Source organism: Pomacea canaliculata, linkage group LG12, assembly GCF_003073045.1.
Source record: "Pomacea canaliculata isolate SZHN2017 linkage group LG12, ASM307304v1, whole genome shotgun sequence".
Taxonomy (NCBI): domain Eukaryota; kingdom Metazoa; phylum Mollusca; class Gastropoda; order Architaenioglossa; family Ampullariidae; genus Pomacea; species Pomacea canaliculata.
Window position 1 is genome coordinate 20,896,982 of NC_037601.1, and position 72,089 is coordinate 20,969,070.

At 43.8% G+C, this 72,089-nt stretch overlaps 3 protein-coding genes across 6 annotated transcripts in view; 1 reads left to right on the top strand and 2 right to left on the bottom strand.

Moving 5' to 3' along the window:
• Positions 1-3,556: 3,556 nt before the first annotated feature.
• LOC112577282 (uncharacterized protein C20orf85-like) lies at positions 3,557-42,466 on the bottom strand. The gene is made up of 4 exons (XM_025260334.1): positions 41,378-42,466; positions 13,284-13,365; positions 8,878-8,997; positions 3,557-8,440 (listed from the first exon to the last, which is right to left on the bottom strand). The coding sequence occupies exons 1-4, from the start codon at positions 41,440-41,442 to the stop codon at positions 8,282-8,284; spliced, it is 426 nt and encodes a 141-aa protein (XP_025116119.1). The 5' UTR covers positions 41,443-42,466; the 3' UTR covers positions 3,557-8,281.
• A 9,505-nt stretch (positions 42,467-51,971) lies between these two features.
• Positions 51,972-70,106, bottom strand: LOC112577212 (AFG3-like protein 2). The gene is made up of 19 exons (XM_025260223.1): positions 69,950-70,106; positions 69,151-69,319; positions 68,664-68,766; positions 68,069-68,228; positions 65,900-65,974; positions 65,206-65,330; positions 64,953-65,040; positions 64,186-64,286; positions 63,198-63,438; positions 62,655-62,808; positions 62,390-62,519; positions 61,968-62,065; positions 59,403-59,513; positions 59,052-59,167; positions 58,128-58,208; positions 56,553-56,672; positions 55,742-55,936; positions 53,998-54,112; positions 51,972-53,002 (listed from the first exon to the last, which is right to left on the bottom strand). Exons 1-19 carry the CDS (start codon positions 70,031-70,033, stop codon positions 52,878-52,880), a joined length of 2,391 nt encoding a protein of 796 aa, XP_025116008.1. The 5' UTR covers positions 70,034-70,106; the 3' UTR covers positions 51,972-52,877.
• Positions 70,107-70,269: 163 nt separating this feature from the next.
• The window catches only part of LOC112577105 (nucleolar protein 9-like), an 8,117-nt gene continuing 6,297 nt past the window's right edge, over positions 70,270-72,089 (top strand). For 3 of the 4 annotated variants that reach the window (XM_025260055.1, XM_025260057.1, XM_025260058.1), the window contains exons 1-2: positions 70,270-70,499; positions 70,718-71,203. In XM_025260055.1, the coding sequence (XP_025115840.1) occupies positions 70,352-70,499; positions 70,718-71,203 (634 nt within the window). In that variant the 5' untranslated portion in view covers positions 70,270-70,351. The remainder of the gene's footprint in view (positions 70,500-70,717; positions 71,204-72,089) is intronic. The other variant, XM_025260056.1, reaches the window with a different exon arrangement.

The window sequence follows — 72,089 nt, forward strand, 5'->3', positions numbered from 1 at the left end:
AAAGTCCGTCCACATCCCGCCTTGTGATTCTTCCCTCCCCACTCTCAGCCCCACCACCACCGCCGCCTTATGACCCTCGTCGCCGCTCCAAATTTATTCGTCTCCTTATTTTTGTCACGGCGGCCGAGTCTTTATTGTTGTCTTTTTTTCTTGACCTTTCACTCGTGGCGGCTCTGAACTATAATATTCGTACGCGTGAAGGAAAGAAAAACAACAAAATGCACACGCGCGCGCGCACGCACACACACAGACACGTACACACGCGCGCACACGCAAGAAGAAAAAAAAAAGGACATCGCACATCAACTGGTCGTCTGCCTTGCAGGCCAGCAGCAGGTCGGGTCAGCGTGACACAGACAGCGAGGTGGGACACCGCCGACTGCGGCTAAAATATTCAACATGGCGGCTGCGCCAAGCTGATTGGACGAGCCGCCACAGCGCGAGCCGTGCATCGGTAGCCGCAGAGACGGCCGCGTGCTCCGCGTTACGCCGTAAACCAGCGCCGTACGCCGCCACGTAATGGACGTGAAGCTGGCGGCACGTAGCTAGCCTTGTAACCCAAGCCTCAATCGCAGTCGTAAACACTAGTCGGGTGACCTGGGTAGGCGAACACGAAACTCTTCTCTCTGTTTATTTATATCTCGCGACAGTGAGAGACTGTTCGTTGCTCTCTCTCTCTCGTCTTCCGCTCGTTTATTAATTTATAATTGTTCACACAGAAGGAAACAAAATCAGATGACACTACTGGGCTCAGACTGGGTTGGGAAGAAAATGGGGATGGAACCCGATGAACGACATCGTCGACAACCAGTGTACCCGAAGGTCGACAGAGTTATCTCATGTCTGTGCGTCCTTGTCTCGACTTTTTGAAAATGGTGTCGAATGTTCCGGCATCGATGGGTTTATTTACACCGTGGCCATCTTTGCAAGCTATAAATAGATATCCATATAATATTTTGAGCGATTATGAAAAAAGCCAACCTAAACTCAACAAATTTAAGTTGTAGAGTCTTACAGGTGCTCTTGATGCTGAGTTGTGCATCAAGAGATAAAAGTTCCCATAGCTGTCAATTAACTATACATATGTATACTATAACTATATATATATATTTAACTCATTCGCTACGTCAGGATTCAACGAGGTTTTTAAAGTACGACCTCACTACTTCAGTCTGCAAGTGGAACAGGACATGTGGGACTGCAATGTTTCTTTGTAAAAGAACAACATCCGTCTTCATGTCAGGTCGTACACGCAGCGGTGCGGAGCAGTCGTGGTGTGAGGACACCAACAACATTACACAACAGAGGAGCAGATGCATCACCCAGCAGGGAGCTCACTCTGGCTGGCTACAGGCTACTGAACACTGCAGCTCCTGTTACCTGACAGATCAGGATCACACGGGTCAGCCAGCCACAAAATCTCGGCCAGCACTGGTGTGGCGAGGTCCGCCTCACTTCCACGATTCCGGGACTTCCGGTATGAAGTGTTAGCTTGCTTTACCTCCCTTGAATGCGTTCAGCCCTAGTATGTCGCCTGTACCCATAGACAGGAACCTCTACAACTAGTTGCCAGGCAGTATCCGTCGACAACGAAAGCGAATAACCAAGTTGTTAAAGTATTGACGTCTAAACCGAGAGGCTCACGGTTCGACACCCGTGTCGCGCAGTAGCAATCCCCTACCGGTCTCAAACACCACAAACGACCTTTACACCTTGACACTACCGTTCCAAAGTTAACCCCGAACCTGTCTCCTATATCCCCTTTCCCGGCGAGAGACCTGCACGTGCCGTATGCACGTGACAATCGCATTATTTCACAGCCTGCACAATGCACACGTCCATATATGGACTCGAATGGGAAAGACCGTTGGGGAGCTGCGTGCCGGATTTTTTCCCTGTCTGCACGACCTGTGAATGAAGCAGTTTGTTACTGAGAAATGTGCAGCTGCCAGGAGGTGTGTCACCCATATTTTTCAAGCGCACTTTGAGGTCATCTTCGTCCCCAGTCCCTCCCTGCCCGTGAGTTATTCATCCAGCTTTCTGCCGATGTCAGGTATCTTTAAAATGATCTCTCTGGCTCTCTAATAAAACTTTCCGAGCTATTTCAGTACCTCGGCCAAAAGATTCAATTTGTTTATATGTTTCTCGAAATAGACAAAATGTATGAGGGAACTGTTTGAGGCAATCAGGACACTAAAACTTTGGACGACACACGAAGTCCGAACTTGTTTGCCAATAAATTTGCCAGCAGAAGGGGCTTTGGGGTTCTTTAGAGGTCTGATGCTTCCACACCCTGTCTTTAGGGGCTATCTCTGGTCTTCACAAGTCTGACTATGGCAGTCTAAGGTTGAAGGGCTAGCTATGACTAGCCTATGACTATGGCAATCTATGGCTGAAGGGCTAGCTATGACTAAAAGATAATTTTGGTTTGAGGAAAAGCTGAGGAGCATACGATGTGCTTAGAACACAAGTACAAGGGTTTATTTACCCTCTGCGCACCGTGTGAGACAAAGGAAACATCTGCAGCTATCACTTGTCGCGACCCTTGAACCCTGCAACAGAAGCCATGGCGACCTCCACCACCAGATCCCAGGGACCTTGGCAAGGGGCAGAGGTGGGACGAGCAGACGAGGATGACTCAAGAGCTTCAAGCAGTGAGATTTATTTGTCTAATAACACTCGATATGCCGACAAGCCCACGTGGTCACAAGGTGATCTGTTATATCACGTGACACTGTCAAGTTGGGAGCGAGCGAGAGGCGAAGGGAGAAATACAGACGTGGGCGCGTTCGCTCGTGCGGTCTGATGCTGCCACCATGTCTATCTCTTCTGCTGCACCCCTCCCTCCCCACCTCCCACCCACATCTTTGTCACACTATGTCGGGAATTTTGTTTAAGTGAATATTCGAGGTTAAGGGTCCTTTAAAGTGAATGCCTCGGGTTTTTGTGCACATCCTGTTTGAAGTGCATCCACAGCGAGGACCGGTGCATAATGGGAAGCTAACAGGATGCCACTTTGTTCTGAAAAATTAATCAGGGAAAGTGAAAGATCAGAGATAAAAAGCAAAAAATATCTTAGAGGATATTGCTTTGTTCTTAATCACAGGAAACGTGGAAAGGTCAGAGAGGAAAGGCCAAATATCTGACCCTTCTTTCAACAGATACAAAAACAAGCTTCGTGGTTGTGGTTAGTGCTACCCTGAATAGCCCATGGCTGTGTGAAGTGCTACCCTGAGTACCCAATACTATCCCTGCAAGTCTTCACACCCTCATCTCACCCTGTTATCCAGCCACCCGACATTACAGAATAAATTATAATATTGCTCATCAGTTAATCACAACGAAACAATTTATTTTAGACGCTACTAGTTAATGTGGTCTTTCCTTCTTTCATGTCGCCGGAAGTACCCCAGGAGCGACGGATGACAGAAGAGACCAAAGAAGGAATGAAAGGCAACGGCTTAGGTCACAGGGCTAAAAATAGACTTATAGGTGAGAGGCTGGGGCAGGGTTCACTCACACAGACCAAGGAAAGAATTACACACACATTTTTAAATCAGTTTTAATTAAAAATACTTTATTCGATTTTACAGTAATCATCTGGTTTCGAACATGACAAAAACAACTACTGGTACATAAACATGTATAATACTGTATGGTGGAGGGCAGTGCGGGGTGTGTACAAGGCAACATTGTAACCTGCTGACATTAGTCTTGACATTTGTGTGCTGAAACAGGATTATTTATCTTATATTTTGTTTTTATTGTATAGGGGTGGCCGTGAAAAAAAACAAAAAAGAAAACTGAGAGAGGGGAATGTGATAAAGTTCACGCTCCACTAGAGATGGTGTCATGGATGACAAGCCACAGCTCAGCTGGTTTAAATTACATTCATTCCATTTTAGAAGGTGCATCAGTTAATACTGCTTATTAACACAAAATTACAGTTGGTTTTGTATTTGTAATGCTGAGAAATTAAGATGCCAGGCGAGGCTTGCATGTTGGAGTCCAGTCCTTGCTACAGCTCCATGCAGCCCGCTGGTCCTGTGTAGTTTATGGACATTGTATGCACGGAAAACCACCCGTGCACCCCGGTTAGCAACTCGTAGCTAACAAATACACACGTGCGCTCCTGACCCGGAGGTGAATGTTGTAAATATTATCAACATGATGGCTACAGTCAGCCAAGGCTAGTCAAGCAGTAACAGCCACCGCAACAACACTGCTTTGTTCTCAGATAATGACACGAGGCAGGAGAGAGCGACGAACATATGAAAGCGAGATAAAGCTGCTTGTTCACAATGGGCATAATTAAATTTAGCTTATTATCTAGCTTTAGCTATTAGCTATGTCACGCTAATACTGCTGACAGGTAAGTTAAGGTATGCCAGTATCACTGCTGCATATTTAGCTTTTTGTCAATCAAACTAATTAAATGTTTGACAGAAGGAGGGAGCGATGGTGTTGTCACAGACAGCACACATCAATTCTGTGCAGTCCAGTCTAAAATATCTCTGCACTAGTCTGAGGCTTGGACACAGGTCACGACTCAGGCAGTGAGGTCAGCTGTACCATACTTTCTTCACGTTCCTCCCTGTCCTGCATGTTTCCTCAGTACCCGCATCTCTGTCCCTACACTCTACCCCACTGCCATGTCTCGTCCCTGCCAACCATTTCTTTTTTCCTGCCTGGCGCCTTCTAGATGTCATGTATGTAACAGCAGCCATCTCCACTAAAGGAATCTCGAACCACCCTGCCCTCATACCCTTCCTAATGACCGGGTAGCAAGTGTATACGAACCATTAAGTCTGTGTATAATAAAAAAAAACGTTTCGCTAAATTCTAATTTTCTTATCGTATTAAAATAACAAGCACAAGGTTCCAAGCTAGGGGATGTTGTAATAGGGGCTCTGTCTGTTTCTCGCACGCGTGCGCACGCGAGCAAAGTCATGCAGGAGCACGCGCGAGGAACAACGGGTGTCGCGCACCGCTATACCCCTGCGCCACCGAGGCTACACAGCGCGGCGTTATTTCTCGTCCGCGTCATCGTCTGTCGGGGGTGGGCAGCGGGTGGGCAGCGGGTGCAGCGGGTGGGCACGAGGATGGGGCTACAGTCTGAGGGCAAAAGAACAGTCGGGTGACCTAATCGACTGTCTACCGGATGGACAGAAGTCTTTTGTTTGGCGCGACGGCCATCAGCTGCACAGTGTCGCCATGTCCAGACACTAGGCCGCGAGTGAAGGCGGGGCCGCTGCACTCAAATACGACTGGCAAAACAGAAAAAAAAAGAAAAAAAAAACTTTTTGAACGATACAAAACATTAGTCATTTGTGAGTGTCTGTGCGCGGGTGTAGCGGTGAGCATAGAAGACCAAGGGGGCACCCCCACGCCATCAAACAGTAGCAGAGCTGTGCCAGATATTTTACAAGCATTTAAACTGCGGTTAGACCTAGAGGTTAGCGAGGTACCCTGCCTGCCACCCCAGCCTGCTAGTCACTCACTCATGATGTCAGGTCAGCCAGTCCTTGTCAGACTCGCTGTATGTCTACATGACACTTGCGCCGGGTGGCAGAAGTTTACGAGTCTGCAAATTATCTCCGGCAGAAGCATCTTCGCAGGGCATCGCAAGGTGATGCAGGCAGGGGTCGCGGACACACCCACAGCAGGTTTTAATGACAGACCGCGGCAGTTTGTGTACTGTGGGTGTCCCCGCCCTCAGATAAGGATATGTCGCACGTGCTGAAATATGGAGGGATGTAAAGAAACCTCTGACATCTTATTAACACACTCTCTCCTTCTTAGCTCTTTCCTTCACTCGCGCGCGCGCAAACACACTCACAGAAGCATGCACGGAATCCAGGCAAAACAAGCAAACCTGGTCCAGTGATGGTAACAATCACTTTTGGCCATCGCATGAGAAAATCAACAAAGTTGTCTCCCGTCTGTAAAGGAGTAGCTTCCCCTGCCTGGGGGAGGGAGAGTTCTTGCGAGAAGGTTTCAAGAAAGGACATCAAGGCAAAAGGTTGTCATCAAGTAGAAAGATCATTTGATTATCGGGTGTCACAGTTCAGGTGAGGAATTTTCAAGAAACGGGTGGATAGGTGTGTGAGTGGGTGGGGTGGGAATGGGGAGGAAAGGTCAACACCACTGCTCATTCATCCACAACTTTTTTTCACTCAGTCACACACTCTCAAAACCTTAGCAGAAGGTGGAGGCAATAGAGCAGGTGAAACATTCAGGTATAACAAACTGAAAATGGATGGTCAGCAGAATGGAGGGAGAGAGAGAAGGGAGAGAGATAGCAGATAGCAGAGCCCGACTGATAGAGGAGCCTGGTGAAGCCGAGCATCGTGTTCACATCTGCTCAAACACCTCAGTATCGGTGAAGCAATAAACAGTTTCATCAAGGAGGAAAAAAGCGAGCTGCCAGACCGCGGTGCTGCCACATGGCCGCCCAGACCACTGCGACACACATGGAGGGAGAGGGAGGACCGCTACTCACCTGCGGGTCAAAACTGTATTTAAATCTCGTCATGTCTCGGCAAGCCCGAGAAGCGAGGAGAAGAAAAAAATGAAGTAGAAAACAATGTGATGTAGGAGGGGTGTTGGTGGGGGTGATCCGGGTGAAGTACGCATGATTTTATCTTTGCACCCGGAGCGATGTCAATCTTGGTTAACATATTCACATCATTGACAGACATAAAACGACACACTTTAACACAACCTCAAGAGCTGCCTCGTACTGCCGGCAGCATGTCGGCAACATTGCGCCTTAATTTTTTATTTTTTTTACTGCGAGCGCAGTTAACCTAACTCTATGCAGGTGTGAATACGCATGCGCCTCCTCCATGTATCCGCCCATGCACATTCCCTCCCTGTTCTCTCTCTCTCCTCACACCCTCACCTCACCCTCGTTTTGTTCGCCCTCTACTGCGTGCGTGCGTGAGCATAAATATGCGCACACGTGTGTGCGTGAGCGGGTAGATGTATGCGGGTGAGCGCATCACAGGCCATTGCTGACGACAGGCAAACCCTGACTAACCCAGACGGATGTTTGACCAAGTTTTTTAATAACCATCAGGTAAAAACTTTGCGAAACTCAGTCAAGCGTTCGGCCAGATTTTTACAGTTTAAAAATGTCTCAGACAACGGTTGGCGTCTCACGAACATGGATGCTATGAATTGTTGGACTCCGTATGGTCAGACTGTCACGTGACCCAAAGTGGAGCAGGACCGCAATGTTAGAAGCTGTAATGGAGCATACACACCTCACGAACACAGTATGTAGCGATGATAAAGTGTTCAGCGAGACAAAAAAAAAAAAAGTGTTCGTCTTCATTACATAAAACCAGGCGTACAAAAATAGTCACAATAGACACAATGTAGTAATGTTTAGACACCACCTCCTCACTACACCTTGAGAGGAGCTTGGCAAAGCTTTGAGAGGAACTAAACTCTGGCATATCAAAATGTGCATAGAGGGAAAGATGGAGTGGGGGAAATGGATGGCGGAGGGAGGAGAGCGGGTGAGAAGAAGGGGCCTTAAAATCACTTTTCTTTTCTGAACATAGGTTGTATCGCGCGCCTTACTTCAACTGTAATTAAGCGAAAAGCCACTACATGTCAGAGTGGCTGCTGTTGGAGGCGAAACCACATTTTTATTTTTTGGCGGTTTGTTGCACGTCTGCCTCACATTTGTGCTAAACGTCATGAGCATTTGTGCTGAGCATCGTGAGTGTTTCCGCTAAGTGTGTAAGTGTGCCCATAATTATTCCCCAAACAGGACGTAGGTGTAGCGGCACGAAATGGCAGGCCAGCTGTGCTTCCACCTTTCATTTACATTTTGAAACAGAATGTGTTTTCGCAGGTCCTCTGCAAGGATTAGCTGTCAGTATTGTGGGGTTCAGTGCAAGGCGAACCTGTGTGTATCACCATCTTTGACACACTACTGACACTCGGCACTATCTACACAGGTCCTGCTGCCAACGACCCTGTGCAGTCTCTTCCTTCAGTATAGTCACAGTGGCACGAAAGTCAATCACAAGACTTTTTATTCGGTAAAACAAACTGTATAGTCTTTTATAGCAAACAAAATAGAAAAGAAACCTAAGATTTAATTGTAAACATAATCTGAAGAGTTAAAAAGACCAGAGCAAGCCTTGATGCAGACAAACAAATATTTTTAAAAATACAGAAGAAAGAATTTTGCTATCTAGTGACCATCTCTTGGCAAGACAAAAAGCAAACGCCATGACTACAGAGAAAGTGCACGTGACCCAGGTCATTCAATGGCTTCCTGAGGCCAGTTCAGCTGGCGGACCAGCCCTCCTTTGGGTTTCGCGTATTTCCCGTAGCGTTCAAGGGCCAGCTCCTTCTCAGTCGACCGCCATCCGATCTCTCGCGATGTTGTCTTGGGAAAAGGGCGAGTTGATGGGTACACCTGTTGAGAACAAAACGTTGAAAGCTTTCTTAATGTCGAAATAAATTTATTGACAAGAAGGAGAGAATAAAGTCATGCGATTGCTGCGTTTTACGATCTGTTTCTATGAAGGTCTGATGGTGGCTTGATGAATAAAACGAGGTGGTTTCGAAAGGATGTGCATTTAGAGAAGAAAACAAGAAACACAACTGGATATCAAAATAGAGACAAGCGAGGTTTAAAGCCCGCATACTGAGAGAAGTAGTGGAAGCTGTTATGGTGGCGATGATGGATGTGATCGGAACTGGAGCCGAGGGAATTTCAGAAGTTTCTTTAGGACAGGAAGTGACGTTGACAATTTACTGACGTAGGCGTTGGACACTCAAGACGTTACTATCCGTTACGGCAGACATTTTGGTTCCAAGGAACTGACTAGTACCAACACAACTCACGCCTACCTTGATATATTTTTCGATTGGTGTGGAAGGCGGCACCTGAATCAGTGAAGTCGCCTCCTGTCGAACTTTTTCTCGATGTAATCTGACTTCATCGTTGCATGGAAAGTCGTCTTTGACGAGCTGCAATGAACGATTCGTCACACTTAAGTGATTAAAGATCACGTGGTTTACCTAATTTTTCTCTAATAACTAGCTCAGCTCAAGTTACTATTTCCCCACATCTAGTTTAGTTACACCCTCCTCCTGTTCCGAGCTTGAGATACACGCGGACAAATACAAAAACACATAAAGATGTCCACAACTCAGATGTCAAGAGTTCTTCTTCTTCCTCCTATTATTATTATTATTATTATATTATTATTATTATTATTATTATTAATATTATTATTATTATTATTATTATAAAATTACGAAACGAAACTCGCGCATCTCCTTCGCAGTTTTCTTTCTTTTTATAACCGAAGATTCTTATTAGGACAGTAGATAGTGTTGTCTGCCTTTCCTTCATCTTCTTTCTGGAAGTTTCCTTTCCTCTCGAAGGTTTTCGATAAATCCATCTTAATTTAGTTGACTGTGTTGTAAAATGTAAACCATTTGAATACCAAACGCCGACATTTTGAAAAGCGACTCATTTGAAGCATATTTGAGTCGAGAGAAATAATATCTTCTGTTGTCAGTTCAAGAAGAAATCCAAGTACCTCCTATTTAGAAAGGAAGTTTCTAATTGCAGATAAGTTCATAATTAAGATTACGGCGGTTCGTGTTTCCACAGTTTGCCGCCCATGGATGCCGCTCACTATCGCTGCTTCCTTCAGTCTGTTCACCTTTCTGATGATTACCTGCAGTTTCTTATGTCGTTTCTCATCTGTCAGTCGGTGTGTACTTCTTTAGTCAATCAAACTGTGGTTCAGTTCGACATCAGCACAAGAACTTCCTATATCTCCGTTCTTGCTTGTTTGTTTGTTAATTGTTTCTTTCTTTCTATGTGCGAAATCACCTCAAGGTGTATATATATATTCATGCGCGCAGGTCCACAGGTGTGTCCGAGGTTGTGTCCGGGTTCCTCCTCCTTAAATTTGAAGACACGGGACTTGCTGCGCTATTTTCTCGCACCTTCTCGCGAGACCTCGCATGTTCTCGTTTCCTCGCGCTTTCGCTCTTCCTGGGGGTGGGCTGGGGAGTGGAGTGGCCGGTGCACCACAGCGCCCTCTCGCTTGTTACAGAAACCCGATCTCTTGCCTTTATGAACAGATTGCTACAACGATCGGCAAACAGGTGCAATTTTCCGATGATGACTGTGATTATGGAATAAAAAGCCGGCGGCAGTCGAGTTTTGACACAGAAGTCAAAAGCCTCCCAGACGCCATTGGACTTAATGATCGCGGTGGTGATGGCGTTGGTGGAGGTAGTCGGCGAAATCTCGCTTGGGATAATGACAGGTTTAATGCGTCAAATCAGGAACCAGAGATTAAAACAGGGCGAGAAAAAAAATATACAAGGATGAAGAAAGGGATGGGAGCTGATGACACGGAGTGAAGAAGAAGAAACAACAGAGTAGAGCGAGGGACGTGTATCGATGATCAGGTTATTTGAGCATCATCGACGAGAGTTTAAACAGGAACTGACACGGGGTCACACGCTTGTGGAATGGTCTTTAAATGGGAAGTGGGGGGCATAAATTAAGCACGTGAAATGCACTTCCGGTTCCAAACCAACAAGGCAGGCTCTGACGTCATAGAGCAAACATGGAGGACAACTCCAAAACCGTTTATTGAGAAGGCCAGCAACCCACTTCAATGGGGGAGGGAAAGGAAATAATTATAATTATATTGCACGCACAACGGAGCAATGTTTGATACGGCAACAGCGATGATGATGATGATGATGAGGAGGAGGAGGAGGAGGAGGAGGGGCGTGCAAGACACAAGAAAGCCTGGAAAGACGAGGGGTGGAGAGCCGGTTGGGGTGGCAGCACCGGTGAGTGACGTCACAGAAGAGCATGGAAGCGAAGGTGTGTAGCGTGGTGCCAGGGCAGGGCTGTCTGACACGATCGAGTTCTGAAAACAAGCAAGTGCCAGCTCCTCCACAAACAAACAAACACCTACACACCAAAGACGACTTGAGTTGCTCGCCCCCACCTCACTTTCCCCTCCTCCTCCTCCTCCTCCCCCACCTCCCAGCCCCGACCTGTGTCACTGAGGTCACGGATGCCCACATCTCAACAACAGACAAGCAAAACCTCGAAGCTGTTTCGGGACAAGAGGGTCTCCGTGTGACGCACTCCTTGTCTCTGTAGCCAGGCATGTATGTGTCTATCTGCCTGTCTACGCCTCTGTGTGAACCGTCCTCACCCTCCGACTGTCGGTGTACCTGTCTGCCGCCCACACTCCAGTCTCTCACGTGCATCAGTCTCAGCCCTCGCTCCCTCCTTCTCTCCAGTGCGCGGCCAGGTTCACGCACCGCGTGCTGGAGGCGGGTGGCATTGCGTCATATTGACAGCCAAATAAATAAAACACCACCCCGTGTTCTCACATCCCGCGCACAATCCCCCCGACACCCGCCTATACATGCTTTCTTCATCAAGTCATCAACTCTTTTCTTCCAATCCATTTCCTTCCTACTACCTCTCTCTCTCGCTCGCTGTGTGCATGTGTACGTGCGCGTGCGTATCCTAATCAATGTTATACTGATGAATATTACTCATATGATCAGCCTGTTACCAGTTATACCAAACGTTGACAAAATGGTTAGACAGTAATGATCACAGACAGACAGACAGACAGACAGACAGACAGACAGACAGACAGACAGACAGACTGATCAGTGGCGGTTTAACTTGAAATATGTAGCAGCTGCAGAACATGAACTGTCAAGTGAGGTAAAGGACAACAAAAGTACATGTGTTCATTATTTCATACACTCACGCAGCATATGAACCCGCTTGACCCCCAATGACCTCACGTGAGAGATCGAAAGTTGACAATTGCCACAGCTGCAAGAGTTATTAGAACTCCGCCTAGGTGAAGCCTGATCGTCTCGGGCAATAGACCAAAATTCAAATCAAGAATAAATACTTGTGAAGTGCTTGTAAAGTACAGGGCAATAATTTACCTCTAGAAGTGTTAATACCTGCAGACAGACAAAAGGAGAAAGGAGAGATTCGTGATCGTCAGAAGGTTGAAATGACTTGGCGGCCATCAATCATCGAGACATCGCACGAACGACATTTCTTTTAGCTGTCTGGTGCGTCTCTCAGATTATTTCATCCTTTTCTTGCAATACCTGATCCGTTCGTGTGTTTTTCTGTACCTTCCCTTACTCTCTGCTTGTCCGACTGTTTGTGGCTTTGTTCCTTCGCGCTGTGCGTTAGTGCGTCCGTGCATTAGTCACTGCCACCAAAGCAAACGACTAGAAAAGTTAATTAATTAGCTGATATCTACAGCCTACACCGTACACGTATCATCTTACTGTCGAGCAAATACTCCAGCATCATATTCTTCTGGTTTCTTTTGATGGATACGTTGCCGACATTTTAATTTCCAAGGAAATATTCTTACCTTTCCACGACAGATGAAAACTTCATTCATCCGCTTATTCCCATTGCTATTTACGTTTATATATCATACACTGGACATCTAGGATACAGGTGAGGGCGAATCTACTTTATTTATAAGTAGAAATGATTTATCAATGGCGGCCAGGAGGAGTTAATGCACTTCAAGCTGTAACCGAGATGGAATGAAGAGGAGAGTGACGTCCCCTTGTCTGACTGGCTAGAGAGGTTGATTTCTCTCCCTCACTTTCATATTTATTATCTGCGGTAAGTTTTGTGTCTAATGATCATGTACATCTGTTACAATATTCTCTACGTTCCTGTGTGTCTGCGCTACTTATCGTCTCTTCCTGGACAATTTTATTTCCGTTGTCACATCAGCGCCATCTTGACCTAGATTTGAGATCTACACATGGCAGTAGACTTCAGACTCTGATTATCTCCCTGCAGCTGCTTCACAAAGTTTTGATGTGGAGCTGTCACAGCAAGCTTTACCTGTATTACAGGTCAGTGTGACATCACTGACATCAGGTATCGCCAGGAAACCCCGAAGTCACAGAAGAACCTTACGAAAGTTAATGAACACATTTTTTTTGCCCAGGAGGTGGGGAGCGAAATGACCAGAAAAATTGTGAGAAAAGATAAATGTGTATTATAAACATGTGCAAGATGTAATGTCAGAGTTTCTTTGCAGTAAATATTGCATGATGTCGACCTCACGTCGCCTGTCTGACCCTAGTGGACACTGACACACAAACTGTATTTTACAAAAATGATCAACAATGACTTCCAATGTAGCAGGAGACACGAAAAGACGGGAGGATGAAAGACCAGGGACAAGAAGACCGCTCACATCGTTGTAATTGGTGGTGAGGAAACTCCACAGCTCAGGCCAGGCTCTGGAAGCTGTTGTCTCGTGATGGATGTGGTCCTTCCTGGGGCAAATTAACAAAAATGAACATTAAAGAAAGGTTATACTAACGTAGTCTAATTACTTATGTATTCTAGCTACTCACTGAGCCACCTGACCATTGAGGACCTTTCTTTCTATGAATCAAAGAAAATGACAAACATCTACAGAACTACAGATGAAGAAACTCTCTTTATTACTAACAGAAAATAATCAGGCCTATCGACTTTATCTCATCCTTTGAATGTCACTCACTCAAACTGACGCAATGGAAGGAGAGAGAGACAGACAGAAAGAAGACTCTGGTCTCCGTAAACGTGCGCCGTTAGGACCCGCCCAGACTTATTTTAAAGACACTCAGACATTTTTCTGTCTTTTTTATTTTTCTTTTCCTTTAATCTTTAAAATCCAACCCCAGAGATCAGGCGCATCCAGACAGTTTGCTTTTGTGTCGCTATCTGGCCGCCATGGGCGCGCGGGGCAATTAGCCTCCCATGACATCAGCTCCCTCCTGGCGTGTGATGAACTCCTGCACGCGCCCAATAGCAGGCAACCCACACCACGCACGTGCGCGCGTGCACGCTGACCTCTCGCTGGGTCACGATGCATCTGCTGCACAAGATGGCGTCAGCTTCTTGCCCGCTCGGTACAGACGAGCTCTTTCCTCCATGTCTCAGGACTGCTTTCTTCTCTCTCTCTCTGCGTGTGTGTGTGGGTGTGTTTGCACACAGGTGCGGTCGCGTGCAGAATTCTATAGTAAGAGGTATTCAAAATGGAGGCGCCGGAGAATGACCGGAAGCGACCGCCGGATGGGTTTGTGGGTAGACGCCGAGAGGCTGACGTCACACCTGACACGGTTCTGCCTCGTGCGCAGCAGGATGTCGCCTTGAGAACAAAAGATGGCGCTAGAGTGCGTGTCCTGGCAACGGTGTTTGGACCTGCACTGCCTCCCTGCTGGTCAGACGAGTGCGTGGCATCGTGGGTCCCTTCCTCTCCCCTGTCCTTCTGGGAGTTGCCTGGCAGCCCTCGTACTCCTCTCTCGTCTCGTCGTCTCTCTTTCTCCGGAAAGTGCATCCGCACGGATGTAGAGACAGACGAGCCGTACACACTGTCCAGCGCGCGTGCACGCACCTTGATAAGACTGCTGGTGCAGGCGTCCTTGCTGTCCCCCCGCTGGCTGGCCGCTACCTCCCGGGCCATTGATCCCCGCCGCTTCACACGTTTCCGCAATCAGCATAATGTTGACACTTTTGTGGCCACTGCAGCGCCAGATGGGTTTCATCGTCGTCATCGTCATGCAGCATCGGATGTGTGACGGGCGAGGACTTGCTGGCGATAACAAAGGAGGGAGGTGAAGTGGTTGGCCGGGGGGAGTATGAGAAGGAAGGGGTTAAAGGGAGGCTACTCCATTTGCATCAGCATCTTGCGACCTCCATTTGGCGAAAATGTGGAAATATGAACTCGCGTTTCTTTTACCGCATCAGCCACTCCCCACCTCCACCCCAACCCTCAAACATAGATTGAGAATACATTTCTGACCATAGACTGACTCATCCGATATTTAAAAATAGATTTTTTTATCCATCCCTGGAAAACAGATGAAGGCATACAAAATAGACAGAAGATAAACTTGTCGAATGTCTGAACAAGGGGAAGGTTCAAACCCTGACAAATAAGTTCACTTACAAGTTTCTATTCCTATTGGCGCACCCACCCACACCATGGTGGTGGTGGTGGTGGTGCCGGTGGTGGTGGTGGTTAATGAACACCAGCCAAAAGCAAGTGAGATAATGGCGACATTTTGCAGACAGAGCGGATGAATGAATAATTAATTCATAATGATGAGAGTCCACTTAGGTGAGCTGTGCGGCGGCGCCAGACCGTGACGATGGGTTGCTGTTGGAGACCCGCCGAGATTCAATCAGCAAAGAGTCAAGCACTCACAAAGAATTAAAAAAAACTGGCATTTGATTTTATCTGATATATTTTTTACCTTCTTCCTGTTGTTGTCTCTTTTTTTCTCTCCCTCTCGGCAGGGAGCTGTGAACACTGCACAAGAACTTATGCACATGCGTGTGTGTGTGTGCGCGCGCGCGTGATCGCTCTTGTCTGCTCGTGGCTATGATTTCAAACAGCAGCAACACAAAGAAACAGATTTGATTGTTTTGTCTCATCTGACGGATTCGGATGACTTGGCATTGATGAATAGATATTTGAGATTTAGTAGAAATGTCCCTGTAGGAGGCTCGGTGTCCAGGATACATCAGGTGTGCAGGATATTCATCTCTGGCTGATACTTGTCTTTGATGTTTGAACAGCTCTCTCTCTCTCTGTCTCTCTCTTTGTCTCTCTCTCTCTTGTAAAGTGTATCTTGTTTCTGTTTTGTATCACACACAAGGTCATCTATAACTCGATCAGCAAGTTCCGGTTCACTGAAGCATGTTGTCCACTGTATTGACTACAGCCAGTGAGTTCCTGGTGGGCATCCTTCACCGTAAATTAATGAGTAAACAAGATACAAACAAAGACAGGCTCGTGCTCACGTGCGCACGTGCATGCAACCACACATAGACAGAGAGAGTAGCTTTTATTTGTTCTTAGAATACTAGACTACAGACTGCGCACTTCATGGTGCATGACAGAGATTTCCGTTCTACATTTTATTACTTTCATTATTTACATTTTAGTACTATCATTACAAGCTTTATTACTGCTATTAAATATTTTAATTTTTAACACAAATGTAAATCTGACTTCTAATTACAAGGATGTTTTGACTTATAACATTTTTTTGAACCATTATTCGTTTCATCAATTTGTAAGTGGTGACCGTTTGTGTCTCCATGACGACTGACCGCAAGATTTTCTTGTTTTTGTTCTAAACATTAAAACACAGAATTTGGCACGAAGGTCTAGACTGGTTTAGCATTTACAAAGCGTTTAAAAAATATATAAATTTATATTAACATTTTAATTCAAAGTTTCAGACACATTTTAAGATGTTTTCAGAGACTAACCCTGACATTTATATTAAAGAGAAAATGAAAATTTTTAATTAAAAATGACAAAATTCACGAGTAAATACTATAAGCCGTGACTCATGGAAGGAAGGAAAAGTGTAAACCATTGTTATTCGTGGAAAAACTTTCTGTTAGTGTCTCCATTATACATCTTTGTGTGTTAGCTGATAAACCTGGGCACTATATAGTATATATAATATATATATATTATAACACCCATTGCTGTCTAATTGACATTACTTAATAAGCAGCTTGGCCTTTAGCAGAAGGTATTTGGCTTATCACTTGTCTTTAAATGTGTTAAAAGAATATGCCACACCTATTTGTGACAATCCACAATAAGATTGTGAAGATAACTTGCACAAGACTGTCACGTGACGTGTGTTTGACAGACTAACGGCATTGCTGACCTGCTCTGTGATGTGGGATGAGGGGATGGAAGGTTGGGTTGGAAGAGAGAAACCTGTCAGACATGCGGTTTTCTTTTCTCTGCTGCACATAAAAATGTTTCTTATCTGTATTTATCTTTGTTGAAACGACGACAACAGCGCCGACATTCTGATTGTGAAATATGTATTGGGTGCAGGTGTCTGGGCTGCACAAACAAACAAATCATCGGTTATCTCACTGTCCTCTCTTGACATGGCGCCCACGATAAGAACAGCAAGTTGGAGACGACAGACCAACCAACCAACCAAACGAACGAACAAACGAACGAACCAACGAACAACCAACCAACCAACCAACCAACCAACCAACCAACCAAACGAACGAACAAACAAACAACAAACAACCGTGTGACATCCGATGCCCTGTGTAACGGTTATCGTGATAACCGACGTAAACAACATGGCGTCTGGACGTGAGTGTGACCAATGAGTGTGTCGCCACTCACACAGGTCTGGAGCAAGCGACTGTGACCTTTGCACTTTTAGTCTGACAACGGCACAGCAAGCTACAGCAGCGGCAGCAACAACAGCACAACGTCGTCTCGCGACAACGACGCGACAAGGAACGCGGCAGCGACGCGGAACTTTTTATCATCTCACTGCTTCCTTCGTCTTGCTGCCTGGCTGCTCGCAGTTCCCACAGCTTTATTCGTTCATCCAAGCTGGAAGATGAACGAACGGAGAAGCGAACACTTCTGCCTTTCAGCCAATCTTGATGTTTGTCCTTTTGTTTGATTCATTTCGTCGTCTGCTCGTTGCCATGCAGTCGGTCGTGCACCCGCTCACCCCACCCCACCCAGGATGTCTTCCTCCCTCCTACCCGGAGGCTGCCAAGAACTGAACCGGTAGCCTCATATCGCTGGTTCACAGGTGGCAGAGGTGGAGGCTTGCGATGACACTCTAATGATGTTTAAAGCTGTGTTATCAGCATTTCTTCAAGGAAGGAACACAACATAAACACTTTTGCAGACCAAACGCCAGATGGTCTGTGTTCCAGTCCACTTGCAGCGAGAGAGAAGAAAATATTTCTTGTTCAACTTTGGACAAGGTGTTTCTCGTGACAAGCGTTTACTCGCGAGTTTAACTTCCGCTCCATCAGCTCCTCCTATCATCTATTTAAACCTTTTCTACAAGTATTTCTCTGTTCGCCTGAGGTGACGTTTGTAGCTCTCGACACAAACAAACAACAACAACACCTCCCTCTCCCTCCCTCCCGTCTTCCCCGCAGAATGTTGGGAGAAAACAACACTCGACCCCTGCATCAGCACGCTTCCTCCTCCTCTCAAATTATTTCCTTCTTCGCATGCCGCCTGTCGTCCATGGCGCGTCATCCGCCGGCATCGTCACGTGATCATCCTCACCAATCGTCAGGCCAGGCACGTGGAAGCGGTTATTGCAGTCAACAATTTGTTTATCTTCTTCCTTTCACGTCTGTGGTCAGCCAGTGTAATCGTGTCAGCAGTATTATTGTAGGGAGAAATGCACGGAGGGAGAGATACAGATAGGAAGAACAAAACTGGGAGTGAAGAGAGAGAAGAGAGGGAAGAGAGAAGAGAAGAAAAACAGCGATGGAAAAAGTGAGGGAACGGATGATCTACTGAATGCAAGGAAGGAAATCTCTAGCATTGATGGATGAACTAAGGAAGAAAATAAGGGAGAGAAAGACAAAAAAGCCCAGCCTTATATGGCATGACAAATTTGAATGAAAACAGGTTAAAAAACTAGTCTGACCGTCTGCGACACACACACACACTGACACACACACACATACTGACTGACACACACACACTCACACGCACACACACAATCTAATCAAGACTAGTGTTCTTCTCCATTTCTCCATTTCCTCTCCCGTCGTCTGCTCTCAGCGGAGATTACCGCCAACGTATGTGTTTCTTCGCAGAGAAGAATATCTCCAGTTTTGAAGAAATTAAATCACAGATATTGCAGACAGCTTTTATCTGCTGAAAGCCAGTGTAGTTTGAGGTTATCTGCAGTTGGAGAGAAAAATTTAATGGCATGACGCGCGCGCAATCTGCAAAACGTTGCACAGAGTTGGACAGAGCCAGTGATTCATGGCAATTACCGGTCGCCAAGGTAACGAGCTGGTGTCGGGTATCAACAGGTTTGTGTCTGGAAGTTTTGTGAAGACTTTGGCAGACCAGAGTATAGTCCGTAAAACTTTTCTTCACCGTTTAATTCATCCATCTCTCTCATTGTGCACAATCACCCGTAGGTGGAAGCACTTTCCCGCCAACCAACCAACCAACCGACATTCATGTCTACCCACCAGTGCTCTCATAAAACTATTATCTATCTACAATAAATACTTCCAGCCATTTATTCCCTTTCAATGAAAACAAATCTTAAGGTGAAGACAGTCATCAGACTGACATTGTGTCTCGCGCTCCTCATCTCTGTCCCCCATCCCGACATGGGTAGTCATGTGATTGTGGGGACCTACCCGCCTAGTCGCTACTCTCTCCAGCGCTCGGCCACCTCCTGCTCCAGAAATAAATTCACGAGAAAGCTGAATTTTGACACGAATCCCTTCGACAGGTTTCGGCTTCGTTTGTCCATCTTCAAGTACGGAGATAAGGGTGGATGTGGAAGACAGGCTCGGGTGAGCTTTTTATGGGATCCTCCCTAACGCACATCGCAAGGCGTCCATGACGTCAGCAGCTGGGGTCCTGCACTCCGGAGCTGAACACCCTCGCCACCTTTTGTAAGTGCCAGATGCTGAGGACAGAAAGGTGAGCATTGAGTCCTTGAAGGTATCGGGGGAAGAGGGTGGGTCCTTATCGCACTGCTGTACCCCACTCACCACCCTGACGGCACGTCCTGCAATCAGCACCACCCTCATTACCGGGTGAGCGCACGAGGAGGTGGGTGGATCGGTGCAGTGAGAAGATCACCAGGTTTGGAGGGCAGCTTCACCTCCTGCTCCGTGACCGAGTGATGCGCCGAGACGCCAGAACGTGCGCCTGCACTTTAGCCTTTGGCCACGTGCTGCGGAGAAACTGCTGAGAAACCACGTGGGTTCACGTGAGTGCACCTTGAGATTCTCCATTGGGTGGATATACTTTAGTACAATTTGTTCACCGCGAAATTCTGGGCACAGAAGCAAACTCTGTTTCCGAGCTAGAATTAATGGAAGACAGTAATTCGCGGAAAAAAGAATGCATACAGGGTGTTCTTCTACAGATTATAAGCATAGTACCACAGGTATGTCACTAAGCACAGGTCTCACACCTGTGGCGGCCTCGTCACCTTACTGTAATGTCGACATGCACAGCACAGGTTGAATCCAGGTGTATTCTTCAGATAAAAAAAAATAAAAAACATATTTTCGCAATTATGATAACGGTACAAATTAAAAAACGTATCGGTGACCAAAACAGCCAACAGTTCCTGAGTCAAGCCGACACGATCACCAACTGACCTGCCCTCGGGGTGCCAGGCTGTCCTCCGTCTCGGCTCCAGGGGTCTTCTCCCTCTCGAATGAAAAAGAGGACAAGACAGCTCCGTGCGCTTCCTTCTGTTTTTCTGTACAATTTCCGGAGTTCAGAGAGGAAAAGCCCGCAGTTCTTGACGGAGGCAGAACAAATTGTGTGCGCGGGATAGTTACATAACAAATGCTCGTCAGGTAGAACACAGGTGTGTAAAATGTGAGGCACAGGTAGGCTGGATTTTTAATCCATTGCACGTCTGCACCAAATATGCTCCTGGTATCAGGCATGATTACATTTGGATGTGTGCCCTACCTGATGTCGAAACAAGCCTACCTCCTCCTGTCGTGCAGGAGAGCGAAGAGGGACAAAGGTTGAGGTGGACGCCATGAAATTTATCTTTAGCTTAGAGTGGCCCAGTGTCACTACAGTCACTTAGACAAGCCTTGATGGTAGTCTTACAGTCAGCAAACATCAGTGATCACAAATGACCAGGAGAGTGGCAAACTAACTCACTGGTCTGGTCCGCGTCAACATTGCCTGGGATGCTAACATGGCCGGGGCCCCAGAGGAAGAAAATGTCTTTATTGCGACGAAGACGCGCCGGATGAAGCGCATGAAATTGAACCACTAGAAGGTGGGCAAATCGACAGGAAAGAAGATCTTAAACAGACATAATAAATCGGATGCGATTGAGAAATCCTACTCAGAAGGTCAGTGAATGTGATACAAGGCTAGAAGATGGCATGAAGTTCCGCAGAGAAAATGCCGTCTGATGGCTGGCAAGACGAGATTGCAGTGAAAGAACATCACATGATTTGGAGCCTTCAGTGAAGACAGAACAGAAGCAACAATAGAAAAAAAAAAATCCTGCAGACGCTGGAGAAGAAGGAGGTTACTGTTATCATCGTTTATTAAAAGCTGTGAGACCAAAGCAGATCCTAGGATCAGAATTGGTCCAAGTAGGAGAAGAACGGATTCCACGCGATCGACTCCAGCAACCTGCAAATGGCGGTTTAGTCGCAGAGATAACGGTTTGTGTTCCTGGACACGAGCGGCAAACAAGGCATAGCATGAAGGGTTAACTACCCGCCATATGCAGGCTCTAAGGAGGGTTTGAGCGACAGACTGAGGAAAGCATGAGTCGGGTGGGGAAGAGAAAATGGCGGTTCATCCACATCTGTGTACAAGCTTTGTACCGGAGGGGAGCGGAGGGCACCCAGACAGATGCCAGCCCCTAATGATGAATACAATCCAGGAGGTTGAGATTGGATGTCGAGCAGAGCCATGGATGATGGGAGGATAGTCAAGCTGGCACCGGGCTAGACGGAAGATACAATAGTCCGCCCCCTACCTAACATGGAATTACAAAAAAACTTGCCTTGTGAATGTCTATGTGGATGTGGATGTCTATGTGGATGTGGATGTCTATGTGGATGTGTGTGGATGTGTGTGTGTATTTTTTTCTTTCTCTGATGTGGACAAAAAAAAAAAAAAAAAATGCGAGGGTTCGGTGAAAAGTCGCACTGTCAAAACCCACGCTTTTATCAGATTTATTTCTTTTACCCTCTGTGTGTGCAAGTAAATCTGATTCTTGCATTCATTCAATTTATTTTCATGAGGTGCACGTGTTAAGTACAGAAAGGTGGCTCAACAAAAACAAGCAGAGTGCACGAAAGTGATGTGAAAGCCGAACGTGCTAAAACTCAAGAGAAAAAATTCATTGTTAAAAAGAAAAAATCCAGGCTTTGAACTTCTATGAACAAATGTCGGGACTTGCAGAAGTGCTGACTGCTCACCGTGAAGGTGTGGTAAGAAAAGCCTGGGAAATGTGTGTTCCCTTACTTCAATTCTCTCTCTAACACACACACAGAGACAGCCCGGGATTCCATTGGACGAACACAGGCAGCCAACATCCTTCACTCAATCATCAACTAACGAGCGCTAACAAGAGAACCACCACAGCAGCGACTAACCCACCCCCCGCCTACGTCACGCGGCCAGGTGTGACAAGCCCTCCCATGTTTTTTCTCCGTCCTGCAGCCAGGTGTGACCGAGAACCGAAACCCTCCTCTAGACGATGTTCACACTCCGCTGGTGTCCACTCCTGGTTCTGTCTGGTCACTTAAGGTCATGTGACACACTTCTCTAAATATCTTTCAACAATTTAATTATTTAAGTGGTCTTTGGCTGGGGATGTGTGGATAATTCCAGTCTAGACTTTAATTGTGGAGATTTCCCTGTCCCCCGAGTTTCATCATGACAAAGCTAACAGCCACGAGGTTTACGATGGAGCGCTGGACTTAAACTCTCGACTTCTGAGTGCATGAAAGGAAAAGAGAAAAAAAAAACCACACACACGAGCAAAAGCAAGACTTGAATGGACTACTTCTCAAACAAATCCTGTCAGAGAGTGAACATATGAGCCAACCTACTGACTGTATTTTATTCAATCTCGAGCGTTGTCCGGTTGTTTGATGCCTTCCGCCATGAGATGAACCATGTCTTGTGGTTCACACCCGACCCTACTACGGTTTCATATTTTATTTACCGAGGGAATGACTGGCAACAAGGTTTCACTTAGCGCGGAGTGTCATGGCTGCTGTCATGCTTCCCAAGGTTCCCCAAGTCCCTCCCTTCAGTGGGACGTGAAGGGGAAGAACAATCAGCCCCCTCTCCCTCCGGCAGGTGAAGCCGGGCCCGCGGGGGACCAAGACATCTGGAGTCTACACCCGGACCCTGAGATAAACATGGCGGCTACACCGGGAGGAATGGGAGGAGGAGCCCACACCGCTGCTGATGTCTGCGCAAAAGAATGTGAGACACGACAACAGGATCGAGTCGACTCCCGGAAAACCGCATCCGACCGCCATTGTTGGTGGCGCTCGTGACGTCGTGGGACACGCGCTCGGCTGGCGGCTGGGGTGCGAGGGATGCGCTCCAGCATCTGCAGGTCAAAGGTCGCCAGTTGTGTAGTCTCCGGGGCTTCTCTCCAGCTTCCCTCGCAAGATTAAGAGGTGGGAGGGGGTGAATGCTGGGTTGGAGGAGGGGGAAGAAGAAAAAGTGATGGAAGATTTCGCAGGGCTGATGTAGCTTTTCGGGACATAAAACTTCAAAGACCGCATCAACAGGCGCGTTGGAGAAATAAGGTTTTAATATTTCAACTGCTTAATGATGCAGAATAGTTAAGCTGAAGAGTTATTGACGCCTGTTATAAAATTAATGGCTTTCCATACAGATGGCTTCTCTCTCTACTGCGATTGTTCCTCTCCCTCACAGATCCCAAACTTCTTCTGTCGAGAAGTCTGAAGCAGACATAATAAATTCCGTCTTTTTATTTTTTTGGTTCTTCTCTTAAGTAGCCTTCAAAGTTCCCACAAAAAATCCGAAGGTTATATTTAATCTCGAGGTATCCTTTCTGAAACTGCGAGCTTTCTAGAAGACGTCCCGATAAGATGCAGAAGGGAGGAACGAGATAGGGAAGAGCGGAGTGAAGGGAGGCAACTAAGGTTATATTGTGCGTTTGACATCCACGGAAACTACGCAGCAACAGCAGCAGCAACTACAACAGTGTGGCTGCTGGCGGCAAATAATAATAAAAATAAAAAAGCTGAGAGTCAGCGACAGGAAGTTGCTGAGATGGGAAGAGCGTCTGCAGGCAGGTGCTGTCTCTGAATGAGGGCGAGGATGATGTCACGCACACTTCACACGTGCACGCAGCCATCTTGTTTGACGGTTGCTACATCGCATGGAGGGGTTGGGAGGGGAGGGAGCATCCCCAGATGGCAACGTGCACAGGACTTGTTGTCGAGTGTAAATTTGTATTTGCCTGTAAATACGATCAGGATGAAAACTGTGTCTGACATCGATATCTGTCAGGGTGGTGGTGGTGTAAATTTAAACTTATTTAACTGTCGTCTGTTTATTCCCAATGAGCAGACAGGTGTGTAGCTATATATATATGCTTCATGCTATTTGTGTGTTGTGTGTGTTTATGTGTCCGGAGGTTTATAGAACTATTGACACCACTGTCACCACACTCCCATTCCTGTCTTCCGATTCCTTTGCCATGTCACCTGACTTCTGATAAACTGTTTATTAACGACCCCCTAAACATGTCTTTTTCATTTTCCTGCTGACTTTATCTCACTTTGCATTTTGTGTTTCCTACCGTAAACTAAACCGAGGGGAAGATAAGTGAAATTTTGGCAGGAAATGGTAAAGTTCCAGGGGCTTCCAAATTTTGTCCCAAACTTGTACAGGACCTGGAGATGACTGCTGTGAAGGTGAAGTGACAATGTGAACACGAGTGTTTAAGTAAATATTTCGTGATTTCAAAATAAGCTCAAAGTTCCGGCAGCTGACCAATTTGATGGAAGGAAACTTTAGAGATTCCATTTTCTGAGACCACAGACAGGCGATAAGCATGGAGCATCGTGTTGATAAAATGCCGACAACTTATTGCACGTCGCACGTTTCCTAGGCAACGGCGCCATTTTGAGATAAAAACAAACGAGAGAAGGAAAAACTAACCAGTAAACACGTAGAAGGCTTGGAGGGAACCCAAACACTTGCTTAGATAATTTTTTGTAATGAGCATGAATGGCTGGAGACCCAGCTTTGCTGTGGCAACTGGAGAAGAAGCTCAGCACGCCTTTCGCGAACGCAAACGTCTTGTGAGTGTTTGAACTGAGGGACGAGTATGGACAAGTGTGGTGTGCGAGAATACAGTTTCCTCCTCCTTCCTTTCTGTGGTTTTCACTGAAGTAAGCAGCTTGCTAGAGAGTGGGAGGTGTGGAAGGTCCCGAGATGGGAGGAACACTTTGCTCACCACAGAACACAGTCGCCGTCACTGGTCCACTTCCCGTTGTTTGTGTGTGTGCGCGTGTGTGTGCGCGCACGTGTGTGTGCGCGTGCTTTCCATGTGGTCTGGAAGCTGTCTGGTCGTGACAACTGAGTTTAATGGTTCGCCTACATTTCTGGTACCCGGCGTGCACGTGCAGGGATTGTAATTATAGCTTTTCCGACCTTTGTGGTGAAAACAGTCCTTGTGAAACGGAAACTAGGCCTCAGTTCGTCACATTGACTCCAGAGCCTCGTATTTACCCACCCCAACACCCTCCGCACACACACTCTCTCTCTCTCTCACACACACACACACACGCACTGACTACACACCTGCGAGTCATTACAGCCACCAGGTCTCTAATCTTCACAAACCGCTAATGTCTGAGAAATGTTGCAAGCTGCTACATCCAAGGCATTGTACGGGTGCAGTGTAGCCCTGTCATCCCACCCGTCACCCTAAAAAAGGTGTTAAAAAGGTTCTGAGTTCTTAAATGGTGAGAGAAATTAAAATGTTTCGTAGATGAAGGCTCCCATATTTCCGTAAATGTGATTGGCTGGTGAATTCTGTGATCGGTGCTCAGTAGTTTCGCATTGTTTAGCCCTGTAAGAACCGAGTCGTCAGGATGCACGAATCGTGAACACTTTTATACACCTCGCTATTAACAGTTTTTTTCGGCATATTTTTCCTTTATTTTCTCTTCTCCTTTTTTAAAGCCAATCTATTTCATGGTACGCACGGATGCACACGTCCTTCCATTTTCTTCCGCCAGACCCACGAAATATATTTTTCATGGGAAGCCCTCTCTCCAGCACTGGGCGAGATGAAATGGTTTGATTGGGAAACTGCTTCCCACTTCTCATTTCAGCTCCTCCTTTCTTTCTTACGACAAGAGTTCAGGCTTGAAAATCGCATTTCAGGGTTTGAGCAGAAGATCAGAGGTTTGGTGTTATCTGGACAGACCCTCCGTCACCACGGACCTGAATAGGAAAGACCAGGACTGACACAGGACACAAACAAATAAATCCCTTTACACAGACCACATCTTGGTGATTGTGGATTGTAAAGTCGAGTAAAAGTTAACGGTCGTCAACGGCGATTTAAAGGATGTGGTGAGGACGAGGACGAGGACTTACACAGGGAGGGCTGAGTCTCTCCAGTCTTGTCTCACTCAACTCCACACAGTCCAGTGGAGATGTTTGGTGTCACGACACAAACCAACCTTGTTGCCAAGTCATGTGACACTGAAGTCGACCCGCAGACCAAGCCACAAGATTCTAAAATAACAACAACGACAAAAGACTGATGATAGTGAAAGAAGTTGCTTGAAAGTCTGCAAGGCTTGATGGATGTTGCCGAGCACAGTTCTTCTAAAAGCTTTTTGGCGGCCAACCGGACGACGACGGGCAACGGAGTCTGCGGAGGAAACGGTGACCGTTAAAACGTGACCCGTCAAGGGAGGCAGCGCCATCTTCCCGACCGTTGCAGCACCAGGAGGGTGGGTGAGTGGTTAGGGGTGAGCAGGATGCCCAACAGAATGACAACATAAACTGTGTACACCCCAAGCCTCTGCCATCCGTGTGGCACCAGGGACCGGGTGGAGAAAGTTGTCGGTCCATGCTAAAAGGTTTAGCATCAGTTTCCACCGCAGTAGGTGGCGCCATTAACTGCCTTCCGCGCTAACTCGAAATATTCGAAACTGATTCCCTTGGTAGACCCGAACTCAAAGCATTTCACCTATTTCCGAGGTGGAGGAGGAGGAGAAGAGGAGAAGGAGCGGCGTATGAAGGGAAGGGTGGGATGGAGTGAGGGAAGTAGAACTGTCTCTACTGACTGCAGACAATGTGGAATTGGTTCCTGACTTGAGTTTCATAAAACAGAAACCATATGCTATGGCAGACCTTTTATTCCTGTCTGGTTCCGCCACATTACCGAAGACAACCACTGTTTACATTGACTTAAACACGGCGCTGGGGCCATCATGGGTGAGTCTGGTTACAGTCTCGTGAATTCGCGCAGAGTTCCGCATCGTATGACATTTGCTCAACAAAACCTTTTCTGTACATTGGGTGATCAAAGGGAAAATTAAATTTATGCATCACAATGCAATGTCTCTTCAGGGAATTGCCAAAAATGTATTTCGGAATCAAGCAATATTCAAAATAACTGTATTCATGCAGACTCCGACATTTAAAGACCTCGAGTTTTCCGAGCTTTACACAGATTTTGTTAGTTACAATATAAATACATCCTGTAAATGTTCAGCTTCTAAAACACAACTGTTTATCTACTAAGTTCAAAGTTAGGAAGTTGCACGTGGAATCAACAAGTCTCGCAAACTTTCTCTCGAGCGTGAAGAGCGTGTTCCTTCCTGTCTGCAGCCATCCACGCTGCACATGGCAGCACTGGGTCGGATGGTGTATCACATTTCGTGGAAGATTTTATTTATTTTGATCCATCGGGTGAAAATAATGTTAACTTTTCGCATAGTCTTGAAGTATTAAGCCATACATGTTAGAACCTGAGGAGTGTGGAGGTCCAGACGCCAGATGAAGACGTCCAGGTAGCAGACAAAGCAGACGATGAAAAAAAGCTTCGGGGTCGATGTTCATCACATTTTTCGAACTACAGGTAACTTTCGAGAAGCACCATAACACCTGTTTAGGCCACGAAGATAAAAGTCAGAAATATAATTGTTCAGTGCAAAGTGCGTCGTGTGGGTAGCTGATGTATTGTGAGACGACCAGACGACATACCATAAGTCTGTATCATGCAGTTCCTCTATGTTGTGAAGATGTGGACCCCTTGCTAGTCCTCCCGGTGTGACACTTTTTCTGACTGGTTCTTTCAATTTTACATATTGTTGTCGTTGATTTTGACCCACAGTTATACTCACACAGTTGGCCCCAAATAACCCGTATGCTGACCCATCTTTGCTTCTGTCCTCTCTGAGCATGTTGAAATTTTTTTTCTCTCTCTCTCTCGCTCTCTCGCACTGTGTAGCACAAAAACTCTCTTTACTTATATTTTCTTCATTTGAATGTCGAGGTCACTGTCTACCTGTCATTGTTGCTATGACATGTCTGCGACGGAGACCGTAGTTTTTTTATTTATTTATATATCCTGACCTGTCTCGTCTGTCAGGGGGAGTCTTCCCACAGAGCTACCGCGGCAACCGGACGTGGTGACGAACGCACGGACACACAAGCATCTTCTTCTCTGACATCTCAGACATTACAGCAGGTAATACCTTTACTCTTTATTTTAATAACAGGTGTTTGTTATGAAGGACATCAATGTGTGTGTGAACGCTCTGTGAATGCTTGACGACCGTGATACACGTGTCACGTGACAGCCCTACTGCAAGTCGTCAGCACGGAGCTGATGTTGCGGACTGGAGACTTCCTCCCAAACACCATCTCAACCACTTTCAAACACCAAGCCATCCATACTCCTCTCAATTATCGAACAATTCGTCTTTCTCTGTAAACACCGAACCATTCACATCTGGTTGCAAATACCCGGTTTAAAGTACCTGAAGTAGCAATGTCTCATCGGCAAGCAGACGACAATACTGACAGCACTTGGATTTCAACTTCACACCAACGTGTGACACCAACGGTCTGGCGGCGACCAACGGGCAAACGGTCTTTGGTTTCGTCTACCCATCCATTGCTGTCTGAAGACTACAAAGAAACTGTTGTCAACATTTTATCCAATCACTAGGGTGCTAAACTCTTATGCAAGCACGTACTCACCTGTAAGTCGATCTGTTCATAGTAGTCACGCACTGTCGCCCTGTCTTCTCCCGTCCTTCCCTCATTACATATCCATTCACCGAGCAAAAAAGAATAAGCAGACGAAGAAAGAGAAAAAGAGGAAGACAATTCTTACAGTGCATTTATTAAATTAAAATAAGCACAAGATGCTTTAAATAAAGTTTTTCAAAACATATCTGGGAGAGTAGCACGCGCCTCCATTCCTGGCACCGAGGAAGAATGAAAGGACAGGTTGTCCTCTTTGTTCTCGCCATCGTCCTCCTGTCAATACTCTGCTGCCTCCTCCACTACATCTTCTGCAAGTATCTTTGTGATTTAAACCCTCAGAAAACAGAAAGGATTGTAAAGTTGCCTTTGAACATGCCCCCGCGTGCTGGTTACAGCTCACAAACACCTTAGAGTGCATCCTACTCACAAAAAAATTAGTTTTATTCGGGAAAAAACAAGGGTTTGCTAAGCTTCTGTTCATGATTATGCTCCCACAAAGCCGAGTGCATATAAGGCAAAGGGTGTGTCGCACTCCTACAAAGGTACAGACTGACTAACGGACTATTCATCTTCATTATCTAACGAGAGGTTGACGACGATGTCGCGAGTTTTGCTTGTCGGTTAAAGTGCTCACCTTTCATCTGCTCAACAAATATTTTGCTGCTTTGTTCACTGAAGTATGTGCAGAATTTGTAGAGTTCTCGGAAACTGTGTTCATCTTAAACCCAGAAAATAAAAACAAGCATTGCAAGCAGGAGAGCCGTTGTGACCCGTGTTTTACCCTCGAGAGATGGCGACTGGAGGTATAAAGCGAGCAGTAAACACCAGGTGATCTTTTAAATGATTAAGTTGTAATGTTTTATAGAGCATCATTAACATACCTGGAATTTGTAGCCATAAACAATACCGGACACAAACAATGAACCACACACACACACAGATGGTGAAACAGAAAATAGTCAATAGTGAGCATGGACGGACGGACAGACAAACAGACAGTTATTCAGATTCGATGTCTCGGTCGAATGAGATTGTCGTGTTTGTTATTACTCGACAGTCGTGTGTTTACTAGCATTGTTTATTCACATTTTCTCTAAGATAATTAGGGTGATGAAGCTCCTCCTCTCTGCATGCGTGTGTCTCGTAAGTGGGGAAGCGAAATGCGTCCAAACCCAACTGGTTCGATACCCGTGTAGCGCAGCAAGCTTCCTAGTTGTGGGGATGGGTACCTGACTCCATAGAGGGTTAATGAAGGTGAGACAACGTAGGTGGACACCGCTCTCACCTGAGTAGGGTCAGTTGTGCAAACAATGTTTTATTCTTCATATTCTGTTGAAAGTGGTGATCGGTGTTTACTTATTTGTGTTTGTTTTAAGGCCTGGATGATTGCTTTTTATCAGCTTATTCAGGGAGTTACAGGTTTGGACAGATGGATATTGATTGCTTATCTACTTGTGCTCGGTTAATTAAGTAGACTGGTTCAGGAAAGATACCACGATTAAAACACGGTTTAACAGAGTTCACAGGTTTCATCAATTTCAGGGAAATGATAAAAATAGACATTGTGGATGTTAGCAGCTTGTAGTGCAAACGAAAGATAAACAAGAATCCTGTCGATTGCTTTTGTTTGTTTGTTTTATTTTGTAAACTTCTACCTAAATATTTTGCTCGTTTCATAATTTCCGTGTGATTACAAACACGATTTTAATTCACACACCGCCGAGCGCTCCACACTCGCTCACTGACAGTTGCTCCTCTTCTCGTCCAAAAGAACCTCGTCGAGCTAATCGTCGTCAGCTCTGGAGAGGCCCCGCCCACTGACGAGAGAGTCGATAAGCCGGCAGATGGCGAACTGCTTATTGTCGGCGTCCTCTTCCTCCTCCTCCATCACTGGCGCTCGCGTGTCGCCGTGTTCCGCTGATTACCGACTATCTGCACTTGGCACGGTGAACCAGTCATCATCTCGAGGCTGGCGAGGCGAGATACCGGGCTGTCGTGTTGCTGGCAGGCCGTAAATTATGTTTACGACATGAATACGGCGGCCGGGAGGTGCACATGACGACCCGCTATGTAGGATGTATGAGTGCACTCAGGTCACATCGCGATTATTTCTTTCTTCTCTTTCTCCTTTCTCTCTCTCCTCCTTTCATCTCACACCCTGCCAAGTACAGGTACAGGTGTCTGTGTACTCCTGCTCAACCCTTGCTTTATGTCACATGCTCGAGTTCGTGGATACGTGGTGGCTAAAATTAGAAATAAAAGGAAAGACGAAAGAAAGAAAAGAAAGGAAAGGACAGATGATTGCGCAATCAACGGACACAGAAAAATTGAGAGAAGACACAAGAAGCATGAATATATATAGATGGACGCGGGATGTTGGGAGAACAGATACAACGATGGAAATAATGAGAGGAGAAACAGAATTCTCTCCAGAAATATTGGTCACAGACTGACATGTTAATTAAGCACCAGGCAGGTGGATGGCCAAGTGACCGTCGTCTGGCTGTGAGCTTTCCTCCCTCACCAGCAACACACTTCGCCTCGTGACATGTCTACATGCGCACCGTGACTGAAACGCGACCAGAAGAAACATTGCGCCAAGAGAAAAAAGTCTGTTTATCACGTGTAAACACCTGTTTACTCTGTGCCAGAAACTTCTCTCCGCCTGAGCGTGAAGATCCTGAAGACTACAGGACAGACAGAAGCTGACCTCCAGGATCCTTGCATCGTGTGAGGGAGGAGGCTGGGGAGGGAGCCGGGGAGGGAGCTGACACTGCCTGCCACAGCCCCGAGTGTCGCCCGGCAGTCAGGCCATGGAGGAGTGGGTACCGGGGGTGGGGAGGATGTCGGGGGGAGGTTAATATAAGCAGCGCGCGTGGGAGGTCAGAGCGCCCTGACCCGCCGGCTGTTATCGTTCTTCGCCTCTCACGTACGGCAGTAAGTCTCACTTCCGGTGACCATCAAATTAAGCCTGAAATAGGAACAACCGGGTTAAGCAAACAATGCGTTTTTGTCTACAGAAATGTCTGATGGAGTGCTTATGAGAGAGCGATGTGTTTATGTGCGTGCGCGTGAGCGAGCGAGTATGAGATCGGGTGTGTGGGCGTGTCTGTTCAACTCTTCGACGAAAACACTTTGTGAGTCACGACCGTACCTTCCTGCTTATATTCCTGAATCAGGGAAAACAGTTTAGGTGAACGAATGTTTGCTCCTTCACCATCAACCTGTGGGATCTTCTTCCTTGATGTGAGGCACCGTCAGCAGCGACCTGTCACGTCACTGTCCGACTGTGGTTTGTAGCACTCCGAGGGCACGTCACATCGACGTTACAAGGCTGACTGTGACGTACCCAACCTCCACCACAGTTCTTTTTTTTTTTTTTGTTAGCGGTTTTCCTTGTTGTTACTTTTGTAAGCTATTCGTTATCTGTACAATTCTAGCATATAAGCAATAGCAACAACAAACATCAACAAACAACAACAACAAAACGACAATCAACCAAACACCAACCAACCACCAAACAACCAACAACAAACAACCAACAAACAAGAAACAACAACAACTACCAAACAACAACCAACAAACAGCAACCAACCAACCAACCACCAAACAACAACAAACAAAACAACACATTGGCGTAAACCAACCGTTTTCTTGAAAGACATAAATTTGAGAGCAGATTTCTGTTACGGCATTTAATCATTGAATTTTGTTTACATTTCAACCGTCAACTTAATTTATTCTCTCTGCTGCACACGAAATGCAGTCAATGCACGAAATGGTCAAGACTGACCACTCAACAGTAAAAACATCAAAAACATTTTTAAGCCCTCGCCACTTCCCCTCAAAATTATATCTAAACTATAATTAAGAAAATAATTAAGTTTGGAATAAGTCTGAAGTCTAAACAGGATCGCATGAGGACGGGCTGGTGCCTGTGCTAACGGTGATGAAATGTGCGACATGTCTGAAAGTTTAAAGTTTATGTCAGCATCGGGATTTTTACTCCTTCTGTTTCTTCCTTCAACCTTCCCTCTTTTATATTTTCGCGCAGCTAACGTGGGATGAAAGGCAAGGAACGGATGGGAAACATGTCGTGGACGTGAGGGAGACTGTAAAGGTCAGGTCGTGACCTCAGCTGATTGCAAGCCAATCGAGATGGACATCATCCTGCGACGAATGGAAAACGTGTTTCCAACGATTTGGATAAATGTCAGAGTTAAGTGATAGCTGGGTACACCGAGCGAGTGACGAAATCAGCAATACTTGCTGTTACACGATGGGCAATATTCGCACGACATGGCGCCCACGGCACTGACAGGTCAAAGGTCAGCACGCTCGTTGTTACGACTGTCAGACCTACAAGCTAGTACAGAGGTGGGTTTACACTGCCGACTCTGCACCTACAGCTGTAAACAACTTGTTTACAAGCATCTTTGAGTGAGACACCGTCCCTGTGTGAGATCGGCCACAAAGCCGTCTTCATCCCGATGATACGCTTCAGTGACCGCGGTGGCTCGAAGGTGTGACGGAAGTACGGATTGACCCCAGCCTACAGTGCGATCCTAAGTAAAAGCTCTTTAGGTTCGAGCAATGAATCCATTAATTAAGAGGGATATTTTTTTTAAGCATGAGGAGAGAATGCATGACTCTAGAATGACCCGACACTGGAATATCTGTTACCTGAAAAAAGATCCGTGTCACGTGGGACTGACAATCATCCACAATTAAGGTCTGACCTCAATTTGTCGACAGGTCGACTACTCAGAGACTGATGAAGTAATTAAAGCGGCTTGTGTACTGGGTTTAGAGAAGTATCAGGTGAGGTAGACTGTCTTGAGAGGTGAGAGCAAGCCGAGCGTGAACAGCTGCTCAGCCGAGGTGTTAATGACGTCAGTGGGCGATGGACCGTGTCAGTGCCAGACAGACTAGACATGGAGACTACTGGCACCTGGCTGGCCGGACTGACCAGGAGGACACCAGAGGAAGTGTGAGCGAGGGGAGAGAGAATTATTCTTTCTCCACCCTGCCACAAGCACACAGGGCTAAAGCTAGCCATTGGTCAAAAACGGATCTAGTCTTCCTATTGTATATTAGAGTATATATAATTTATAATTTATTTATAAATAATTTTGTTTACAGGAATCAACAGCACTGTATCATTGGAAGTGCGAATAGTGCTTGGAACCCTTTTTAAATGAGCCAAATTGTTGTGTCTGTAGTTTACATCACTTGCATGTTAATAAATCTTCTGTGTTATACCTTGATGGACACTCGTAGAAGAGCTCAGGTGAGAGGCTCGAGAGGTGTGACGAGACTAGAAGCCACTGAACTGTGAACTGTGAACAGAGTAACGGTCCCCTGCATGATGAGGTTGACACGGGTGGGGCGGGGTGGGTTGGTTAGAGTCATATCTCTGTCATATCTCACCCATGTGACCAGGGGACCAATGTTCGCGCTTGACGAGAAAACCAATGATGATGATGATCGCTTCCTACACATTTTAGGGTTTCAGAGTTGTTTGCGCATCTTGTGTACAACACATATCAAGCTGACCATACTGAACTCCATTTTTTTTGTTTCTTCGTTTGGCTAAAAATACGACTCGGAGAACGTGGTCTCTAGGACTTTTAACTTGTTAGAAACAAATTTGCTGAGACTAATCTCACACGCGGTTGTGAATGCGGAAAACGCGGAGACACGCATGCGCCAGCCAGCCAGCCGACCATTCAGCAGACCATGACACATTGCTGGTCAGATCTGCTTCGGTGCATCCATAGTTCGATCGTCATGCAGCTGGTAGGAGACTACAGGCTAGTGCAGGAGACTACAAGCTCCTGTAGGAGACTACAAGCTACTGTAGGACACGCCGTCCTACCCGAGTCTCAATGTCTTCAATAGGTCACGTGTGAGACTGACCATCGGCACGCGCGTGGCCACACACTTTGGTCGCACGTGCACACACACCTTTCTAATTAAAAGACCTCTCCTCCAGTCCTCCAGTCCTCCTGACCTACAATTACTACGGGTGACTGGGTGCGGGGGAGATAAACAAGATATTTATTATAAATATTTTAATTGCCTGGCTTACATTCTCCACGTACTATATAAATGACATCACGGTATTTTGGGATCATCACTTAGCCAGTCGCTAGGGAGGACAGCTGAGTGGGTGGCTGGGTGGCTGGGTGGGGTGTGTGGGGGGTAGGGGCAGGGGGACATGCACTTCACAAGGTGAATGACATTACAGTCGCTTCCATCACAAAGATGGAGGTGCTTGTCGCGGGCGATTACCGGCGAGTTTGCACGTCCTTAATAGCTCTCTTGTCCCGGGTTTGCTCAGCTACCACGAGTACTGGAGTCAATTTCACGGGTAAACACAACCTACACGTCACCGGTCTGCAGCCAATCAAACGTAGAGACGCTGGGGCTGTGTGTGACAGTCGTCCCCAGTGGTCCACGTCTTTCTCTTCAGAGGGCTCGTCAAGTGACGGCACCAAAAGTCACTGCACACACACACATACACACATACACACACAGACACACACGCACAGACCCTACAGATGCACAATATTAACAGTCAAGAACTAAAACTTGGCCGATGCAGTCAACTTTTTACAAAGAACAAATCGTGTCCATTGATGATGGAGACCGTTTGACAAACCATTGTCAGCAGTTGCAGAGGGAGGAGGAGGGGGATTTCTGTGTTTTTGTATAGGGGAGGGTGTACACCCCCAGAAGTCAATCAGTCCACGGTGGCTGTAGAGTGCGAAAATTGTTGTGACCTTTGTGACCTCATGCAGCTGGCTCGGTCAACCGCACTCCTTTCCGCTGCCTTTGATGAATTCATCTTTGATCTGCGTAAACCCAATAACAAAGCGTACAATCCCCTCCTCCCCCCAGCTTCCATCGCTCCCCCTTCCATCTAATAGTTCACACGGGGGAGTAGACTGCACGTGCGCTGGAGGTACAGGGGTGTGGCAATGACTGCGCTGTCCGCGGTCCCAACGATTCCTTTCACACGTTGCCATCCGCGGGTGGGTCGAGGTGGACCATCGCTGCTGTATAATTGCACCGGAAGCTGCCGCTGCATCGTTTGGCTGTTACACTTTGAACCTCGTCTAATGTCTGTTGAAAGTCTTCCACGGCAGCTCGCAATGTGCGCCACCCATCCTCCCATCCACCCCCCCGACAATCTACCCACAACCGCCACCCCTGACTCACTGCCACCTCGCCCCTCTCCCTCCCAGCTCTCCCTGGCCGGGGATGGCGATGGTGATTATGCTGATCAGCAGCCCTTCGGCAGGATCAAAGAACTGATCGCTTGGCCCCTCGCACGACTGATGTCCTCTTCATTTCTGCCATCAACTGCGTGCACTCGCCCACCCAGTGCAGTGTGCCCTCCCTCCCGAGTGCGGCCGCACTCTGTCTACCCTCCTCCCCACCCGAGAGCCGCACTGCATGAAAGTATCATGAAAGAACATTTGTTTAAACCAAAAAAAGGAATACTGTGAAATTAAATGTGAAATATTAAGCGAAGTTTTTTTTTTTACGAGATAAGTAAATAGACAACAAAGTTATTTATGTCGTCTCGACTTCTGAGACAAGAAGAGTTCAGACAAAGTTGGAACAAACAAGGAAAAACCCAGCGTTAACTCTTGCTGGGAAACCTAAAAGGGAGATTAATGCAACTTAAATCTCTCTGGAAGAAGCATGCAAACAAACAAACACAAAGTTGTGGTCAGGGTTTGTTGCTGTGTCCACCTTGTTTCCATGCCGACCTTATCGTGGGAGCCTAAAGGCGTGAGATACAAGCCGGTTCGATACCCACATTGCGCATTGTACTTTCTCCAGTTTCTTTGTGGAATGGGTACCCGTCTGGGGGAAGGGAGGGTAACAAGGGAGAGGAGATCAACACAGCCCTTCAAAACATGTTGTTTCTGTAACACCTCATTCCCACACAACAGCCAGGTCACGAGGCTACCTTTGCCATTTGATACCTTTATATAAATAAACAACACAACTGTAAAGCCCCCTTTCCAATATCAGCCATACCCCAGGCACTACCACAGACAAAAGAAAAAGAACAGGTAGAGCGAGTCCACCCCAGCCGGTCAGGTAAAGGGACATCACTGTGTACATAGTATACACACATCACCTCCCTTTGTGTTCTCACAGGTGTGAAGGTAGCGCCGCTGCCGCGTCGTTCAATTAACAAATGAAAACAAACGAGTGCCGACAGCAAGCGAGACACTGACGGTAGTTTCGCTGATTTTCAAGTGTTAATCGGGTGGAGACGGGTGGATTGATGCTGACTAGAATAGCCGGCTGTCACCGTTGGTCACCTCACCACCGTCACAGCCACCTGCTTCCTTACGCGAGCAGCATGCTTCTTAGAAGAGACTGTTCATTTAAAGGGTACATCCGGGTGTTTAAAATTAAATTTAGAAATCAATCTTTTTCTTTCATCATTGAAGAAATCGTATTCTAACTAAATGTAGTGACACGCGTCTCCAATGACACGTGGTTTATATTTATATTTAGCACAGACTCACAGACTCACTGGAATCTTGAGGATTGTTAATGAAGGTTGTTACACAGCGCTTGTCAAGTAATACAGTATTGTATTTTTCACAGAGGAAAAGAGATTGAGAGATAGAGGAAGGTAGGAGTTATCGACTAATAGAATAAAGTTCCCACACGCACACACACAGGACAGAGAGTACACAAGGACTACATGACCACGTGACCTATTGGCCTGGACGAGGCTGGCGCTGAAGGCCTCTTCAAATCAGCATCAGGACCATGGCCTCGACATTCCACATGCCATTCGTTTCAGTTCCCCCCTTCTCTCTCTCTCCTCCCACTCCCCCCACGCTCGGCAATGCAGCGGCTATTTTACGAGCGATTACAGAGAAAGCCGTCCAGCTCCGACCAGGCAATTACGAAGACAGATTAATATCACTTTGGTCAGCGAGCTCACAAAAACCTCCCTTTCGTGGTTTGTCCCAGAATAGCATCGTCTTTGAGGAAAAAAGCTGATAGTGAGCTGCAGGGGCGGGGAGCGGTGCCACGCCGAGTTTCGATCTCAATAGCGTCGCGTGTCGAGGCGGCCTGGCGCGAGGGGAGGAGAAGGGCTCCTTGCTATTTCTTTTTTCATTACTTGCTTGTTATTTTCTTTGGGAGTTTTTTAGGGGTTGGGGTGAGGGGAGAGAGAGAGGAGCGAAAAATCGGTTGCTGGCTGCGTGCACGTGCACGACCGTAGTTACATCACGCGTGAAGGCGGTCACGTGGCACAGGCGCGAGCATGCGCACTGCAGCCTGTCTCCGCTGTTCGCGAACGTTGACGCATCATGGCGTCCTGGGGGAGGCATTACCACAGATCTGAAGCTGTCGGAACAGCATGCATCCCACATTTTGCACAACTGACTCCCTCCCTACCCACCTCTTTTTTTCCATATTCCCTTCGCTTCCCCACCACAACCCGCGCCCCCCTTCACTTCGCAAAAATAATTTAAAAATTCTGAATACGCTTTTTTTCTTCAATTGGCCTTTAAACCCGCTCTTTGATGGTCTTTCTCCCTCGCGAACGGGTTTCCTAATGTCTGCCTGTCGTTAACTGGTGAGAGCCTCTTCGCCATTTCATTGACAGTGTGTAGGGGGGGGTGGTGGTGTCTGTGTCCCACCGACTGTACATCAGCTTGCTGCTGCAACTGTTAGGACTGGCGCCTTTTATGGTGATAACCATTCAACATTATCAGTGATCAATATCAAGTACAATGTATCTATCATTATCAACGGTTTTAAATCCACAGACGTACATTCATCTGCACCGGCTGCACAACATCACTGCCTTTGCCTTGTAATAACTAGTAACACTTGTCTATCAGATCGGTGTTGTTACAGTTTGACTAATTATAAAATTAAGTTTTCAACTGTGGAACACTTTGGTTGAGTTTGAGTCCCGTCACAAAACCTTGGCTTGGTAGGTCCTGTGGATGGACAACTTCCAGCCCCGATGGAGAGGGTCTGCCATCCAGTCTGGTATAGGGGAAGTTTGTGATGCTAGCCATGGTCACTAGGGTAGGTACCCTCTTTAAGTGCTTCAAGCAATAATTTGATGTTTTATTGTCTGGTATCTCGAAAGCGAAGTTTCCTCTATGCCAGTAAATATTCGATTCACCTGCCATTGAAATAAGAACGCGAGAGGATCAGCTGAGGTACTAGTATAAATGTTTGGTCGGAATCTTGAAGCCAACATTCACTTGCTGCTGATTTGAGCACCTGGGTACTAGCTCGTGTACTTGTTATGCAGACATTCAACTGGGTGCAGCCAAGGACTAAGGGCAGCATCACCATCATTCTGTGTCCAGCAACAATAACCGGCCTGACAACTGCTCACCCGACCTCCCGCACACTCACCTCTCTGTCCACTGAAGCGAATCATCGCATCCGTGAACAGGACTGGAATGGGCAACACAGGCTGATACAACAAGTGGACAGGAAAATACAGGTTGATGGAGCAGTGAGAAATACAGATTGATAAAAGCCAATGGAATGAGAAACGCTTGCCGACGGATTGTAAGGTACAGACAAATGCTCATAACAGAAAATGCAGGCTGGGAAATAAATTGAATAGGAAATCTTTCTGACGAACAACTAGAATGTGAAAAATACAGGCTGACGATCAAGCAGAGATGGAAATGCAGTCTGAGAGAACAAGAAATACGGGAAATGCAGGGTGCCGCTTGATTACAGGAAGAGCCCGGTGTGGCTCTTACAACTGTGACATCTTCTGCGTTCCACCCCACTCGTCCCACCAACCACCCTCCCCACCACCTCCTCCCACTTCCGACTGGCTAATGAAAGGCGTACAGTGGTTCCTGTTCCATCACGTGGGATGGGCGAGGGAACGTTCACGTGCACTGGCAAAGCTGTAAAATCGCTTTGGCGAGAGCCAATCCCACACAGAGAACACCTTTTTTTTATTCCCTCTCTCTCTCCCTCATCGCTGAATGCCGCGGACATCAGCACCTACTCATCCTGACATGCCTCTTTCGATGAAAAGCGAATTTGCGAGGACAGACTGATCGGATTTTGACGGCCGCGTGGGGAACGTGCTTGTGTCAAAAGCTTTGCGCAGGTCGAAGTGCAGGCAGCGAATGGCGGGCACCGACCCGCGGCCCTCGGCTTGTGATGCGTTTGAACTTCGCTTTTGAAAAATGTATGAGAAGCAATACAGCGGCAACGATTGGATGATAAGTGCACCATGCGATGAAAAGGCTCCACACTGTAATGTCTGTGTTATCCACCCTTTTTTCTGATATATCATTTTTCTCCGGTTTCTTTTTTTTCCATTTTTCTCTTTCTGTTCATCGCAACAGAGTTTGAGTCTGGCCTACGAACACTACCAATGGATCGGTTAAATGCACAAGCTATAGTCATAGACAAGGAGACTGACAGAAAATTAAAAAAGCTATGAAACAGCAAACATTTTGTTTGAGGAATGGTCACAGTTTGCCACATTTTACGATGAAAAACAGACAAAGCCATGAACCTGGATTTTTCTTCGCGAAAACTCAAAATACAAAATGTAAAACTCCCGTCCTTGCAATAATAATAATAATAATTAATAATAATAATGATAATAATCAGCAGCAGCAGTATAGAATGTGCAACACTCTAAGATCACGTGACCAAGTATTTCACCCTTTGTTTCACTCTGATGACAGTTCACTCAACAGAACCATCACCAGCTCGGTGTCCCATTCTCTCAGACATCAGTGCCTACACCTTTTTTCTTTCAAAGCCCCGATGAGGAACAAGGTTTGTGGACAGGACTTGAGGTGGTGAGGGGAGCAGACCGTCCCCCCCCCAAGGCCACACCCACCCGTTAGTGCGGCTCTTGAACTTCTGGAATTTTGACAAGAATTAATTTCCGTTCTCAGGAGAGGTTTAGCCAGGATTCCAGACATGGTAATGAGCTCTCCGTCTCGAGGGCTGAATGGATAATCAAACAATCCACACAACGGACAAAGAATTGTCTGCAAATTGGAGAAAAACGGTTGCAGTGTGATGGAGCCTAGGGAAGCCCCTCTCTCCGTGTTTACACAGTGCTTTGCTTAAGTAGGCATGAATATCACCAGCTCTTTCTGTCGCCGGGGGGTTAGAACCACTGAGTCCTGTGTCACTCAACCACCCACTACAGAGAAGGGGAAGAAAACATACATATTCGCGCGCACACACTCACGAGACGGGGAGAGAGAGAAAGAAGGAATAAAACTCTACAATCAATGGCGGAAGGCGAGAGGTGTGATTACAACATCTGAAGGCTCAGCTCCAATGTCAACATGAAATCGAGATCGTTTAAGCAAAGTGTCAGCAGCAAGTCCCATCCTGCAAATCTCAGACATGTAAACCTGTTTAAATTTCGTTCAAGGTTCAACAGACGAAGTGGGTAACAGAAATGAGGGTAGATGGCGACTACCCAACAAACATGTACTCACCAAATTTTATCCTTCGCCACAAAGTTACATCCAGCCACCGACTTGCTCGGTACCGACGCCGCCATTCCTGTGTTTTATTTTCTTTTTCTTTAAAAGACTTTTTTTTTACGGGAATACCATTCCACGATCGTATCCTCAACTCCTCACTGGCGAGGTGAATGTCTTTGACCCAGCACTGAACCTCCTAGTCGCGGTGCCGAGCAGCGGTGGCGCGTGCAGCCATGACGACGACAGACGCCGCCGCCAGGTGTCAATGACTGTGCGTGGTAAACAACAATGAACAGGTGAGCAGAAGCTGATTGTCCCTGCTAGGTGCGTGGTAAACAACAATGAACAGGTGAGCAGAAGCTGATTGTCCCCGCTAGACAAACTTCGTGTAGTCGATCAGCTCACCTGTGTGCAGGTGTCGCCAGCTTGACTTCCACCTGTGGAGACCAGAGCTCGGGGGTTAGTGAAGGGAGCAAATACTTACCTTCTGTACTTTACAGGGGGACGCCAATCCGCTGCCTGGAGTCTTGAGAGAAGGGTCGGTGGGGTGCCGGGTGGAGGAAGGGGAGTGTAGATTGACATTCACAGAATGGAGGAAGGACGGTTGTGTAGCTCTGTTCACCAACAGAAGGACTCGTGTTTGAGTTGCTTGACAGAGTGTCGATACAGGTTAATGAATGACCCAGGCAGTGAGATTGCTGACGACTGGATGAAAAGATTAGAAGGAGGCAAGGAACAGATGAGGTTGTGGTTGTGGCTGAGTCTGGCTTGGACATTGATGTTTCTTCTTCTGTTCATTCCAGTCATGTTCAGCATGGCAGACAGGTTTCTCAGGTGTTGCAGTCGGGTGCATGAGAATGTGAACACCTGTGCCAGTTGTGACCCCTGTGACCTGCCGTGCGTCAGTGTACCAGGGTATCAGACACTAATTACAATCAGAAAGAGAAAAATGAAAGGAAAGAAAAGAACGAATAGAAAGATATTTGAAAACATTAAACGGCTTTTGTAATCCCATGTAGGCAACTTATGTATATGTAAGCACACAGGTAACACATTCCCTCACTTGTTATATCACAGAAATAACACACACACACTCTCTCTCACACACACACACTCACACTCACACAAACACGCACACACACAAACACGCACACATACAAACACGCACACATACACACACATGTTCTGAGATTCCCTCCCCGGCCCCTTCTTCTCCTGATCGCTCCACTTGTTATTCGTCTCTCATGGCTCTGGTTCCATCTCTATCTGATTTGTTTAAATCTTCATCTGCCTCCACCTCTGGATTGTCTTCGCCCTCCGTATCTCTCATTTCATTGTTTTCTTTCTACTGGAGGTAAACAAGTGATTTATTGATGAACAACACTCGTCTGTCCGCCTGGGCCTCCAGGCTACCATTGTCGCTCCTGTTCAATGTTTTTCAAAGCTAAAAGAAATAATTCATTGATCGAAATAAAACAGAAATACATTTGTAAATTTCTAGCGATTTCTTCCTTTTTATCGTCCTCTTCTTTGCTTTATTATTTATCGTTTTGTTTTTGCCCAGATTTACTTGTTACTCTATTGTACACAAAAACATTCCTGTTGACACGCAGTATTTCATGGCTGGTCCTGCTCAACATTTGTATAAACTTTGGTCCCGTCATGTTGTTTGTTTACAGGTAACACTTGACTGCCTGCTAAACACAGGTGCGAGATGTGTGCCTGACCTCCGCTAACTATGGCGCTGGCAGGTGTCAAAGGTGTTCACAACAGGAATCAACTTATGAGTGATGCCACACAGGTAAGTCATCCTTCAGTAAACACCTTTGTAGAAGGTTCGCTGCTTGCTAATCAAGGCGTTAGTAGGAGTCACTGGTGTGTGACAATAGAGGTTAGAGTCAATGTGACAATAGAGGTGAGATATCAAATAGACAAAATTGCTCACAGATAAAAAAAATCAATAAAAAAACAAAACAAAAACAGACAATACACAAAACAAACTAACGAACGGTGAACAAAAAACAAAACAAAACAAAACAAAAAGCAAACAAACAAAACGACGAACAAAATACAACCCCTCCCCACAAAATAACCAAACAAAAAAACGAGTATAAGAAATAAAAATAAACAAACAAATTAAAGCAGACATACCAATAGGTAATAATAATAGAAGAAAATGAAATTATTTCAAAGGAATGAAGGACTACACAGATTGGAGTCATTAGCAGAGGTCGTCCATTTCACCTCCGCGCGCGGTTGCTTTTGACCCTTCCCATGATTGCCGTCAGTCACGTGCAGCGTCATGCCAAATGAAATGCGAGGTAAATACGTCACCTTGCATCTGGCATAACGTACTTACGTCACGCTTCTCCACTTCCGCTGTGCGCGCGCATGTTTGCTTTCCATTCTTGGTGTGTAAACAATCTCGCCAACAGCGTATGACTCGTGATCTCCCCGTTCTTGTCTGCAAAGATTCCTCTCTCGCTCTGAATGAAGTGACTGGGGAGGGCAACAAATCCTCCATCAACTGGTCGAGCGCCCTCCAGCCACTTGAGGCTCTCAGCTCCACCGAGAGATTCTTGGGTGTGGACAAATAAAGTTGTTTTTTTTAGAACTGTGATGTAAACTAAATTTTTTCTGAGGTAACTGTGTGGTACAGTAAACAATGTATCGTCTATTGACTCTATTCCACAGGTGGTGTGTAGTGGGGTTGAACAGTCCGTTGGTTGGCTGTTGACAGTCGCATGGCCGTGTTCGTACCTGAGCGACCTTTGCTCCCGATCACGTTCTATATTTAGTAACATTATTGCAATCAAGTTCATTTCTAGTTTGTGTCGCCCTTCCTCACCCCGCCCCTCACCTGCATGACACCAGTACTGAATAGTTTAATGTCTGTTCCCCACTCGTGTGTCCACCAACGTGAATAACCAGACTGCTTGATTTATTGCTGTGGTGTGTGTTTGCCGAGCCCTTGAACAGGGAACAGCGAAACTCAACGACGCCCTCGTTTTAAGAACAAATTTACAAACATTTATTCAAAATGAGGAGCTTGATTATGTGGTAAGAACTCCTCGTGATGATAGAAATAAATTACAATTTTTTTAAATAAAGTAGAGAGAGAAAGAGGGAGAAATGAAATAAGGGAAGGAGAAAGTTATGGGAGGAATGAAAGAAGAAAGGATGGAAAACGAAAGACGAGTACAATCGTGTCGTGTGTGCACAAGGTTGGACTGCGCATGTCTGTATATGTGCGTGCAAACACACGTGCTCCTAACTGCACCTGCGGTTGATTACTCGCGGAGGCCGACAGCAAGCAAGGAGGCCGACAAGTTTGCACACGGCCCTCATGTCGAGCTGACGTGACAGGGGTCAAGCCAGTGACGTCAGACAGGACCAGAAGGCGATCAATAGTTTTTAAGAACGCCAGACGCCGCCCGCCAGACACCAAGACGTCAGATGGTGTGAGCGCGAGCAAAAATAACCTGCAAGCCCGCGAAACCAGAGCCAGACACACCAACACCTTCCTCGCCCTCACCTGTGTCCGCTCTCGTGCACGTCATCATTTCACCTGCGCACCTGTTCTCACCCTCGCCAGACTCCGCTCCTTCGCCCGCCTTTCTCTTCTCCAGAGTCGTCTGCTTCAGGTTTTTTTCACTCCTCGCACGAACGCTACTACTTGTTCCAAGATACATCAGAAGATTTCACTGACACCAGCATCATTGCTTCAGATGTTTGTATATGTGTTTGTCTGTCTGTTTGTTTTTTTTTTTGCCAAGAACTTCTCACTCTGCCGTTCTCTTCACTCAGACGATCGCCATCGACTTTGGATAATTTTGTTCTCACGAACACCATCTACTTTAAAAGTTTGCGCTCCTTCAAGCTTCTCCTCCTTCAGACTTTTTTTTAAAGCCAAAGAAGTTTCATTTGAACAACAAAATAATGACAATACCGTAATTTTAAATCAGGAACGACGACGACGGTAATGATGACCACGATGACGAAGAACTTAAAGGATGGCGATGAAAAGGATAGAGCAGAAAAGAAATAAAAACAAAGTTGGAATCGACCTCAGAGACAGACATTCAGAGACATGAGGACCGAAAATCATTTTTTTGGAGACGATAGATGACAAAACGGAATAGATAACAGCCTCCACCCTCCTCTCGACAGCGAGTCGTGGAGTCTGGCCACCCGAGTCTCGACTCTCAGCTTGGCACTTATTTGATGGCAGGTAGACACCCAGCCTCGCAAACAATAGTGTCGTTAGCAAGACATTCAGTGTAAACAAATATTGTAAATAAGATCACACGACATGGTTTAGTCGAGGGTTTATGCCTCCCTATGACGAGGGTTTAATTAGCAGAGTTTCAGTGTCAGTACTGACACTAGCATCAGCATCAGTCTCATTACCCGTGTCAGTGTCCGCTGTCAGTATCAGTGTCATTTCGGTTCTGGCAGTGCTAGTGTTTAGAGACTAGAAGAACATCCACGGTTGCAAAATAAAAAAAAAAAAAAAGTTGAGGGGAATGATCGAACAATGAACGCAAGAACGATTAGCTTAAATAAACACGAGAAGCAGACGAGACGCAACAGCAGACCTTCCCTCGCACGACACGACAGCTGCAGCTGCAGCAACATTAACATCAGCAGCATCAGCAAACATGGCGAGGAGATGCGCGACGGCTTGTGAGGAGGTTTTTTTAGTTAAAAAAAGGATTAATTTCTGTGCGGCTGAGCATAGTCTGATGCGAACTCCACCTGGCGGTGGCGGAGGAAGATGCTGGGCTGTGAGGTGGAGAGGAGGGGGAGGGCCAGCTCCGTGCTGACAGTGAACGATGTTCACATTCTTGCCTCTGTATCCTTTTTGAGGGGGCGGCTGTTCCTCTTTGGTTCCTCCGCCACTGGTGGATGCTCGGAGCAAACAGGTGAATGAGAGTTGAATCTCTGACACTTAGCGAGCATCAATCTTTCACACATTCCTCTCTTCTCTACTATTCCCCCTTTCTTATATTTTTCCATGACATCGTTAACATCAATTATCACTTTATTCGCCGCTAAAGGATAGAGAGAGACAGAAAGGAAATGAACAGAGAAAAAAGGAAGAAAAAAGTCAAAAAGAAATATGTATTCGAGGAAAATAATAAAAAAAGAATGGAAGAGAAAAAAAAACCAAACCAAGGAATCGAGAAAAAGAAAAGGAGTAGGAAAGTGAGAGAAATAAAAAAAGAGAAAAATTTCGACGAAAGGAAAGGAAATATAATGAAAGAACTGAAAAAGAAAGACGAGGGTAAAAAGAAGCCCAACAAGAGATCGAGCGACTGATAGGCAGACGGAAAATGAAGGAAAAGACGAGAAATGTCAGATCGCTGTTCTCACTTGTCTGGCTCCGAATGTCATTCTAAAAGTTAGTCTCAACCTGATAACTTCTAAACATTCTCAACTGACAAAAACAAAACGGGTTTACCTGCTCGCCCGTGTTTGTTCAGGTGCCGGCAGGAGGGAGTGGGGAGTAGTGGTGGTTGTGTGGGAGGGGGAGGCTTGAGGCAAAGCGAAATGCAAGATGATCGCACGCATCACCTGTGTTTTACCTGTGTTTTACCTGTGTTACTGCAGGCCAACAGACACGTCAGCTTTTCTCACACCCTCCCGTCAGCCACCACTGCTTCCAGACCAAGTCCAGGTGTTCGTACTGATTAATAACAGTGAGGAGGGTGAAGACAAAGGTGACGATGACGATGATAGCGATGACTGTGTTAGTGCTTTCAATTTCTTTATGCGACAAGTTAGAAAAAAATATTTTCTCCAATCTGCTCGTGCACACCAACCCCACTTCTAAAGCTCCCGCCGTAACCGATAAACATGGTTATCATGTTGTGTTTACAAGTAACCAGCCTCGTGTCAAAGTCTCAAACCCACCAGAAGAAAAACATTATGGTCATCGTGGTCATCGTGCAAGAGTCTGCTGCCAGGTTAATCCGTTATAACTGTTCAAGAGGTGGTGGAATAATTACAGGGGCATTGCATAGTAAGGAATTGAAAAAAATGGTCCGTTGGAAATTGCAACCAGCGCCGGTCAACAGACAGTTTTGTGCTTCCATGTCAAACTAATGTTATATTTTTAAAAATGCGCGTGCCTCCAAGTTTTTCAGATTATTTTAACCCATAGCGACTTACGGACTGCAAGTGTAGGTTGAATGTATTGGAGAATGGATGAGAACATTAGATGGGAGAGTGTTAACTGTGACACAAAGTATGTGGTGAGAACAGCTTCACCTGTAGGTTTATCGCGGGAACGAGGTCGGAAATGTACTCAGGCCCGGGAGACCGAGAGATAGCGGGATACGCGCCTGTCACACATGTGAATGTCCCGAGCTGAGGTTAGAGAGTAGACCCGGGTAGAGGCCATCCACGCTGGTACTGACCCTTGTGGATTAATTAACCTCTCCTAGACGAGGTTTCAATTGTATGGTCTGACAGAACTGGAGCCATTCTGGAGGAAGACTCGCCTCCCAGGACCATTCCTTGATCATCTGTGGTCCAGCGCCCAGCAGCACGTGGGCTAGGAGCACCGTTAGCCCAGTGACGTCATCGTGGATTACCTCCGCTGTGACCCCGGAAACCACGTGACCGACACGGCCAGTGAGTACGGCCTTCGTGTTTGTGTTTGTGGATTCTAGTTGGCTGGACATGTGGAGGGCGACAACTCTAAGAGGGACGATGAACTGTGAGTAACGTACTCAACGATTACTAGAGGGTCATAGGTTAGATAACACAACTGAAACCTCGTTGCTAGACAGAAGAGTGCGAGGGGTAATCTTTATACTTTGTAAGGTTGGACGATGTTGTGATTGCTCGGGGAGTGCCCCGGATGTAAACATGGCGTGTATTGTTCAGATTTTCGTCACCTTTAGAATGAAGTGTTGAGGCACCAGGCGACAAGATGGCGATTGGTTGCTAGTCATCGTCTCAGCCTCGCTTTGATCTGTCAGCCTCGAACTGACACACACATGCAGCGTATACCGCTCCCTCTCTCTCCATGTCCTCCGATCCTGTTCTACCATTAAGTAGTCGTCTGGGGCGATCACACGGAGGATGAGGTGGAAGAGGGTAGCCAGCCCTGTAAACACATGCAGAGAAAGAACAGCGTGCCCGAGACGAGACCTGAACCCAGGACAGCCAACCCTCACTGCATTGATGACAGACGCTAACCGTTGCGCCATCAGACCTAAGCGATGAATGGTGTTAGGGAAAAATTTCATTTTCATAATATGACATTTGCAGGAAACCTTTCCTCTGCTTGCAGGTTGACTTCCCCAGTCGAATTTTTCAGTCCATGTCTCACAGGAAACCACCATCACGTGAGGGCGTCGAGGCGTGGCAAGGTCCGCATTTGCATTGACAAACTGTGTAAAAAACTATTTTCCTAAGCCTCAGGCTGTAGGACTGAGATGCTTTTAGCTACATCAACAAACAGAAGACTTTTAACAACACACAATATGCACAGCTCGCTTGTGAAGGGAATTCTGGAAAAAAACTCGCTCCCAGACACGCTAATGTAAGCGAGCTGTCGTGAGGAATCCCGGCGGTAGAATGTTATTCATGGCAGCGGCGGAATATTTTCAAACTGAAACAGAAATAGCGCCAAGTGTAAATCAAATTAGAGAGGGTGAGAAATTAGGTTTCGTTCCGCGGCGCAATAAATAAAAGTAACAGTAATCATAAAAATGCGGCGAACATTATCATCGGCAGCAGGTCTCAGAACAAGTTTTTCCTTCACTAACAGCTCGCCAAGCGCCCTCCCGGTGTCTGGGCTCGGCGTCGCCATGTTGAGGAGTCCGTTGTAAAAGAAATTTGTGGAGAACAAAATTCGACACAAGCAAACTACTTTCACCATCTCAGTACTTCTCCGCCACGGAAAGTGGCAATTAATATTTGCTGTTGGTGGACTGCTTTACCTTTGAAATTGATTTCTCTTTTATTTTTCAGGTTATCTCGACCCCTGACCCCCACCAACCCAACCTTACTTCTGTGTCGATCTTTTGTTCAGTGAAGATAAATATTTCTATAGTCGAGACCATAGGGGCAGTAAATGTAAGTAGTCTAATTGTATCTAAGGACGGCATATAGAAGGTGGAACCCAATTATTTTCGCGCTCTAACGGTTTTTTTCCATGGTAACTATTTCTCATGGGTAGTTGGAAAAAAGCCGGATCTTCAATACAGGTTGTGCCTCGGTAAAATTTATTTTACTGAAAGTTTCTCTCTGGATGTGGCAGCTGGCATCATGTTGTCTCAGTTGCTGACTCGGTGTAAAGCAACCAACACACACACCTGGAGCGACCAGCAAGGATGGGGACATCATCCCCTCCAAGCTCCTCGTCCATTACGGACTTTCATAATCGGACACATACAGGACTAATGCATGACTACGGCCAATTATTGACTTGAAAATTTGCCGAACATCGCCATACAACCAGACATGGTCATCAAGTCGACAGTGTCCGGTTAGAACAGCTACCCACTTGTCACAGCGCGGGTGTATGGGACACCGCTGTTGTACCGCGAGATTGTCTGTTGGAATTAATCTTCGGGCAAACAAGTCCTGGCTGGTGACATTTTAAAAGCTCCTTATATTGGCCCTCTTGAGCCCCTGCACACAGAATGGCTTTGACTTTCGATTAGAAGGCGGTTTAAGCGAGCACTTACCTCCCCGTCCTCTTGTTGTGCCACCAGCGGTTTCCTTGAGGGAGCGAGCATGGCAATCCGTGTCTATGTGAGAGAGAGAATGTTGACAGGCGTCTCTTAGAAACTGCAAACAGTTCAAACGATTTCCACACAACTGCGCTTGCCTTCTGAGCTGCTGTTTGTCAAAAAGTGAATGCCAGGAGTTAAGCCTGGAGTCCGCCGTCCGTATGTACCCATCGCCGAGCGTGTTGAACCCTCGAGTTTCCCCTCGGCATTTTTTGTCCTTAATATGAAATCTCGCCGGCTCCCCTGCTTACTGTATATTTTTCGACAGCCAAGCCTGTCTCATCGACATGAAAACACCAGTTGAGATTGAGCCAGATAAGGGTCAGGACGATGGCGATGGGTGTAACACCTAATGTCTACACATCCTGTGACTGAGCCAAGTCGCCCCTTGCACTAATGTTATTGAATATGTTACAATTTCGCAAGGGGCTGCTTAAATGGATTTGTAAGACAAGATTTTCATGTTTTAAACAAGCACAATCCAGCAAGTCCCTGTTCTAGGGTTAAAGCCGGAGCATCACATCCATTATCGTTTGTGCATGAACTGACCCAGCCAACTTTAATTGAATTCTAGCAGCAAAAATTTTCTGTGAACTTTTATTGCTGTTCATAACCTGTTTAAAGCACATTTATAATGTAAGTTGGGCAGAGTCGTTATACCCACAGCGGACATGCCTTTGGCGAACACATGTGAGCAGACCATCGACACATCATGAACAGCAAGATGGCCATGAACAGTTGTGGCTAAACATGTCCAATCCACTCTGGTTCTTCTCCCAAAGAAAGAGAGGGAAGAAGTAAATATGTGTAAAGCATGCCTGACCTTGACTGGCCACATTGGAAACTTCCAGATGTTTATGTTATAACCAGAAATTTGAGTATGTTCATAAACGCTGCACAAACTGTTCCCTAAGCATCTATGCTGTCATAACAATTTAACCTTGCTCGGCAGCCCTGGAAATAAATTCTGGTATTCTGTGCACAACCTCATTAATGTCACCGGTGTGCCAAGCAAAAATTTCAGCTGGTCAATGTCCCTGACAAAAGCAGCTCCTTGCCTAGACACCGTCAAAATTATCTGCAAGTAATCTCTGGCATTAGCAAACATACATGGCCTTGACACTGAGCCAAGTCTCCAGCCCATGCCATTCCACGAGCAATGATTGGTGTGCCAAAAGGCATTTCAAGCAGTTCATAAATGTCAAGTTAATGCCCACATTAAACTTTTCAGCATACAGGAGAACAGACAGACAAATGGGCAGATGACAGAAGACTATTTTAATAGACTTGCGGTGGTTACCTGCAAGCCAGAATGAGGCTTGACAACATGCGTGTTGATATTAATAATACACTGCTTCAAACAAAGCACTTGCAAGAAAAAGGTATATCAAAACATGTGCGGAGTTTAAGCCCAAATTTCTGAAATATGTGACGTTTACTGGCTCTCTTCTGTACCTGATGGACTTTGTCCCACCACAAAATTTGTGAATTTTTAGAAAATGTTTTGCACAAATGCTAACAGGCCTTTCATTCCAAAGACTGCAGAAATAAAAACGAAGGAGAAAGAAGAAAAAAAAAGACATTGTGTAGGGACTGGTGTGTGCAATAAACAAAGACAAAAAGAGAAAAAAAGCCCAATGAAAGAAGAAAGAAAAATGGTAAGGGAGAACACAAATTTAGACAAAGGAAAGATTAACTGGACATCCTAACCTCTTGATGTCATAGAACATGGAAATCCATAGTGTTGTGTGATAATTTATTCTCAGAATAGAACAGATGCTCCTGGCATTTTTATCTGTCTGGGCACAAAACCACTCCTGTATCATTTAGGCTATAAATTGACAGAATAGACATTAGAAAAAGTGCAGACTCATTTATTTCAAAGTTATTTCATGCTTGGCTCTATGTATGTTCCAATTTGATTAGATTACATATGGCATAAATCACAAAAACTCCTTCAAACTATATTCTGATTCTTGCAGCAACACAGCTGAGGCCAAAGCTTGACAGCCATCTGCAGTTTCCAGACTTGCACAAAGGTAAACACTTGAGGTTTTTTATGAAGTGGCAGTATCATGAAGTCATAATGACATTAAACTGAGCTTGCTGGTGTCGCAAGGCACAAACACACCCACACTAGCATACTTTTCACACTCATAGATATTGAAAGGGAGGTGTTGGGATTTTTCTTCATTTTTTTTTTTACACAAAATGAACATTTGTATAGGAAAATGTAGTTTAAAAGTCTACATCTAACCATAAAAGTCTTCATTATTTGTATGTGCAATGGATAACATTAGTTGTTACAATTTCAATGTCTAGTTTTAAGTCCATCTTAAACTCATCCAGCCTTAACAATTTTTGTAAGAATGTCAAAAACATTTCTGTAATATCAGAGTAACTTGTGTGACCAGTTACAGCCCAAAAATCTTAGTGTTTTCTATTCCACCCACTAAAACTCAGAAAACCCTGTACCACAATTACAATCCAAGAAGATATATTCCAAAAGAGTTTACTATCCATTTGAGTTGCTAAGCAGTAAAACAGACGAAAGTGACAGTCATCCACCACACACTGCACACATTTTGACACCAATAGTCTTAAAAAGTCCATACCATCTCCAAAAATCATCTTTAAGCAGTCCTCTTTTTAATGCTCTCCTAAATTTCTCATCAGCCTTTTACTTCCTGTTGATAGTGCCTACACATTGGCACAAAGCATTAGTCTGTAAACAGCAGCCCATATACTGCGCTGAACGGTACCTAGGTACAAGCCTTTAAGTTCTCTTTTTCAACCTGTTTGTTTTTTTCACTTCCCTCCTCAAGCTCTCGTTCTTTGTTCCAACTCTCCAATCCCTTGGGAAGATTGGTGTCCTCTTCAAAAGAACCTGCATGAGACATCACAGAACAACAGAAAATAAATTACAAGGACCAGAAATAGCTGTTAACAGAATCAAATATTTGGCTTGGACACTTTGAGGAGTGGGCACAAGTCATTCACTAAAATTGCAATTTGTCAATCAGAAGCTTGTCATACTATGTCTCTATATCGCTGTCCCCTTACAACCATCCTTCCTGCTTTTTTCAATATTTTGTATAATTTGTGCCTTTCCTGTTTTGCAATGTTCCCACCCCAATACTACACCGAAAGCCAAGGTGATGCATCACACATTAAGACTCCAGTTTTCTAAAGACAGTAAGGGTGGCTATGTCCTTAATAATGCTTACATGAGTCTTCCAAGTTGCTCATCAATAATTACACCTAAAGATCAATAAATCTCCACTCTTCTTACTTCTCCTTTAATAAGTATTTTATCAAAACGATCGTCTTTCCTAAAACTCAACAATCATTTTCATCAACTCTGACCACATTATACTTATACAGATCTTTTAAATGTAGTTTATTTCCAAAGATTTGACAACGCCTCCACTGACAGTTTATGAACACTCTGTTGCAGAGTAAGGGCCACCACTGAGACAACTGCTGGATTTTAACCCCAGAGCAAAGAATAATTACTTCCCTTTACAAATTGCTAGTTCTTAATTAAGCAGGTTTATCCACTGGTTTTCTTGGTCAGTTCCCAGTTAAATAAACTTTAACCACTGAAAGCAAATACTGAAGTCTCTTATAATGGATTCTGCACCCTGTATCTGCAATTCATACTCCGCACAAAGGAATTGTAGACCAAACTATATGCCACAGTTAGGAAAGATTTATGTCAACGGCATTTGTAAAGGGAACAGTATTTTGCAGCTCTAGGTCACAAACCCTTTCTCAAAACAAAAGTACACATGCTCGTGCATGCATACACACACACAAATAAAAATTATTTTAAAAAAAAACTGATCAATGTTTTCCATGTTTGCAATGTTGGTGACTTACCAGTTCCTTCTACAAACTCCTCATAAGTAGACTTTTCTGCAAACGGTCTCTTTCCCAGTAATTCGATCATATCATCTTTGTCCAGCTTCTCCTTCTCCAGCAGGCGCTTTGCCACCTGGAAATATAGCATATTTGGGTGTAACATTGCTTTCTTCAAGTATTTACCAGTAACCACCCAATTTCAAATGTCCACTCCTGACTGGACAGGACTGAATGATGAATGATGCAGCATAAAATCAACCCGCTTAACGCCTATCCCCATCTATGCCTCTCCAGCTTCTTTACCAAAACTGAGAAGGGACCCACAGCGGGGAGGCAGGAGGGAACCAGCTGCCATGTCATCTGTTCAGTAGTCAAAGAAAGAAATTTTATTACCAAAAATAGTATTTCTTCTTTGTACTATACCAGATGAACAACCTTACAGAAAATAAATACAAGATGGAGTAGTTGACTTCACAGGAATGTCTTTACTGCCTCATTAGCAGAAAAAAAAATCAGTTTCAGCCACCCTGGAGTGAACTACTGAGAAGCTGATGTGGGGTAGGTGGGGGGCGTTTATGCTGAATGCAGCATTGTTGTGTCCAAAAAGTCACAATGAGCTGCAAAATCTTTCAGGTAGAACTTGGTCAACAGCTCCAACCTCATGTGCCCTGACCTTAAACAGAGATTTTGACCATTGAAGTAAATCCACATGCTGCCCTGATGAATATTTTAATTCAGGTTAAAACTTTGCACCATTTTCCTTCTTTCCTGCAAGGTTAAAAACAGGCACATTACATTAAATGAACATGGTGCTGAAATCTATCTAGATCACTGAAGGTTCTCTCTGGGTGAAGAGTAACTTCCAGCCACAAGTGCAACATCAGTGGGGCCATCTCACACTGAACAAGCCAGAAGAGGGAGGGAAGTTGTGGAACTAATCAGCTATGTGAAAGCACAGGAAGCACAAAATGGCATACCTTCCAGCTGATGAACATTTATACCCAAAGTTGACCATTTACCAGGAACCACGAGACCCATGATTGAGAAAAACAAGCTGCTGTGCAGACATGCCCAGTCCATCAGAGAGCTGTAGCAAATCAGCAAGCCCACTGTCAATCAAAGGTGAGCATTTCTGGCCGTCTGCCCTAACCTTTATCCTCTTCCATAACCTTAACTGACCAAAGCATCTGCTCTTCATGCGACATGTTCCTGACCACCTTTAGGACAAGGAGTGGAAAATGTTTCACAGCAAGTTCACAGAATATGACAGGCAGTTGAGAAAGTAAACACAGGAGACAATTGCAGCACAAGCCACACAAGTTTGTTCCACATCACCACAAAGAATCTAGGTAGCAAAGCACAACTGACATGGTTACAGGTGAATGAAAACCTGAAGAGGTGTATTCTCCAGGCAGAAGGGTGGAACTGGGGGGGGGGGGAGAGAAGAGCTGGTTGATTTTGTATTCTCTCAGTTCGTTGATAATTCCTGGCCATCAGGAATGGGCAGCTGGAACTGGGTAGATAGAGGGCAATGCAGAACAGTCATGTCATCTGATGGGGACCGCTTAATGCAATACTTTATTGTTCACATGGAATGGATTTATATTGAGCACTAAACAAAACAGCATCATCTGAAACAAAAGTCCAAAATATCTTAAATCGCTTGAAAGACATAAAAGGTTTGCAATTGTTGGGCCTCCAGTCTAGCTTATAAACAAGACAGTGATGAGAGAATAGCTTCTGGTTACTCTGTTTGACTTGCCTTTTCAACATCCTCCTTGTGATGTGTTAAGAGGGCAATGGTCCTGTCATAAGCCTCTTTCACAATCTTTCGCACTTCCTCGTCAATAAGCTGAGCTGTCTGTTCACTGTAAGGCTTGTCAAACACCATCTCACCTTGCTGTGGTATCTCAAAGGACAGCTGGCCAACTTTTTCATTCATGCCAAAATGTACTACCTGCATAGGAAAAAAATATGAGCTTTTCTGAATGGCTACAACACGCTGAGAAAATGACAGTACACAACATATTCAACATTTTCTACACCTTTCAGAAATGGAAAGTCAGAGATTTCACACTGGATAACACTTCACCACTAGCATCAGTTCACCCATCAATAAGAGAGCCATTCTAGAAACAGCAAGATTATAAATCACCACATTCTTGCTGTAGCTTTCCCTGAGTAGAAATTAACCCAAGATGCTGGTGAAGAGATGGCAACTCATTTACCACCTCATGCTCAAGGATTGTACCAATAATAAGCAAGCATACATGTTCTCTTCCAATATTTCAAGAAGATAGCTGCTTATGGGATAAAAATGTTGTTTGAAGACTATTTTGTGATGTGAATTTGATTCCTTGTATCATAAAAGCACTGTATAGACTTCTTCAAAGCTTTTAAAAACCAAGCAAAAACTTCTGGTAATTAATTTCTTAGGCAATAATTTCACTGCATTCAGTCAATGAGCATAGAAATATGTAAAATCCAAGTATAATTCATTGACATTTCATCATAAATTATCTTATGCAATATTTAATCCAACACACAAAAACACTGTAATAAAGTAGTCTAACCTGAGCATATGCATTCTGCGTGACTTTTCTCAAGTCATCTTGTGCACCTGTGGTGATACGATTAAAGAAGATTTGTTCTGATGCACGGCCACCGAGGGTCATACACATTCTATCCAACAGCTGTAGAGAAAGAATTCAAGAAGTTCTACTATGTAACAATTACAAGGCTCACATTTTCCTACCACACAACTGAACATCAAAAGACATGATTATATTCTTGCAGCTTTTGCTGGGGGAATATTCAAAGCTCAGATTACTTATTGACAAATAGAGATAGTCATTTCATTATGTTATTTTGCTGCTGGGGAAAACATTTAACAGCTCAACTCTTGCTGCTCCCTTGACGAGATGATTAGATAAAGAATCGTATGCCTTCTTTCCTTTTCACAATCATGCGTACGTGGGTTGTAAACTTTCTTTTGTTGCACTATTTTGCTAAAATATTTGCTATACAATCCTGAGTCTGATGCTAAAAGCTTCTATTTAAAGAACAAGTCCTTTGTTGTTTCTGATGAAGATAATAATGAAGAAGATAGAGATGTGAACACTAGTAATGACTGAGAAATTGTATGCTGAGCATTTTACTTCTTATGATCACCAGTAATTGCTGATAATGTCTTAAACAGAGCATGTTACACAAAGTTTTATAAAGTACTCTTTCATTTTTATTATGGTTGCACTCTTAAGAATTTATATTAACTTTGAAATGTTTTTTCAGTGTGTGATTTTGCCCAGACTTAAGAGGCATCTTTGTATAGTACCACTGCGTACAGAAGATAAATACAAAAAAAGTTAATAAAAACAAATTGTTTTGTACAGAATTAAATGAGTATCTATTTCAAATATTAGAAATTCATTACTTGGAGGCAGAAGAAATTTTCTCTCATGCTGCTACACTGAAAGTTTACTCGATTATACCAAAACATCACTAAAAATTCTATTCTATACAATTTACTTTCTAGCTTTACTTCTTCTTACTCTTCATCCTTTGAAAGTTTAGTCACTCTCCTTTAGTGTTATATCAGCAAGACCACATTTATTATAATATTGCATTTTGCAAAGAAACTGTATTACATCTCAAATCAAAGCAATGAAGACCATCCACAGAGTTTGCATCTTTGGATAGCAATATTTATGGTAAATGAGAATAGAATTTTGGAAATGTTTGGTATTCTATAGAGAATTGAATACACTTTAACCCTTTTATGCTCAAAATGAATTATTTAAAGGCACACACACACACAAATGTGTGATGTTCATGTTTGGCAGACCATGTTGAAAATTATTAATTCAATCAAAGATATTTCAATTTCTTTTTCCTTTGGCTTCTTTTTAAAGTATCATAAATGGTTTAGTCGTTTTCCTTAAGTCTGGTATAAAGGTTTACTTTGGCCAAATACTTGCATTTGATTCGCAAGCTTTTTGCAATGCAACCAAAATAAAGTAGCTGAGCACTCGAAACCCCCGGACCAGTAAAAATAAATGAAAACCCTGATGGTTCAGTCACCACACTTTACTGTTTTCATGCTGGAGATAGTGTTAATAAAGCCTTCATGCACTGTGACAGTGACTTGCCTGCTCCTTTGTATACAGGTATTGCTCCTTGGGCAGGTACTGAGCATAGCCAAGCCCTTTACCACGAGGTATAATGGATACCTATCAAAGCACAGACACAAAATCCTTTCTAAATTCCAAACCAACAAATGCTGTTTATCAAAATAAAATGACTAGTCAAAAATGGTATTCTATTTAACAAAAACTCCCATTTCAATGTTACAAGACAGTTGCACGAAACTAAAATCAGAAATATGATTTAAGTTGGATATAAAATAAAATATCTGCTATGAAATGACAAATAGTTTCTTGTCCTTCAGTTTAAGCATATGTGAACATCTTTTTACAATTTTGATGATGATTATAAAGAGGGGAAAATAATGAAATCAGCAACTAAGGCTATATCATAGCAAAGCCAGAAGAATAACATTTCTGTGACTGGTTTTGTAGTGTGGACAGGAACATTTGCAACCCAGATTATAGTTTCTCAAATGATTTGTGCACGCTTTAGCAGCATCTTGCTACAAATCTTTCATCTCATCTGGCATTCTCTAGACAACAATTCTGCATGCCATCGGATCCGGTTCTGGTAGTCCCTCTCCAGTTGGGACCATGTCAATGGCATTATTTAAGTTCACTGTTTTATTATTATATCTAAGATGGAATCTGAACCAGGACAATTCTCAAAATGATGATGAAGCTGATGACAGATGAAGAAGGCTTTACAGCATCATACAGATCACAAGAGAATGCTTATCTTTTGCATGCTTATAAGTGAGCATGTTAATGTTATCTGCTGTGAATTAAGAACAAAAGAAAAATAAATCACACTGGTGTCAAACAGCGAAGAAAATAACATGAGAAAACTGAAACTGACATATCAGGCAACTAGACTAAAAGAGAGAAATGCTCCTCTGTACAGAAAACCCTATAGGCCCCATTTACTTTCAGCAGTGGGTCTGCATGCTCCAGGAACCAGCCTGCCACTGCATGGCCAGCCTCATGGTAAGCCACTGTCTTTTTCTCCTCTGGTTGCAGAACCTGTGTCTTCTTCTCCAACCCTGAACAGTAACAGAAGAGTTTGTTTGTAAGCAGTGAACAGCCAGTTTTGAAAGTTTGCATGGACAAATTTGTAACAAAAATGAAAAATGTCTTTATTTTGTGCACAAATAAATCTGTATATTACACATCAAACAAACTCCGCTGGTGCGCTTTCTCCAAGTGGTGAATAAATCAAAATATAACTCCAAGGTATTGACATCTGCTATGAGATCATAATTTGCATTCCACACTCACCTGCCACAACTCGCTCAATAGCTTGTTCAAAATGTTTCATCTCGATAGTGGTGTTCATGTCTCTGGCTGCTATCAACCCTGCTTCATTGCACACATTGGCAATATCAGCACCTGAAACCAGTCACACACCTTATAACTGGGGTGTACAATTATTTGAATATTAATAATAATAAATGCAAAATTTGTAAAGTGCATACTCACAGTCCTAAGGAGCATGCTCTAAGCGCTTAAGAACAAGAACAAAACATGGACAGCATATGAGGCACAGGAAAACAAATAGCATATGAACTATAAAAGAATTAACAACCGTACTAAATGAAGAATAAAATCAAATACAGAAAACACAAAGAGGAACCAAATAACAAGAACAAGAGCTGAGAGTAACATGTTATTGCAAAAGGAAGGGTGTGAAAAAGGACTAGCACTATGGGAAAAGCTGTGAGGAGTAATGTTTAGGAAGAGGTGCGTTTTCAGTGCACATAGGATTCAATAGCGGGTAGGTGGTGGATATGGAAAGGGAGAGAGTTCCACTGTTTCACTGCACAACAACTAAAAATCCTGTGGCCATATGTTGTTGTTTTGGTGACAGATAGAGTAAGGAGAGGATCATCAGACGAGGAGCGGGGTTGGCGGGGTTGTTTAGCTGGGACATAAAGGAAAAGCAGTTCAGAGAAATAATCAGGGCAGGTGCCAGCAAAGAAATTAAAACACAGCACAGACAGTTTGTACTGGATGAAAGAATGGATGAGAAGCCAGTGTAGAAAACGAAGGAGAGGACTGACATTGTCCCGTTTCCTAGCTCTAAGCACCAGATGTGCAGCAGAGTTCTGTACTGTCTGGAGTTTGTGAAGAAGGTATTCAGGGCAGCCAGCAAGCAAGGAGTTGAGTAATCAAGTCTGATAAAACAACTGCACAGACAAGATTGTTGGTAGCACGTGTAGACAGAATGTGATGGAAGGCACTGATCTTGCGTAGTTTATAATAGGCAGACTGACAGACAGCTGTAACTTGTTTAGCAAGAGTCATGTTTGCAGTGACAATGATTCCCAGATTCGTGATGGAGGACACAAAGGTGATGCTGGTTTTGCCCACCTTGATGTGATTTGGTGGACAAGCGAGTGAAGATGGATTTCTTTTTCTCAAACATAGGAGGTCTTCCGTTTTATCATCACTGAGTTTGACACCATCCAGTCTTCGACTTCATTAATACAGACTTCTATGGTGCTGGTAGCAGAGTGAGACTCAGCTGGTGGAGTGGAGCAGTACAGCTGCGTATCATCAGCATACGATTAATGAGAAACGTTATGAGACTGGATGCAAGATGAAAGTGGCTTCATGTACAGAATAAACAGAACTGGGCTGAGTACTGAGCCTTGAGGGACGCCACAAGAAAGTGGAGTAGGGCGAGATGTTTGACGATCAACAAAAACAGTCTGCCCTATCAGTGAGACAGGAGTTGAACCACGCTAGAGCAGGTCCAGAAATCACGAAGAAGATGTGTAGTCCTATGAAGGAGCAGAGAGTGGTTGATGGTGTCAAATGCAACAGACAGATCCAGAAGAATTAAGGCAGAAACATCACCACTGTCAAGGGCAGATAATATGTCGGTGGTCCCTTTAATCAAAGTAGTTTCAGTACTGTGAAAAGGTCTATATGCTGACTGAGCATGGGGTATGAGCTGGTGCTCTTGTAAGTAGGCAAAACTATTTGTGTTAAAACTACTTTCTCTACGATCTTTGAGAGAAAAGACAAGTTGGAAACCGGGCGGTAATTGTTCAACACATTGACATCAAGCGTGGATTTCTTAAGAAGTGGCTTCATCAGGGAATTTTAAAACAAAGATAGGAAAACACCTGATGACAAGCTGACATTAACAATGTTTGTGATGGATGTAAAATATCTAAGCACTCAAGAAGAAGGTTTGTGGGTGTGGGGTCTAACTGGCAAGTTACACTCCATAGTGCAAGAAAACAATCTTTTTTTTCTCAAAATATCCATCTAAATTACAAGTATTCAAAAGAGAAAGAGGTATGAGATATTCTTGTTCCTTTTCAAACAGACTACAGCAATAACCTGCTTTTACAAGCAATGCTGCAGATAACGTGTCACATGTTGAAAAGAGCAACTAAAAGTGAGATAAAAAAAAAAAGGGGCCTCCAATGTTCTGAAAATTGTTCTGCAGACATAATGCCATGCAGTCAGCAAATCAAAAACAGAAAATTGAAAGGTATTTTCATATAGAAACAATACATTGTAAGACTACAAGAGTAAATCTGACCTAAACTATTTCCTTTACAGTTGACTTTCGAAATATAGGCTGTTTGTGCAATTACTTCTATCACAACTCATTCACAGATGCCTGTAGGCAGTGATTTCTATTTACCCTCTTGATCTACACAGTTTACAGAAAACTTAATACTGTGATAAAACCACACACTCATGCAGAATAAAAGATTAAAATATTGTGACAATTTAAAAAAAACAAAAACTAGCATCAGCATAAGAATTGTCCTATGCACTATAAAATATATGAAAACATATGTGCAATGCCATGAAATGAAATACCCGAGAAGCCAGGTGTCAGGGCTGCCATCTTCCTCGCAAGCTCGTCTTTATTCAGGTCTGTTTTTAAAGGCTTGAGATGAACTTTGAAAATTGAAGCTCTGAGAACATAAAAGGTTTGGTCAATGTATGAAGGCCTGAGATCACACTCCACTATTAACATTAGTTGACTCATCAAATGTTTGGTGTTGGCAGATAAATGATTAAAAATTAAATGATGTGCTAGCTTGCAGATTTATAATTTCTTCAGTGTAAGTACAACTTAGACAGTTTAAAAGATTGCTTTTAAAAATATGTTTTCATCTGGCCCCGAGTACAAATCCCCACACCCTACCCCCTTTACAAATCCTATGCTGAATACAACTCCAGCTATTTGTAAAATCATACCAGGAGCAAATTTTTTTCTAATGAAAACTGCAACTCACCTTCCCTTGATGTCTGGTGCTGGTACATAGATCTGTCTGTCAAAACGACCTGGTCGTAGCAAAGCTGGGTCTAAGATATCCACTCTGTTAGTAGCTGCCAAGACTACTACACCACTCTGTGTGTTGAAACCTGTGCACAAAACATAAGCTACATCAAGGGATGTGTCAGGAGCTTCACACTAGCACGATGATGACATCACACAGTAATAAATCAATCTTCAACTCTTGACAATCAACAGCACAGTAGATATTAGGTGTCACTGACCATCCATCTCCACTAGTAGCTGATTCAGCGTGTTCTCTTGCTCACTTTGGCCACCAAAGTTACGACCACCTCTCTTGCGTCCCACTGCGTCTATTTCATCGATGAAGAGAATACAAGGAGCATTTTTCCTGGCCGTGGCAAACATGTCCCGCACCTAAGAATAGAAATGATGATTTATTGTTTTACAGAAGCTTACCCTTCCATGCAGTTACAAAGTATCCTGTCTCACTTCCTGTTGTAGTACTTGATACTTTCTAGCTCATTAACCTCACGATGTACCTTATCAGCTATACAATGGCATTTCAAAAGACAGGAATTTATCTTAATTAAGGGAGACATTTAAGGAGTCTCACCCACTTATATACGACTTACAGTATACAGAAACACATACATATATAGGGTCTGAAGAATAAGCACACGTGAACACACAAAAACATCAAAACAGTCATTGTCTACTTTACAGGATAAATCTTTTTATCAAAGGATGACAACTTTTAACCAGAAGAAGAAAAGGGGAGGTGAAAAGTGAAAACACCAACATACCCGGGATGGACCGACACCAACAAACATCTCAAGAAACTCTGAGCCAGACACGGTGATGAAAGGCACATTGGCCTCTCCAGCTGTGGCTTTGGCCAGCAGAGTCTTGCCTGTACCCGGTGGACCCGTCAGTATGGCCCCTTTTGGAATCTTGGCCCCAAGCTCTATATACTGCTGTGGGTTCTTTAAAAAGTTGACAAACTCCATGATCTCTACCTTGGCCTCTTCACATCCTGCCACATCCCTGCATGCCATGAAACAACATTTTTTGTAATTACAAAACCTCTGAAACTGTTGACAATGTAATCTATTCTTACACACTTACTGTAGAGATAGTAGTGTTATGGGTTGTTATATCACCTGCATATGCTAATATTAAAATACTAGCTATAGTCATCATATATACTCAACATGTGAGGTTTGAACTCTGCCTGTTAAACCAATAATGGTCAGAATAATGCAGAAAAATCCATGGTTTCTGTAACTCAGATATTATGAACTTTTAATTAAATAAAATTTAATGAGCAGTATGAATCAATCTTGATTCAGAGTACTATGATGCCAGTGATGAAATATATATAACACAAGCAAATGCATTATTCTTGTTATGATTATACAGATTCTTTTAGGTATAAAGGTTAGCATATGATAAATGTAGGCTAGCCTAGGGCTTCACAACTGTTACAGTTTAGGTGTTCACTACCTTAACACATTCTCTCGCAACAGCTGCTATTTCAGTGAAGCACACTATCAAGCCAGGGATTCCTCAAAAAAAAACAAAACAAAAGACAAAACAAAAAACCAAAGCCCATGTTTTTCTTCATAAACAGGCTTATACTTTGCCAAGGCTATTTTTTCCATTTCTCAGAGTTAACCCCAGCTAGTAAACCAAACTTAATCATTTGTGCCTATGCCTGCTAATGGGAAACTGATATCAGAAAAGCAAACCAAAAACAACAAAAAAAAAAAAAGATGAAGTATTTCTCCATACCTGAACTTTACACCAATATCTTCTTTTATTATTTTTGCTGTACTCTGTCCAAATCCAAAAATGCCACCACCACCTGCCCTCGAGCCTCCTCGACCACCACCCTGCACAAAAATGAATCTGTGTGTGATCATATCTTCATCCTTTTATTTTTGGTTATAACTACATGAATGTAGAACACAAGAAAACAGGTTATTCACTCATCAGATTGATGTTTTAAAAATATTTGCTAGCAAGTAAATGATTATTACAAACCCTATCCCAAGGCAGTGAATGATAAATAAAAGAATTAGTGGTACAAAGAACTTGTGAAATCTTCTAGTGTACCTTTATAGACTGATGCAATTTTCATCCTGATTAAAAAGTGGCTTAAGAATTTACAAATCAAGACCAACAGAATCACCTAAGGTGAGGTTAATGTGCTGCCTAACATGGAACAGCATGAATACAGATGAGCTGCAGTAGTTCTAAATCAAAGTGCTAATTGTTGTCCAAAAGGTCTGACCTGATCAATGTATCAAGTATAGAAATATTGGATAAAATGTATGCAAGTTCAGCACAGTCCCCATTATCAAATGGTGGCCAGTCATGGCTATTTTACGTAGGACAGCATTAATGTATTACAGACATACATCTTTCTTAGCCCAGAATAAGACATGTTCAAACCTGAACTAATTAAGATTAGTACTTGTCCATGTCTTATTTTTCAGCATCCACATGAACAGTTAAAGGAGCACATACACTATAACTCCCCAAACCTTTCGCCTCACCTGAAACATGTTGGCAGACCGCCGGAACAGCCAGATGATGACTGCCAAAGGCAAAATGATGTTAAGGGCTGAGTACACTATAGCAGCACTGCAAAAGGTACAACTTCAAATTAACCATCAAAAAGCACAACCAAACAGCTACAAATTCTCTGAAAGTATGTGTGACCAAAATCATTTAATGCAACTATTTTTTTGTTTCCCTGAATTCATAGAAACCTCTCCTCTATTTCTGTAAATAAAAATTCTTCCTTACACTTCAGTCTCTGTCTTGTAGATGACACTGACAAAATTTGCAGGCTCAATGTTCATCTCTACTTGTGCATTTTCAAGGTTTCTTTCAAAGGCTTCCACACTGCCTATGTTGAACCAAAGGATATTCTGTCAACAGCAATGTGAAATTCAATTGAATTCTTAACCATTAATCAATCATATTAAGATTTAAAGGTAAAAGAATAAAACATGTTTAAAAATTTTGACTTGTATAGTGATGTCATCTTTCAATGTCAATGATAATTACACATCTCTCATGTTTACTCTTCACAGTTAAGTATATAATCACAAGGCCTAACATTAAATACACTATACATGTACAATTTCAAGGTATTTATAAAAAATTCTTTTGAGACAGGCTGATGTGAAAGATTCTTAAAAAAAAAAAAAAAAAATAGAAAAAAACCTCCTATATACTGGCTTGATTTTTTTCCTTTACAAAACACAACTCTAAATAACATCTCAAATGCCCTTCAGGGATCATTATTCTCAATTCTTTAAATATTTCACTGTGTATTTTTGGAGGGAAAGTATTATTTCTTTCCACAACCATTTTGAGTCTACCCTGTTACGCAGCAATGTTTCAATTCTCTTTCCTACCAATTGCCTAAACTCTGTCCACTGTCTCTATGACACACTAAGCATCCAGTTGAAAGTAACAAGGGAGGTAACCTTACTGAGCCATCCACTTGAGTTCCTGGCAGCAGCTTTACTCTAACCCACTTTTTGTTGACCACCTCAAGCCTCTCCACCTGAAATGTCAATAAAATTAATACATTTACATTCCTACACTCTTCTGTTTTGGGGTGTATTTATTTTATTTTTTGTTTTGTTATCCAACTGGCATGAGGACTCTCCTTTCTCATGCATGTAGGCTAGTGACTAAGAAAGGATGATGCAGACCCCAGGTGTTTATATTTTCTCATTTTCTACAAACATGCTCAATATGTCATTTTTAAACCTTGTCTTCACACATGTCTAAAGTCTACCACATCGGCTGACAAATTCAAGCATGTGCCAGTTTATCATTACCAGTATGAACCACAGTACTCTGCCATTAGTAAAGACCGTTGTGAGGCTAAGGATGAAATAGATGCCCACTGATGGAAAGTCTTGGATGACCCATAACAAAATGAAATTGAATAACAAGATGGAAACTCTGCCATTTCATCTCTATCACTCCCATTTAATCCTCCATCACAGTGGAGATCCATACCATCCCCTTTACATCTTCTGCCTACAGTTTGGGCTATGTCATCTCATGTGACCTGTCCCTGGATCTGGTGATGTATATATATATAACTCATACTAGTCCTTTGCATATATACAGCCATTTGGCAGATCATTGCCATCAGACTGTACCTTTATGTGCAGACAACAAAAGTGCTGATTTGTTCACCAGTTCTGCCAAAACTTGATTATTCCAACTCTCTACAGTCCATATCCAAAACTGACAAACTACAGAGTTCAAGCATTCCACCATGTGGCTTGTTTTCAATACAAGAAAGCAAAATCATATATGACTTCTTCTCTGTGAGCATCACTTACTGCCTGTTTAGTCCTGAGTTGATTACAAGCAAGCTGTGATATGTCATACCTTCATTCGTGGCTGAAAGACTTTGATTATGCTTTGGTTATGCTATCCAGCCAACACAAGGACACATAGGAAAAGATCAACTACCTAGCTGAAACTGCATCAAAAATAGGACAAACTAAAAACAGGTAAAACAAAAGAAATGAGATGGAACACCAAATAAACATAACCAATCACAACTGACTGCAAAAAAAAAAAAGTGGAGAAAGTTTACAAGTTTATGTATTGTTGCAGACCAGCAACAGCAGATAGAGACATGGAAAAGAATGTGAAGAACAGACAAAGCAAAGCAAATCAAGCCTTTCCTATGCTACAAGAAATATGAAAGTCCAAATCTTTAATCAAGAATACAAAATAAAGAATCCACAGAACCAATGTCTTTTTTTTTATTATTCTATGGGAGTGAATGCTGGAAGATATCAGCAAAAAATGTAAAAAAGGTAAAATGTAGACAGCCTCTAAAGAAAAAGCCTGAAAAAATTCTAAAAATATTCTGGCCATTCTTAATCACCAAAAGGTAATCCTCTTAAAAGCCAGATGCACAAAGATGGCAACTGTATTTAATAAAGAGAAAACAGTGATGGTACAGTATATGTACAAAATATAAACAGATGCACCATCTAAAGTAGCTCTTCATTGGACAACTGATGGTAAGAGAAAATGTGGCCAACCAAAAGAAACCTGGTAAAGATTAGTCAAGAAAAAAAAAACCTGGAGCAGAAACTGATATAGAATGCAGTAACATGCTGCTAACAGAAAAAAAAAGGTCTCTCTAGAGCAGGGGTGGGCAATTAATTTTCCCAAGGGGCCGCATGAGAAACTGGGAATGGTTCTAGAGGGCCGGACTAATATAGTTAACTCAGTGTTACCCAATACTGTATACATAGTATATATACTGGCGGGCGGGCCAGCGGGCGGGCCGGTCAGAGACAGGAGGCGGGCCGGCGTTTGCCCAGGTCTGCTCTAGAGGATGTTTTAAGGACCACATAGGTACAAAAATGACTAAGAAGGAAAGTAAGTCACAGGTGGTCCCTCCAACCCCTCCCCCACCCATACCTCCTTATCTACTATCCTGACTGTCCATCGCGATACAATCTTACACCTGCCAAAATATTTTACCAAAAATGCAAAGTCCTTTATTGACTATGAAATCCATTACAACAACAAGTAAATGGGTGAATGTGTGGATAACACTACAGACATTATTTTTCTTTATTATCTATTTCACCATGACATGACTGTTAATACTTACGGTGCCACGTGCCAAATAGTTGTTGACAAAGTCTTTGTATGTGATTTCTCTGTACTGCGTTTGGTATAGTCCAATTAGCCCTACAATACCCACACCAGCAATTAAACCAATTAACATCTTTGTGTTAGGATCACTGGGGTCTCCAAATGGACTTCGGCCTCTGGAAAAATAAAGTGAAAATTTTAAATACCTTCAACAGTTAAAAAAAACCAAACAAACAAAATAACCCCCACTTTTCTGACAAATTTCGCAAGCAATCTTTTTTAACTGCCCTACCTTGCTCATGACAAAAGCCTGAGGTCATTTCAGGATGTAAAGTTATGATCTATATAAGGTTTTAAAAAAGTTACTATCTTCAGTATTATTTAAGACACCATTAAAAAAACTATACCTAAGTATATATTATGTTTGGCTCTACATTTTCCAGATAAATAATGCTAAAAATACTGATATCACCTCTTGATCAAGTTTGTGTGCTAAAACAAGGTACTTTAACGCTAGTCTAGGACTGGAGGACAGTTGAGGAATCCTAAGCACTGCATATATTTTAGTCCACATACCTAAAAGCCTAAAATTACATGTGCACTATGCATACTTTCCAAAGGTAAAATTGAAGTCTGGTTTCCGTTCACCCTGTGACGACTGTTGTCTGGCACTTGAACGGTTAGGTGGTGGTTCTGTTTTGGGACTAGAAGCCTCTGAAGTACATATCAAACAAAAAATATGAAGGATAATCACTTTGACCCCACATCATCCCTGCTATATTGACATTGCCCCAGCATTAAATCAACTCCTTCCTGACTAATCATCCCATGCAAGATCAAATTTTGGACAATTGGTCATAGCAGTAGCAAATTCAACTCTGTGACAAGGTTGCTATAATGTGACTTGTGATCAAAAATAAAATAATTTAACCTCTATTGTAAGTGCAACCATTCTGAAAGCACTGGTAATTATCTATGTCCTGAAACTCTATATGACATCTGGCCACAAGCTAATGACTGATAAAGCAACAGCTGAGAGAAGAAAAAAGAATAAACCAGTTATAAAACTATTGTAAAACTTCCCAACAAACTAGTTACCTTTTGCTTTTGGCTTTGCATTGCTCTCAGGTGCTGACTGTCCCTGTTTAGGAAAGAATTTCTCAAAACCTTTTGGAATATCTTTTCGAAGTATGCTCCATCCTCTCAAAAGGGATGTTAAGTTATCTGGCCATGCATACCGGCTTAGCTGGTGTATCCTATGCTGCAACTGCAAACAGACAAGTGTTCCTATTATATAATTTATTTTTAATGTATACTGTAAATGAAATCTATTGTGTATCAAATTTGATATTTAACTAAATGCTCAGCCACGTTATTTTCAAATATGTGCATTCATATATAATCAAAAACACCTTTAGAATACAAACTATATTTTATGTCCTTAAAATAGCATAACTTAAGTACCAATTCTGCAAAGAATCTAGTTAGTTTAGTTTATTCCTTGTTATTCCTACTGTTACTCCTACACATAGCTCTGTGGATCGACAAGGCACGCAAGCCACTACACCACTAGAAGGTAAGTTGCACCAACTGTTTGTGGTGCGAAGAATGTAAGTCTGGTTGAAATGTCTATGATGCAATGTCAAGAAAATGTGATAGTGTTGAGTTCAGAATAGGAATCATCATTTATATAAATGTAATGAAGTAAATTATAACAAGTATTTTCAAACGTTCACTATATTTAATATTGCTCTTCAGTGTGCTCGGCTATTTTGTAGGTTTGGGCTAACTAAAAGTCTAGGAGTCCTTAACAATGCAGAAACCATGTTCCTTCACGCGCATTTCTGCTAGTTTGTCTAATTCCTGTAAACAAAGAAATATAATTATACGAACTAACCTCGTGTGAGGAACAATTTCTATAAGCCACCCTTCTCAACAGTCTCTCCCCTCGCTGTACAACAGAAATATATCGGAAAGACATTGCTAAATTCCGTCTGCTCTTTCGTCCTCCACTTCTTTCTAAACCATTACGAAAACATACGTGCAAAGCTTGAACTATTAGTTTCACATACGTGGTTGTAGAGACTTATAAGACTTTCAATTTTCCATATTATTCACTATATTAGTTAATGTTACCACCAAAGAAGTAAGTTATCTTAAAATACTTTTGAAGTACTATTTTGGCACGAATTTTTTTACAAATACGAAACGTCATTTTTAGACAAATGATTCCCAAACAGAAACCACGTGTGTTGATATGCTGTGTGTGTTGTCTCCGCTTGTGCGAAGTTGAAATACTATGTCTAAATACAATCAAAAGAAATTTGGGAGTAGAAAAGGAAGCCGACAGCAACCGAAGCTAGGGTTCCTGAAGGAGGAAACGCTAAGCTATTATCGAAGAGTGTATGAGGCTGTGAAGGAAGGTTTTGTCAGTGACGAAGATAAAAGTAAGTTCATGGATCTCTCTTTAAAGTCCCAAACAAAACTATTTGCTTGAACAAAGACTAAAAGTAAATTTTGAAGAAACATTTATTTTACAACTTAGGGAATTTAATTGTACCTGATATTTTATTTCTTGACGAGAAAACCTTTTTATTTAGAAACCAACAACCAGTTAAAGCAATACAGTTCAGCATCTAAGCTAGTCTTTGCAATTCTGTTTCAGATATATTTTTAAACAACACTTTCAATCAACTGGTTCAGGAGGCCTTGGAGGTGGCACAGAATCAGACATGCAGCAGGATTATTGAGTCTCTGATCTCCCAAGGTTTGAGCAACAACCTTCGGAAGCTGTTTGTAGCCTTATGTGCTGACCTTTCAATTTCTTTCCTAGACCGTTTTGCCAGCCATGTATTCCAGACATTGGTTCTTCATTTGCCTCTTTACTTTGTGGCAGCAAGGTCTGATGGAACAGACGAAGCAACAGGCAAAAATAAGACTGATAATGACGAGGAAGAGGACATTGGGCAGGAAAAAGTAGAAGCCAGTTTTAAAGAAGTGTGCAATTTTGTGTACAAAAATTTTGAGACATTGATGACACATACTTATGGAAGCCATGTTTTGCGAAGTATGCTGGAGACTCTTAGTGGTGTGCAAGTGGAACATAAGATTCATAAAGGAAAGGGTTCTCAAGCCTGCCAGCAAATAAATGGTATGTGAAGAGAAGCTATAAAAAGGCCTTGCACATTTTAATAATATTTTTTGCAATTAAGCTGCTGAAACATGCATTTAGGGGCAGTTTGATAACATTTACTCACAAACTTGTGCACAAGTGGGGCTAAATCAGGAAATATTAACTATACAGCTGGAGGTCTGTTTCTGCAGATACTGTGACATGCATACACAGAAATGCTTTTCAAGCCCTCATTCCTTCATCCCATTGTACAAATGTTTTTCTTTATGCCTTTTGACAAATAATCCAAGTCCAAAATTGTTTTCAAATGAATGTGCTAATTCCACTATAAGAAACTAATTCCAACAATTTGAGCAAAGAAACTTCTATTCAGAAGATCAAAGGCTTTGAAGATTGCAGTTCTCGTCAGAGTTTTATTATGAGATCAAGACCTGAATTTAGACAAGCTTTTACATTTCCTTCAGTCCTCAGTGATATCAGTTCTTAAAATTTAGGTTTCTTCGCATGTTTTTTTCTTAAAGTGGAAAACAGTTTTTAAAAAAATTGTCTCAAACTAATAGTTTGATTCTCCTGTCTGATGGATTATAATACATGTTATCAAGTTTTATAGAAGTGATTCAAAATAACCATATATAATTCTTCTATTCTTTATGAAGCCTGCCGTGATACAGCTTTTAGGAATGAGATCTAGAATTTGGTAAACTCTCAGATTAAAAAACCACTTTAGTTATTCAACATAAGAAACCAGTTTGATAATGGGTTTTTGACATGTAGGCTGTATGCTGGGACCATATGCAAACATCTGTTAACCACAGCAGTTGATTGTCTGTCACAACAACTACAGGGTGGATCAATGCAAATGACTTCTCTTTCTATCTGCACAACATTCAGAATTTACCACCAC

What these genes read in the sequence shown, in the direction of transcription:
- LOC112577212 (XM_025260223.1), bottom strand. Translation starts at nt 70,033, where the DNA reads ATGTCTTTCCGATATATTTCTGTTGTACAGCGAGGGGAGAGACTGTTG. An exon ending in GAACTCAAGTGGATGGCTCA is followed by an intron (nt 65,331 to 65,899) that starts GTAAGGTTACCT and finishes TGCTGTTGACAG; the next exon opens with AATATCCTTTGGTTCAACAT. An exon ending in TTGGTGTCGGTCCATCCCGG is followed by an intron (nt 62,809 to 63,197) that starts GTATGTTGGTGT and finishes TTCTATTCTTAG; the next exon opens with GTGCGGGACATGTTTGCCAC.
- LOC112577282 (XM_025260334.1), bottom strand. Translation starts at nt 41,442, where the DNA reads ATGGCGGCGTCGGTACCGAGCAAGTCGGTGGCTGGATGTAACTTTGTG. An exon ending in GTGGCGAAGGATAAAATTTG is followed by an intron (nt 13,366 to 41,377) that starts GTGAGTACATGT and finishes AATTTGCCCCAG; the next exon opens with GAAGGACCACATCCATCACG. An exon ending in CAATCGAAAAATATATCAAG is followed by an intron (nt 8,441 to 8,877) that starts GTAGGCGTGAGT and finishes TGTTCTCAACAG; the next exon opens with GTGTACCCATCAACTCGCCC.